The sequence below is a fragment of the Salmo trutta genome, chromosome 5 (assembly GCF_901001165.1).
Source record: "Salmo trutta chromosome 5, fSalTru1.1, whole genome shotgun sequence".
Taxonomy (NCBI): Eukaryota; Metazoa; Chordata; class Actinopteri; order Salmoniformes; family Salmonidae; genus Salmo; species Salmo trutta.
The window spans coordinates 5234619-5306707 of NC_042961.1; the positions used below are offsets into that span (position 1 = coordinate 5234619).

A 72089-nucleotide genomic window follows, 5' to 3' on the forward strand; every position below is an offset into this window, starting at 1 on the left:
ATATACATGGGGAACCAGCACTGAGTCAATGATAGCTTGGCTATATACATGGGGTACCAGTACTGAGTCAATGAAAGCTTGGCTATATACATGGGGCACAAGTACAGAAAGTATTTAGACCCCTTGACTTTCTCTGCAGATCCTCTCAAGCTCTGTCAGGTTGGATGGGGAGCGACGCTGCACAACTATTTTTCAGGTCTCTACAGAGATGGTTGAGCAGGTTTAAGTCCGGGCTCTGGCTGGGCCACTCAAGAACATTCAGTCTTGTTCTGAAGTCACTCCTGTGTTGTCTTGGCTGTGTGCTTAGGGTCGTTGTCCTGTTGGAAGATGAACCGTCACCCAAGTCTGAGGTCATGAGCTTTCTGGAGCAGGTTTACGTCAAGGATCTCTGTACTTTGCTCTGTTCATCTTTTCCCTTGATCCTGAATAATCTCCCAGTCCCTGCTGCCGAAAATCATCCCCACAGCATGATGCTGACATCACCATGCTTCACCGTAGGGATGGTGCAAGTTTTCTCCAGACATGACGCTTGGCATTCAGGCCAAAGAGTTTAATCTTGGTTTCATCAGACTAGAACATCTTGTTTCTCATGGTCTGAGAGTCCTTTCGGTGCCTTTTGGCAAACTCTAAGTGGATTGTCGTGCCTTTTACTGAGCAGTGGCTTCCATCTGGCCACTCTACCATAAAGGCCTGATTGGTGGAGTGCTGCAAAGATGAGAGAACCTTCCAGAAGGACAACCATCTCCATATAGAAATTCTAGAGCTCTGTCAGAGTGACCATCGGGTTCTTGGTCACCTCCCCTGATTGCTCAGTTTGGCCGGGCGGCTAGCTCTAGGAAGAGTCTTGGTGGTTCCAAACTTCTTCCATTTAAGAATGATGGAGGCCACTGTGTTGTTGGGGACCTTCAATGCTGCATATATGTTTTGGAACCTTTCCTCAGACCTGTGCCTCGATACAATCCTGTCTCGGCGTTCTACGGCCGATTCGTTTGACCTCATGGCTTGGTTTCTGCTCTGACATGCACTGTCAACTGTGGGTCCTTATATAGACAGGTGTGTGCCTTTCCAAATCATGTCCAATCAATTTAATTTACTACAGGTGCACTCCAATCAAGTTGTAGAAACATCTCAAGGATGATCAATGGAAACAGGATGCACCTGAGCTCAATTTCGAGTCTCATAGCAAAGGGTCTAAATACTTACAGTACCAGTCAAAAGTTTGGACACATCTAGTCATTCAAGGGTTTTTCTTTATTTTTTACTATTTTCTACATTGTAGAATAATAGTGAAGACATCAAAACTATGAAATAACACATATGGAATCATGTAACCAAAAAAACTGTTAATACAATCAAAATATATTTTAGATTTTAGATTCTTCAAAGTAGCTATCCTTTAACTTGATGATAGCTTTGCACACACTTGGCATTCTCTCAACCAGCTTCATGAAGAATGTTTTTCCAACAGTCTTGAAGGAGTTCCCACATACGCTGAGCACTTGTTGGCTGCTTTTCCTTCACTCTGCGTTCCAACTCATCCAAAACCATCTCAATTGGGTTGAGGTCGGGTGATTGTGGAGGCCAAGTCATCTGACACAGCACTCCATCACTCTCCTTCCTGGTCAAATAGCCCTACAACAGCCTGGAGGTGTGTTGGGTCATTGTCCTGTTGAAAAATAAATTATTATCCCACTAAGCGCAAACCAGATGGGATGGCGTATCGCTGCAGAATGCTGTGGTAGCCATAATGGTTAAGTGTGCCTTGAATTCTAAATATTAACACCTTGAAGGCCTGATTCACACAGTTTCTTCTGAATAGTTGATGTTGAGATGTGTCTGTTACTTGAACTCTGTGAAGCATTTATTTGTGCTGCAATCTGAGGTGCAGTTAATTCAAAGGAACTTCTCCTCTGCAGCAGAGGTAACTCTGGGTCTTCCTCTCCTGTGGTCCTCATGAGAGCGAGTTTCATCATGATGTGTTTTGCGACTGCACTTGAAGAAACTTTCAAAGTTCTTTACATTTTCTGTATTGACTGACCTTTATGTCTTAAAGTAATGATGGACTGTCATTTCTCTTTGTTTATTTGAGCTGCCATAATATGGACTTGGTCTTTTACCAAATAGGGCTATCTTCTGTATACCACCCCTACCTTGTCACAACACACCTGATTGGCTCAAACACATTAAGAATTAAAGAAATTCCACTAACTTTTAACAAGGCACACCTGTTAATTTGACTACCTCATGAAACTGGTTGAGAGAATACCAAGAGTGTGCAAAGCTGTCATCAAGGCAAAGGGTGGCTACTTTGAAGAATCTGAAATATATTTTGATTTGTTTGACACTTTTTTGGTTACTGCATGATTCCATAAGTGTTGTTTAATACGTTTGATGTCTTCACTATTATTCTACAATGTAGACAATAGTAAAAATAAAGAAAAACCCTGGAATGAGTCGGTGTGTCGAAACTTTTGACTGGTCTGCATGTAAATAAGTGTCACGCTCTGACCTAAGAGAGCTGTTTTTTCTCTGTTTAGTTAGGTCAGGGTGTGATAGGGGGTGGGCATTCTATGTGTTTTGGTTCTATGTTTTGGCTGGGTATGGTTTCCAATCAGAGGCAGCTGTCTATCGTTGTCTTTGATTGGAAGCCATACTTAGGCAGCCTTTTCCCACTTGGTTTTCGTGGGTAGTTGTTTTCTGTTTCGTTAAATGTAACCTGACAGAACTGTTGGCTGTCGTTTTGTATCTTTTGTCAAAGTGTTCGTTTTCATTAAAATACAATTATGAGCACTCAGCACGCTGCCCTTGGTCCCCTCTATACGACGCCCGTTACAGAACTACCCACCACGATTGGATCAAGTGGCGTGCCCGGGCAGAGATGGATACCTGGTTGATGGAGGAGTGGATCGAAAGGAGAAACTGGACTTGGGGCCAGGTTTTGGACAGGTATCGTAGCCTACCGGGGAAGAACGAGGGGCAGCCCCCAAAAATGTTTTGGGGGGGCACACGGGTAGTTTGGTGGGGCCAGGGGTGAGACCTGAGCCAACTCCCCGTGCTTATCGTGGTGAGCATGTGTCTGCTCCTCGCACTCTTCCTCCAGTGCGCCTCCGTAGCCCAGTACATCCGGTGCCTGCTTCTCGCACTCTCCCTCCAGTGCGCCTCCATAGCCCAGTACGTCCTGTGCCTGCTCCTCGCACTCTCCCTCCAGTGCGCCTCCATAGCCCAGTACGTCCTGTGCCTGCTCCTCGCACTCTCCCTCCAGTGCGCCTCCATAGCCCAGTAAGGCCGGTGCCTGCTCTGTGCACCCGGTCCTCAGTGCGTCTCTCCAGTCCGGTGAGACCTGTTCCAGCTCCACGAGAAAAGCCTCCAGTGATAATCTATGGTCCTAAACCTGTAGGGATGATCCATGGCCCGGAGCTTGTAGAGATGATCCATGGCACGAAGCCTCCAGTGATGATCCATGACGGGGAACCTGTATTGATGATCCATGGCATGGAGCCTGCAGCAACGGTACCTAGTCCGGAACCTACAACGACGCTCTCCAGTCCGGAGCCTCCGGCGATACTCCTCAGTCTGGAGCCTCCGGCGACACTCCCCAGTCCGGAGCCATCGGCGGCGGTCTGCAGCCCAGAGTCTTCGGCGGCCTGCAGCCCAGAGTCTTCAGCGGTGGTTGGCGTTCCAAAACCTCCAGCGATGATCCACGGTCTGGTTCCTCCGGACACACAGAAGCGGGGGGATCAGAGGGGGGGGTGCTACGCCCTGAACCAGAGCCGCCGTCAAGTACAGATGCACACCTGGACCCTCCCCTATAGGTTCAGGTTTGTGGCCGGGAGTCCGCACCTTTGGGGGGCGCGGGGGGGGGGGGTACTGTCACGCTCTGACCTAAGAGAGCTGTTTTTTCTGTTTAGTTAGGTCAGGGTGTGATAGGGGGTGGACATTCTATGTGTTTTGGCTCTATGTTTTGGCTGGGTATGGTTTCCAATCAGAGGCAGCTGTCTATCGTTGTCTCTGATTGGAAGCCATACTTAGGCAACCTTTTCCCACTTGGTTTTCGTGGGTAGTTGTTTTCTGTTTCGTTAATGTAACCTGACAGAACTGTTGGCTGTCGTTTTGTTCCTTTTGTCAAAGTGTTCGTTTTCATTAAAATACAATTATGAGCACTCAGCACGCTGCCCTTGGTCCCCTCTATACGACGCCCGTTACAGAACTACCCACCACGATTGGATCAAGTGGCGTGCCCGGGCAGAGATGGATACCTGGTTGATGGAGGAGTGGATCGAAAGGAGAAACTGGACTTGGGGCCAGGTTTTGGACAGGTATCGTAGCCTACCGGGGAAGAACGAGGGGCAGCCCCCAAAAATGTTTTGGGGGGGCACACGGGTAGTTTGGTGGGGCCAGGGGTGAGACCTGAGCCAACTCCCCGTGCTTATCGTGGTGAGCATGTGTCTGCTCCTCGCACTCTTCCTCCAGTGCGCCTCCATAGCCCAGTACATCCGGTGCCTGCTTCTCGCACTCTCCCTCCAGTGCGCCTCCATAGCCCAGTACGTCCTGTGCCTGCTCCTCGCACTCTCCCTCCAGTGCGCCTCCATAGCCCAGTACGTCCTGTGCCTGCTCCTCGCACTCTCCCTCCAGTGCGCCTCCATAGCCCAGTAAGGCCGGTGCCTGCTCTGTGCACCCGGTCCTCAGTGCGTCTCTCCAGTCCGGTGAGACCTCTTCCAGCTCCACGAGAAAAGCCTCCAGTGATAATCTATGGTCCTAAACCTGTAGGGATGATCCATGGCCCGGAGCTTGTAGAGATGATCCATGGCACGAAGCCTCCAGTGATGATCCATGACGGGGAATCTGTATTGATGATCCATGGCATGGAGCCTGCAGCAACGGTACCTAGTCCGGAACCTACAACGACGCTCTCCAGTCCGGAGCCTCCGGCGATACTCCTCAGTCTGGAGCCTCCGGCGACACTCCCCAGTCCGGAGCCATCGGCGGCGGTCTGCAGCCCAGAGTCTTCGGCGGCCTGCAGCCCAGAGTCTTCAGCGGTGGTTGGCGTTCCAAAACCTCCAGCGATGATCCACGGTCTGGTTCCTCCGGACACACAGAAGCGGGGGGATCAGAGGGGGGGGTGCTACGCCCTGAACCAGAGCCGCCGTCAAGTACAGATGCCCACCTGGACCCTCCCCTATAGGTTCAGGTTTGTGGCCGGGAGTCCGCACCTTTGGGGGGCGCGGGGGGGGGGGGTACTGTCACGCTCTGACCTAAGAGAGCTGTTTTTTCTGTTTAGTTAGGTCAGGGTGTGATAGGGGTGGACATTCTATGTGTTTTGGCTCTATGTTTTGGCTGGGTATGGTTTCCAATCAGAGGCAGCTGTCTATCGTTGTCTCTGATTGGAAGCCATACTTAGGCAACCTTTTCCCACTTGGTTTTCGTGGGTAGTTGTTTTCTGTTTCGTTAATGTAACTTGACAGAACTGTTGGCTGTCGTTTTGTTCCTTTTGTCAAAGTGTTCGTTTTCATTAAAATACAATTATGAGCACTGAACACGCTGCGCCTTGGTCCCCTCTATATGACGCCCGTTACAATAAAGCATTTCTGTTTGACATTTTTTTATGCATTTGCAAACATTTCTAAAAACCTTTTTTTGCGTTCTCATTATGGGGTATTGTCTGTAGATTGATGTATTTAAAAAAAAATCTCATTTTCAAACAAGGCTGTAACGTAACAAAGTGTGGAAAGAGTCAAGGGATCTGAATACTTTTCAAATGCACTGTATGTGTCTGTAGATGTACTGAGGTGAATGAACCTACAGCAGCCAAGGTGATAATGGCTGGGCTCATTTTTACTTATTTTTGCTCTTCTCCAAATAGCATTTTAAAGTTTAATTGTATAGAAAAGCAGTAAATGAGCTTAAAAAAAAAATATATATATATATCCCGCACCCCTTTCAGGACCTGTCTGAAACTCCCTGGTTATGGCCCTGCTTGTGAGTCATCACCAGCACAATGGGTTTGGCTGTATTATAGGTAGCATGGCACTCACATCAGAGCACCTGGGGCTGTAAGTAGGTATCGGTTAAGAGTGCTGATTTAGGATACATTTTGCCTATTTAGATCACATTGAATCAGATTAAATGGACAGATCAGCACTGCTAGATCAGCACGGCTATTCTGAGACGCTTGATACATAGGGCCACATATGGCCATCTAACACTACAGGATAGGCCCCAGATCTAACATTACTGAATAGGCCCCTGATCTAACACTACTGGATAGGCCTCAGATCTAAGATTATGGGATAGACCCCAGATCTAACATTACTGGATAGGCCCCAGATCTAACATTACTGGATAGGCCCCAGATCTAACATTACGGGATAGGCCCCAGATCTAACATTACTGGATAGGCACCAGATCTAACATTACTGGATAGGCCCCAGATCTAACATTACTGGATAGGCCCCAGATCTAACATTACTGGGACCACTTCAAATAACATCAATGGACCACTTCAAATACTTTCCCACCATCACAGTCACAACAGATCAATGATTACCTCAAGGAAGGGAGGAAGAAAAGGGTTCATGTTATTATTGGAACATGGAGCACCATATCATCTCTTTAGATTTAGATCAGTGATGAGATAATCATGAGGTAATCATCAGGGATTACTACCCTATTCTATACTGGAGAGGATCACTACCCTATTCTATACTGAAGAGAGGATCACTAACCTATTCTATACTGGAGAGGATCACTACCCTATTCTATACTGAAGAGAGGATCACTAACCTATTCTATACTGAAGAGAGGATCACTACCCTATTCTATACTGAAGAGAGGGTCACTACCCTATTCTATACTGAAGAGAGGATCACTACCCTATTCTATACTGAAGAGAGGATCACTACCCTCTTCTATACTGAAGAGAGGATCACTACCCTATTCTATACTGAAGAGAGGATCACTACCCTATTCTATACTGAAGAGAGGATCACTACCCTCTTCTATACTGAAGAGAGGATCACTACCCTATTCTATACTGAAGAGAGGATCACTACCCTATTCTATACTGAAGAGAGGATCACTACCCTATTCTATACTGAAGAGAGGATCACTACCCTATTCTATACTGAAGAGAGGATCACTACCCTCTTCTATACTGAAGAGAGGATCACTACCCTATTCTATACTGAAGAGAGGATCACTACCCTATTCTATACTGAAGAGAGGATCACTACCCTATTCTATACTGAAGAGAGGATCACTACCCTATTCTATACTGAAGAGAGGATCACTACCCTATTCTATACTGAAGAGAGGATCACTACCCTATTCTATACTGAAGAGAGGATCACTACCCTCTTCTATACTGAAGAGAGGATCACTACCCTATTCTATACTGAAGAGAGGATCACTACCCTATTCTATACTGAAGAGAGGATCACTACCCTATTCTATACTGAAGAGAGGATCACTACCCTCTTCTATACTGAAGAGAGGATCACTACCCTATTCTATACTGAAGAGAGGATCACTACCCTATTCTATACTGAAGAGAGGATCACTACCCTATTCTATACTGAAGAGAGGATCACTACCCTATTCTATACTGAAGAGAGGATCACTACCCTATTCTATACTGAAGAGAGGATCACTACCCTATTCTATACTGAAGAGAGGATCACTACCCTATTCTATACTGAAGAGAGGATCACTACCCTCTTCTATACTGAAGTGATCAATGTCATCAAGAGGAAATAATGCTACAATTTCCAACTTGATTGGAGAATGTGAAGATAATGATGTTGTCTCCTGACTCAATCATTTATTCATTATAACCAGTTCATATGTGGCCTTAAAGTGATTATTGATCTATTCTAATAGAAGACATGTCTTCATTTCTCGTTCTCTCTCTGCTGCATTCCAATAACTTCCATTGATCATTCATCCTTCCAATCACTTCCGTTGATCATTCATCCTTCCCATCACTTCCATTGATCATTCATCCTTCCCATCACTTCCACTGATCATTCATCCTTCGAATGACTTTCATTGATCATTCATCCTTCCAATCACTTCCATTGATCATTTGTCCTTCCAATAACTTCCATTGATCATTCATCCTTCCAATCACTTCCATTGATCATTCATCCTTCCAATCACTTCCATTGATCATTGATCATTCCAATCACTTCCATTGATCATTCATCATTCCAATCACTTCCATTGATCATTCATCCTTCCCATCACTTCCATTGATCATTCATCCTTTTAATCACTTCCACTGATCATTCATCCTTCCAATCACTTCCATTGATCATTCAACCTTTTAATCACTTCCATTGATCATTCATCCTTTTAATCACTTCCATTGATCATTCATCATTCCAATCACTTCCATTGATCATTCATCCTTCCCATCACTTCCATTGATCATTCAACCTTTTAATCACTTCCATTGATCATTCATCCTTTCAATCTCTTCCATTGATCATTCATCCTTCCTCTGTTGTGTTGTCTCTTCTTTATGTTGTCCTGTAGAGGCCAGAGTCACACACATTTGTTCCTACTCTGTTCCATTTAATAAAGGAAAAGTATTATTAGTCAATGATGTTATAGATTTGCATATTCCAGCTGGGGATTGTATTGTGTGAGAAAGAACAGTTTACATTCATAAAATTGTTACCATTTGTTTTCCTGTTACCAAAAACACAAAAACACTGTCTCTCTCTCTATGTATGGTCAATGGCATCAACTGTCATCTTTTTCACTGAGTGTCTCTACACGTGCACATGCAAACACGTGCTTGCACACACACACACACACACACACACACACACACACACACACACACACACTCACACACACACACACACACACACACGCACACACAAAGACTGATGATTGATGCCAAGCTGTGACAGGGCTCTGGAGATATCTGTCATTATGAGTTATCTTTACATTGTTAGTCTCTATAAAGAGTTCATACATTTGTAGAAAGAAAGGCTTTATATTGAGATGTGAATGGAGGAATCTTGACTGTCTACCATTTCCTTATTAGACAGAGCTCATTGACACACAGTAATTGCCTAATACTGTATATCATTTTTAGTAGATTTGTTCTAAGGAACTCACAGTGGTCGGAGTCGGGACCTAGAGGATGTGTCCCGGAAACTTGGATTAGGACTGAGTGCGAGTAGCTAATACCCTCTGGATTAGGACTGAGTGCGAGTAGCTAATACCCTCTGGATTAGGACTGGGTGCTAGTATCTAATACCCTCTGGATTAGGACTGAGTGCGAGTAGCTAATACCCTCTGGATTAGGACTGGGTGCTAGTATCTAATACCCTCTGGATTAGGACTGGGTGCTAGTATCTAATACCCTCTGGATTAGGACTGAGTGCTAGTATCTAATACCCTCTGGATTAGGACTGAGTGAGGACATAGGATCCACTCTGACAACCACTGGATTAGAGAGAGGGCAAGAGGCAGCAGGGGGTATGTTTTGGATTGGCAGGTTGGCACAGGGCAAAAGGGATGGTGGCATTATCTTCTATAGAAAAGTGTGGATTTCTCTCTCTCTCTCTCCCTCACCACCCTTAAGGTTGAGTACTGGAGTGATTTTGTCTGAGGTTGCGAGTGATTTATCACCTTCTAATGTATTTGAAGCAGTTTACAGGTAGCTTAACATTATCATCCTGCTGTGTGCGCGTGCAAGGCAAGTGTGTGTGTGTGGGTACTCTATAAAGCTTTTTCATAAACTGGACTTTCAGTAGTCCATGAGTTGTCAAAACTAAGACAGTGTGTGTTGTGTGGACACTTGTTTACACTACTCTGTCTGTCCGTCTGATGATCCTGGCACTGACAGCTGCCTCTACAGTGAGAAACTGATAAAGAGCTTTTCTCCTCCTCTGTCACGTCTTTAAGAGGGTTTTGGCAGGACGTCTGAATGCAGCAGCACTTTGTGATTGACTCAGACCTCACACTCTTAGGATGAGAGCTCCTCATCTCTGACAAGCTCTGTTAGGATGAGAGCTCGTCTCTGACAAGCTCTGTTAGGATGAGAGCTCCTCATCTCTGACAAGCTCTGTTAGGATGAGAGCTCCTCATCTCTGACAAGCTCTGTTAGGATGAGAGCTCCTCATCTCTGACAAGCTCTGTTAGGATGAGAGCTCGTCTCTGATAAGCTCTGTTAGGATGAGAGCTCCTCATCTCTGACAAGCTCTGTTAGGATGAGAGCTCGTCTCTGACAAGCTCTGTTAGGATGAGAGCTCCTCATCTCTGACAAGCTCTGTTAGGATGAGAGCTCGTCTCTGACAAGCTCTGTTAGGATGAGAGCTCCTCGTCTCTGACAAGCTCTGTTAGGATGAGAGCTCGTCTCTGATAAGCTGACGGTCGGGAAACTTTTGAGAAATGATCATAATCAGACACTCCCTGTGGCATTTAATTATAATCGTTGAGCACTATTTAAGAACTATAGCATATAGCTTTCTCTCTATGGAACTACGTATCTGTTCAATTTGTATTCCGTGTGCTCCTGCCTACCTGATCTATATTGTCCCACTTCTACATTCTGCACCTGTGTGATCCTGCTCATTTGATCTGTGTTATTCTATTTGTATGTTCTGCACCTGTGTGCTGCCGCTGCGTTCCAGAGGTACAGAGGTAGCTAGCTATGGCAACGCAACATGTTGTCATGGCAACGGTGGGGAGCATTGCGATGTTTTCGGAGACACTACAGGTGTCTACAGTGAGATTCTGCAGGCCCCTCTCAGACGTGTGTGTGTGTGTGTGTGTGTGTGTGTGTGTGTGTGTGTGTGTGTGTGTGTGTGTGTGTGTGTGTGTGTGGTTGTGTGTGTGTGTGTGTGTGTGTGTGTGTGTGTGTGTGTGTGTGTGTGTGTGTGTGTGTGTGTGTGTGTGTGATTAATGGAATGAGAGTGTGAATGTTTCCACCAAAAAGATAGAGAGAACATTAAGAAGGCAGAGACTAAGGGTATTTATAACAGTGTGTGTGCATGTGTGTGTTTTCATGCACCTGTTTGTGAAAGAGTTTAAAGTAGTGTGTGTGATGATAAGAGAGACAGATTTAGGGAACTGAGGGGAAGCTGGAGACACCATGTCATGCTGCAACAGAGAGGGAACTAGAGACACCATGTCATGCTGCAACAGAGAGGGAACTAGAGATACTATGTCATGCTACACCAGAGAGGGAACTGAAGTGAGGCTAGAGATACTATGTCATGCTGCAACAGAGAGGGAACTAGAGATACTATGTCATGCTACAACAGAGAGGGAACTGAAGTGAGGCTAGAGATACTATGTCATGCTGCAACAGAGAGGGAACTAGAGATACTATGTCATGCTACACCAGAGAGGGAACTGAAGTGAGGCTAGAGATACTATGTCATGCTACACCAGAGAGGGAACTAGAGATACTATGTCATGCTACAACAGAGAGGGAACTGAAGTGAGGCTAGAGATACTATGTCATGCTACACCAGAGAGGGAACTAGAGATACTATGTCATGCTGCAACAGAGAGGGAACTGAAGTGAGGCTAGAGATACTATGTCATGCTGCAACAGAGAGGGAACTAGAGATACTATGTCATGCTACAACAGGGAGGGAACTAGAGATACTATGTCATGCTACAACAGGGAGGGAACTAGAGATACTATGTCATGCTACACCAGAGAGGGAACTGAAGTGAGGCTAGAGATACTATGTCATTCTACACCAGAGAGGGAACTAGAGATACTATGTCATGCTACAACAGAGAGGGAACTGAAGTGAGGCTAGAGATACTATGTCATGCTGCAACAGAGAGGGAACTAGAGATACTATGTCATGCTACAACAGAGAGGGAACTGAAGTGAGGCTAGAGATACTATGTCATGCTACAACAGGGAGGGAACTAGAGATACTATGTCATGCTACACCAGAGAGGGAACTGAAGTGAGGCTAGAGATACTATGTCATGCTGCAACAGAGAGGGAACTAGAGATACTATGTCATGCTACACCAGAGAGGGAACTAGAGATACTATGTCATGCTACAACAGAGAGGGAACTGAAGTGAGGCTAGAGATACTATGTCATGCTGCAACAGAGAGGGAACTAGAGATACTATGTCATGCTACAACAGGGAGGGAACTAGAGATACTATGTCATGCTACACCAGAGAGGGAACTGAAGTGAGGCTAGAGATACTATGTCATGCTGCAACAGAGAGGGAACTAGAGATACTATGTCATGCTACAACAGGGAGGGAACTAGAGATACTATGTCATGCTGCACCAGAGAGGGAACTAGAGATACTATGTCATGCTGCACCAGAGAGGGAACTGAGGTGAGGCTAGAGATACTATGTCATGCTACAACAGAGAGGGAACTGAAGTGAGGCTAGAGATACTATGTCATGCTGCAACAGAGAGGGAACTAGAGATACTATGTCATGCTACAACAGAGAGGGAACTGAAGTGAGGCTAGAGATACTATGTCATGCTGCAACAGAGAGGGAACTAGAGATACTATGTCATGCTACAACAGAGAGGGAACTGAAGTGAGGCTAGAGATACTATGTCATGCTACAACAGAGAGGGAACTAGAGATACTATGTCATGCTACAACAGAGAGGGAACTGAAGTGAGGCTAGAGATACTATGTCATGCTGCAACAGAGAGGGAACTAGAGATACTATGTCATGCTGCAACAGAGAGGGAACTGAGGTGAGGCTAGAGACATAGTGCACTATGTCCCTCAACTCTGGACCAGTTCCACTGCATATATTCATTGCTGCCCTCTATTTAGGAAACGATTTAGATCTGAGACACCAGGTGCAATTAATTATCAGGTAGAACAGAAAACCAGCAGGCTTCAGACCTCGTAGGGTAAGAGTTGAATACCCCTGCACTATGTCATGCTGCAACAAAGGGGAAACTGTAGGGAAGCTAGAGACATGCACTATGTCATGCTGCAACAAAGAGGGAACTGAAGGGAAGCTAGAGACATGCACTATGTCATGCTGCAACAAAGGGGAAACTGTAGGGAAGCTTGAGACATGCACTATGTCATGCTGCAACAAAGGGGAAACTGTAGGGAAGCTAGAGACATGCACTATGTCATGCTGCAACAAAGAGGGAACTGAAGGGAAGCTAGAGACATGCACTATGTCATGCTGCAACAAAGGGGAAACTGTAGGGAAGCTAGAGACATGCACTATGTCATGCTGCAACAGAGGGGAAACTGAATGGAAGCTAGAGACATGCACTGTGCAGTGCTGCAACAGAGGGGAAACTGAAGGGAAGCTAGAGATATGCACTATGTCATGCTGCAACAGAGAGGGAACTGATGGGAAGCTAGATACACTATGTCATGCTGCAACAGAGAGGGAACTGAATGGAAGCTAGAGACACCATGTCATGCTGCAACAGAGGGGGAACGGAAGGGAAGCTAGAGACACTATGTCATGCTGCAACAGAGGGGGAACGGAAGGGAAGCTAGAGACACTATGTCATGCTACAATCATCAAACTCCTTTTCTATCTTTCCTCTCTTCTCTCATTATATTGATCAGTTACCTAGCTCCCCTTCTACTAAAGTGGGCAGCAGGATAATTCTATTACTCTCTCTATCTATATCTCTCCCTCTCCCTCTCTCTCTCTCTCTCTCTCTCTCTCTCTCTCTCTCTCTCTCTCTCGCTCTCGCTCTCTCAGCAACATGTTTCTTACCCTTCTCTCTAAGTTCTTTCTCTCCACACAACAGACAACAGTCTCTCTCTCATTCCTCTGCAGCCTGTAGTAACCCTCCTAGCTAGCTGTCGTTCCTCCATCTCTTCAACCGAAAGGTAATGTTATTCTCTCCTTTTCTCTGGGGATTTATCTTCCCTTAGTGCTTTAACTCTCACACTATTTTCATACTTTTGGATTTCCATTACATTCCATCACTATCTTATCTCAAAGTCTTTACTTGGTTTATTATACATATTACACAATGGTTGGTTGATTAATACACATGCTATTTGTGCAGTTAAGATGTTACAGTAATGATTCATGTGGTTGTGATAAAGATTGCTGTGGTTGTGATGTTACAGTAGTGATTAATGTGGTTGTGATGTTACAGTAATGATTAAAGTGGTTGTGATGTTACAGTAGTGATTAATGTGGTTGTGATGTTACAGTAATGATTAATGTGGTTGTGATGTTACAGTAGTGATTAATGTGGGTGTGATGTTACAGTAATGATTAAAGTGGTTGTGATGTTACAGTAGTGATTAATGTGGTTGTGATGTTACAGTAATGATTAATGTGATTGTGATGTTACAGTAGTGATTAATGTGATTGTGATGTTACAGTAGTGATTAATGTGGTTGTGATGTTACAGTAGTGATTAATGTGGTTGTGATGTTACAGTAATGATTAATGTGGTTGTGATGTTACAGTAATGATTAATGTGATTGTGATGTTACAGTAGTGATTAATGTGGTTGTGATGTTACAGTAATGATTAATGTGATTGTGATTTTACAGTAGTGATTAATGTGGTTGTGATGTTACAGTAGTGATTAATGTGGCTGTGATGTTACAGTAATGATTAATGTGGTTGTGATGTTACAGTAATGATTAATGTGATTGTGATTTTACAGTAGTGATTAATGTGGTTGTGATGTTACAGTAATGATTGATGTGGTTGTGATGTTACAGTAGTGATTAATGTGGTTGTGATGTTACAGTAATGATTAATGTGGTTGTGATGTTACAGTAGTGATTAATGTGGTTGTGATGTTACAGTAATGATTAATGTGGTTGTGATGTTACAGTAATGATTAATGTGATTGTGATGTTACAGTAGTGATTAATGTGATTGTGATGTTACAGTAGTGATTAATGTGGTTGTGATGTTACAGTAGTGATTAATGTGGTTGTGATGTTACAGTAATGATTAATGTGGTTGTGATGTTACAGTAATCATTAATGTGGTTGTGATGTTACAGTAATGATTAATGTGGTTGTGATGTTACAGTAATGATTAATGCGGTTGTGATGTTACAGTAGTGATTAATGTGGTTGTGATGTTACAGTAGTGATTAATGTGGCTGTGATGTTACAGTAATGATTAATGTGGTTGTGATGTTACAGTAATGATTAATGTGGTTGTGATGTTACAGTAGTGATTAATGTGGTTGTGATGTTACAGTAGTGATTAATGTGGTTGTGATGTTACAGTAATGATTGATGTGGTTGTGATGTTACAGTAGTGATTGATGTGGTTGTGATGTTACAGTAATGATTGCTGAATGTATAAATGTACGCTACTGAAGGGTTTGGAGTTTGACAACAGTTCCTGGCAGCAATACGTAGATTAGACATGTGTAGATGACATTGGATAAAGTCTGACATGTTTTCTCTCTAGATGGAACCTGCAGCAAGTAGATGAGCCAGCAAGGTTCAGCCTTCAGCCCAGAGGGAGAGAGATTCCAGTGTTTGTTGGTGTTGGTGTGCTATATGTGTGTATATGTGTGTGTGTCTGCCGAGAGAAGAGAGGACTGCCTTCCAGTGTATGTGTGTGTGTGTGTGTGTGTGTGTCGGAGTGACAGTGTTTCTTTGCTTGAGCGGGTGAGTGAGTGTGCGAGTTTCTTGCTCTGAATAGAAGGAGAACAGCAGCTCACTAGTGTGTTCATATGAACGGATGCATGAGCAGTGTGAATGAGAGTGTGTTTTTTCACAGTGTGTGTGTGTGTCCTCCTCTCTGAGGAGTAGTCAGAGGGCAGCTCTCTCCCCCTGGCGGGTGTGTGTGTAGATGGCAGTGTGTGTGTGGTCTGCCCTGTCCCCCCTCCTCCTGCTCCTGAGCTGTGGTGTAGCGGGAGGATACCCCTTCAGAGCCCCCATGGTCCTGGATGTCACCCCCAGGATCACTGTGACTACCAGCGGTAAGCACACGCACACACACACACACCGCGATAGAAATGTAGAGGGTCAGGAGAAAACTATTGTTTTGGAAACCCTCTCCTCCCATCCCTCTCCCTATTTCTCTCTCTCTCTCTCTCTCTCTTTATGTCTCTCTGACTCGATAATCTGCTGTGTAAAGCCTCACTAACGCTGGGAGGCCATAATGTCACAGGGCCTGAGGCCTGTGTTTGAGCTTAGACAGAGAAAGGAGAGCTGTACTCTCACACCTGTGTGTGTGTGTGTGTGTGTGTGTGTGTGTGTGTGTGTGTGTGTGTGTGTGTGTGTGTGTGTGTGTGTGTGTGTGTGTGTGTGTGTGTGTGTGTGTGTGTGTGTGTGTGTGTGTGTGTGTGTGTGAATACAAATCTGCCTGTGGTTTTATGCAATCACATCTGAGTCTATTTGGTCAATGGTCCTCCTCCTCTCCTCCCTTCTCTCCTCCCCTCCTCCTCTTCTCCTCCCCTCCTGCTCCCTTCTCCCTTCTCTCCTCCTCTACTCCTCTTCTCTTATCTCACTCCTTCTAAATCAACAATTTATCTCTCCTCAATCTTTCTTGTCCACCTACATCTCCTTTCCCATGCCCTTTCTCAACTCCTTACTCAACTCCTTTCTCATCTCCTTCTTCATCTCCTTCTTCATCTCCTTCTTCATCTCCTTTCTCATCTCCTTTCTCATCTCCCTTCTCATTCCTCTCCTTTTTCCTCCATTACTTGCTTGCCGTACCAATCCCTCCTCCCTCTTACACTTGGCTCCCTCTCTCTTTCTACCTTCAAGTCTTTATTCTCTCCTCCTTCTCTTTCTTAAGTCTGTATTTTATCCTGCCATCACTGTGGCTTTTATGTGCACACTTTGAACAGACCCCTTTCATCTAAATGTGACCATGGCAACACTCCAAGCCCACCACGGGGTGGTTAAAATACACACCTAACCTGAAAGGTAGACTCAGCAAAATGACATTGCCACGAGCAGCACCACAGATATTGAGATGAGCGAGATGCAAGACTTCGCTCTCACACAGTCACACACCGTATCTGCGCATGTGCACGGGTTCACTTCACTTTGTTCACAGCATGGAAGCCAGGGCACCAAAAGATCGGAGAAGTTGAGCCTCACGCTTCAACCCTCTTAATTGTTGAGGAAATTGACCCACTATGCTGTTTACTTTCTGAATCTACATTATAGCCTATCGCTGAGTCTGATTGATGCTTTGGGAGGTGGTGACTTTCACTGTAAACATTACATAGTGTGAAAGATCCCGTGTGGCTCAGTTGGTAGAACATGGTGCTTGCGATGCCAGGGTTGTGGGTTCGATTCCCACGGGGGACCAGTAAGGAAATACATGCACTCACTACTGCTAAATGAATAACATTTTAAATGAAAGAGCAACAGGGAGAAGAGCAGAGAGGGGCAAGTAGACCTAATGGGGAGGAGATATATGACTGGGAGGTTTAAAGGGGCAGTAATAGGATATAAATCACCCATAGCTTTCACTGGTGTAATAAGGTGTGTGAAGTTTAAGTTACATTCCTGGATCTCTAATATGAAGATGTTGTACTGTGACAGAGACGGTATGGGAAAGAACCCATGTGCGTTGACCTTGTACACAGCTGGTAAAGAGACTAGTGGTGAGAAGATTGGCTGATGCACACAATTCTATGCTTAATGTGTATCAACATAAAACACGTGTGAGTGCATATACAGTTGAAGTCGGAAGTTTACATACACTTAGGTTGGAGTCATTAAAACATGTTTTTCAACCACTCCACAAATTTATTGCTAACAAACTATAGTTTTGGCAAGTCGGTTAGGACATCTACTTTGTGCATGATGCAAGTAATTTTTCCAACAATTGTTTACAGACAGATTATTTCTCTTATAATTCACCGTATCACAATTCCAGTGGGTCAGAAGTGTGCATACACTAAGTTCACTGTGCCTTTAAACAGCTTGGAAAATTCAAGAAAATTATGTCATGCCTTTAGAAGCTTCTGATAGGCAAATTGACATCATTTGAGTCAATTGGAGGTGTACCTGTGGATGTATTTCAAGGCCTACCTCAAACGCAGTGGCTCTTTGCTTGACATCATGGGAAAATCAAAAGAAATCAGCCAAGACCTCATAAAAAAATTGTAGACCTCCACAAGTGTGATTCATCCTTGGGAGCAATTTCTGAAGGTACCACGTTCATGTGTCCGAACAATAGTAGGCAAGTATAAACACCATGGGACCACACAGCCGTCATACCGCTCAGGAAGGAGATGCATTCTGTCTCCTAGAGATTAACGTACTTTGGTGCGAAAGGTGCAAATCAATCCCAGAACAGCAAAGGACCTTGTGAAGATGCTGGAGGAAACAGATACAAAAGCATCTATATCCACAGTAAAACGAGTCCTATATCAACATTACCTGAAAGGCCGCTCAGCAAGGAAGAAGCCACTGCTCCAAAACCGCCATAAAAAAAAGCCAGACCACGGTTTGCAATTGCAAATTGCACATGGGGACAAAGATCGTACTTTTTGGAGAAATGTCCTCTGGTCTGATGAAACCAAAATAGAATTGTTTGGCCATATTGACCATTGTTATGTTTGGAGGAAAAAGGGGGAGGCTTGCAAGCCGAAGAACACCATCCCAAACGTGAAACATGGGGGTGGCAGCATCATGTTGTGGGGGTGCTTTTCTGCAGGAGGGACTGGTGCACTTCACAAAATAGATGGCATCATGAGGGAGAAAATTAGGTGGATATATTGAAGCAACATTTCAAGACATCAGTCAGGAAGTTAAAGCTCGGTCGCAAATGGGTCTTCCAAATTGACAATGACCCCAAGCATACTTCCAAAGTTATGGCAAAATGGCTTAAGGACAACAAAGTCAAGGTATTGGAGTGGCCATCACAAATCCCTGACCTCAATCCCATAGAAAATTTGTGGGCAGAACTGAAAAAGCGTGTGCAAGCAAGGAAGCCTACAAACCTGACTCTGTTACACTAGCTGTCAGGAGGAATGGGCCAAAATTCACCCAACTTACTGTGGGAAGCTTGTGGAAGGCTACCCGAAACATTTGACCCAAGTTAAACAATTTGAAGGCAATGCTACAAAATACTAATTGAGTGTATGTAAACTTCTGACCAACTGGGAATGTGATGAAAGAAATAAAAGCTGAAATAAATAATTCTCTCTACTATTATTCTGACATTTCACATTCTTAAAATGAAGTACTGATCCTAACTGACTGAAGATGGGGACTTTTTACTAGGATTAAATGTCAGGAATTGTGGAAAACTGAGTTTAAATGTCTTTGGCTAAGGTGCATGTAAACTTCTGACTTCAACTGTTTCTGAAAACTGTGTTCTGAACTTCTGACTTGATCAGATGAGGCCCCTTCAAAATATTTACTCAGTAAATACAGTCCTCAGGATCTCTCCCTGTTTCTCATATACACAAACACACTGTAATTAAAGGTGACAAACAGAATCGCTCATTAATGAGTTGAATAGCAGGGATGGTATGTGAGAATCCAGTATGTGTATTCCCAGTCAAGTTTAGCTGTATCTGGTCACACTAAGGCCCATGAATAATTCTCACCATGTACAGTCAGACTTTCAGGTCAATCCTGATGGGATTAAACCCCAGTCTAAGGCGGAGTTGAACTCTGACCTTTAGTAACCCCTGACCCCCCAGTGACCTCTGGATCCTCTCTTTCCATAAACCAAGCATGGATTGTGTGTGTGGGGGAGGAAGGGTGATATTGGCGTTCCTCTTAGGTGTGTGTGTGTGTGTGTGTGTGTGTGTGTGTGTGTGTGTGTGTGTGTGTGTGTGTGTGTGTGTGTGTGTGTGTGTGTGTGCGTTCATGTGTTCGCCTATTTGTGTGTTGGGTGTGTATCTTGTCCTCTCACCTGTCGTAGTGAGACACAACGCTGGGATTACAGGCATTGTCTCTGCAACACACTCATTGTCTCTGCAACACACTCATTGTCTCTGCAACACACTCATTGTCTCTGCTCCCAAGGACAGGCACATTTTGTATACTGTGTGTGGGTGTGTGAGTGTGGTGTGTGCGTGGATGCACATGCATCAATGTGTGTGAATGGCCTTGTCTTTCACACTTGTGCTTGCAGAGGACATCTCACATTCCAGGGGAGAAAATAGAGTAGGCTGGTTATACAATCACCCAGAAGGAATGTAATATGGCCGCTGTCCTTTGTGTCTGATTAATCCCAATGCTATTCACTGGGAAGTCAAAAACATGAAGAAAGATGGGATTTCAAACCTAGTATAAGAAATGAAACAAAAAGAAAGGACATTCACATGAGCAACACATGGCCGAACTTCACCCATTCTTTGCCAAGTTATCCAGCAACCTAGTTTAATGCATATAAAACATGTAAGGGTGGTTTCCCAGACAGACTTAGTCTATTTCTAAACTAACACACAGTAGACGTTGTCCTTTGGAGGTGCTTCTTAGTCCAGGGAGATCGGCCCATAGAGAAGCACCTGTTTTCCAGGGAAATCAGCCCATAGAGAAGCAATTGTTTGTCCAGGGAAATAGTCCCATAGAGAAGGACTTATTAGTCCAGGAAAATCCTACCACAGAGAAGCAATTGTTAGTCTAGGGAAATAGTCCCATAGTGAAGCACTTGTCAGTCCAGGGAAATCCTCCCATAGAGAAGCACTTGTCAGTCCAGGGAAATCGGCCCATAAAGAAAGGAGCTACACAGTACACTCGTTGTAAAATAGTTTTTATAAAAAAGGTGCTATCTAGAACCTAAAAGGGTTCTTTGGTTGTCCTCATAGGAGAACCCTTTGAAGAGCCCTTTTTCGTTCCAGGTAGAGCCCTTTCCACAGAGGGTCCTACATGGAACCAAAAAGGGTTCTCCTACGGGAACAACCAAAGAACCCTTTGGAAGTCTTTTTAAATATTTGTGAAATGTGTGACCACTCAGCCATGGCCTCAAATAAGTATCTTCTTAATAACAACTAAGAAGCTACTAGCTACTAGTACCTTCACAGAGCTCAGATAAGTATCTTCTTAATAACAACTAAGAAGCTACTAGCTACTAGTACCTTCACAGAGCTCAGATAAGTATCTTCTTAATAACAACTAAGAAGCTACTAGCTACTAGTACCTTCACAGAGCTCAGATAAGTATCTTCTTAATAACAACTAAGAAGCTACTAGCTACTAGTACCTTCACAGAGCTCAGATAAGTATCTTCTTAATTAAGGATCAGGCCCTTCTTTTCAATTTCCGCCTAAAATGACATACCCGAATCTAACTGTCTTGATATCATTTGAAAGGGAACAATTTAAGGTTTGTGGAAATGTGAAATGAATGTAGGAGAATATAACACAATAGATCTGGTAAAAGATAATACAAAGAAAAAAACATGTGTTTTCAATTTTTATGTTTGTTGCATCATCTTTGACATGAAAAAGAAAAGCCACACATTCAGCTAGGAAGCTGGAGGTAATTTAGATGTTGTCCACAAGAGGGCAAAGTTTCAGACTGATAACTTCAAGAATGAGCAAGCTACATGACAATTTAGTATGAAGTCACCCAGGTGTCCCTCACGATTTGCCCAAATCGTAAATTGATACATTTACTATAGAAAACATACAAAAATGCTATGCTAATACCAAATACAAGTTTATACACTCCCAGGAATGTCATACATGATGGATCATTAGGTTCCCTACATAAAATGTACTAACAGGAGACGCAACAAGAATGCTGATCCAATGTCTCCAAACACAGAAGTGAAGTATTTAAGATAAGGGCCAAGTTAGCAGCCAACAGTGATCTAAAGTCATAAGTGAACACACCACAAACTACACACAAAGTAAAACAAAATTTGTTTTAAATGTACACACTATTTACAATTTCCAAGTCCCAAGTGTCTTTCTGCTGTAAAGCACTTCCCATCCTCTACTTGTAGGCTGGCTGGGTATTCCCACCTCTAGATGGCAGGGCGGGGTTTGTTGTGGAGCCAGAGAGAGCAGCAGTTAGACTAAGTGGGGGATGGAGGACTTGAATGTGATCTCTCTAAAGTCAGTCTTTACCACTATTGAAGATTTTTTTAAATCAGTAAGAACTCAAGTTTATTACATATTTTATTGAACCTTTATTTTAGCAATATATCAAATAAACAACACATCTATAAACATATATTATATAGAGTAGGAGGAACACTCTGGTGAAGTGTGTGTGTATCAATTATTTGTTTATTTTAATTAATTAACCTTTATTTAACTTGGCAAGTCAGTACAAATTCTTATTTTTAATGACGCCTACCCTGGCCAAACCTGGGCGACGCTGGGCAAATTGTGCACTGCCCTGTGGGACTCCCAATCACAGCCAGATGTGATGCAGCCTGGATTCAAACCAGGTACTGCAGTGTGTTAGACCACTGTGCCAGTCGGGAGCCCAATGTGTATTGTATGTTGACTTTGACATGTTGTGGCTTTCAAGTGCCTTGTTTGCTGTTCATACACATATTTAATTAGTGGTTATATTGCATAAAAGTCCAAATGCCACTCGACTCATCGGGAGCTAGCTGGTTAGCTGAAAGATTTGTCTTCACACAAAGGGTTTCCACCTACTCACGTAAAGCACGGTTTCAAAACGATAGGTGGTCATTGGACAAAGATACAGTCAATCAAGTGAACACCGCCCGTGTCATCCGCGCACAATGATGTCGTGCCTTCCTGGCTAAAATTGGCTTTCCAGTGGATATACTGAATGCAGAACGATATAGCAAAGGTTGGTTACTTTTTAGAGTGACTGAGGAATACATACAAACGTAATTTCACTGGTTGAAACAACGTTTAGCGTTAGATTTTCACAGATTTCTTTCTTTGCAAGATGATCGAGTGGAAATACAAAATCGATCGTGCATAATATATGGACATTTTTAGGATATGAAAAGGATTTTATCAAACAAAACTACACTACATTTTATCTCTGGGACCCTTAGGATGGCAAATCAGAGCAAGATTTCAGAATGTAAGTAAATTATTTACCTTCAGATGTGAATGTATCAAACCTGTCTCCGTGATAAAAGTGTTTTGTGGTTGTGCACTCTCCTCAAACAATAGCATGGTATTTTTTTGCTGTAATAGCTACTGTAAATTGGACAATGCAGTTAGATTAACAAGAATTTAAGCTTTCTGCCCATATAAGACACTTATATGTACCACATTTTTTGTGTTGTTGTTTATTAAAACAACGTTTTAGTCACATTATGCATATCGAGCAACAACTGTCCCGTGGACGGGACACCGATCCATAAGAAGTTTTAACAGGAGCTACTAGTACCTTTACAGAGGTGGAGAAATCAGACATTTCTTGTCCACAATTCTTTTCTCTGGGAATCAAGACTCGTATTTGTAAAGCGTCTCGGAGTAGGAATATTGATCTTGGATCAGATCCTCCTGTCCATGATCTAAAAGGCAAAACTAATCCTAGATCAAATTGTAAACAACAGGTGTAGACAATCAGTGAAATGCTTACTTACGGGCTCTTACCAACAATGCAGAGAGAAAGAAATTGAAAGAATAGAAAAATAATATCATGAGGAATAAATACACAATGAGTAACGATAACTTGGCTATATACACAGAGTACCAATACCGAGTCGATGAGCAGGGGTACGAGGTAATTGAGGTAGATATCTACATATAGGTAGGGATAAAGTGACTAGACAACAAGGATAGATAATAAACAGTAGCAGCAGCGAATGTGAAGAGTCAAAAGAGTTAGTGCAAAAATGTTAAATCCAGATCGTCCGGGTAGCTATTGGTTAACGATTTAACTAACTATTTATCAGTCTTATGGCTTGGGGGTAGAAGCTGTTCAGGGTCCTGTTGGTTCCAGACTTGGTGCATCGGTACCGCTTGCCATGCCGTAGCAGAGAACAGTCTATGTCTTGGGTGGCTGGAGTCTTTTACATTTTTTAACGGCCTTTGTCCGACATAGCCTGGTGTCAGCACTACTCTGAGACACTTGATACATACGGCCCCAGATCTTGTTGCGTTTCAATGTGACTTTGTTTTATGGGAGTGGGGGCCGGGGGCCGGGGCAGGCTGTGTGTAGTCCCTTCAGACAGACGGGTTGACTCCCACAATGTACCAATGTTCACTGCCTTATCCGCTGGCTGCCCTAGCGTAAACATCCCCCGGACACAAAATAGTAGCTAGCTAGATGGAGATCACTGAGGTTATTTTTAATGAGTGCATTTCACAAGTGACTAGTTTGCTTCAACTGCCTTCACTAAAACTACTTGAAAGGTTTTGCCTGCAAACTTTGGTTTAAAATCATGACCTTCTGGCATGTCTGCCTACAGGCTATGGTAAGAGTTTTTCATGAGCACAATTCCTGCCTGCATTTTCATCTCCGGCTAGCCAAACTCGTGATTTGTTGGGAGAGTTGTCTGTCTGAAGAGGACCCTCACACATTTTTTCTCTCTCCCCTTTTCAAAGTTACCAAGACAGTCCATCATGATTCCCAGACCCTAGTCACAGCTGTTGCCTACACTCTTAGAAAAAAAGGTGCTATCTAGAACCAAAAGGGTTCTTTGGTTGTCCCTATAGGAGAACCCTTCGAATAGCCCCTATTAGTTCCAGGTAGAACCGTTTGGGTTTCATGTAGAACCCTTTCCACATAGGATTCTACCTGGAACTCAAAATAGTTCTACCTGGAACCAAAAAGGTTTCTACTGAGGAACCAAAAAGGGTTCCCTAATACAACGATAATGACTTTGATTACTGTTACGGCACTAAACATTGTATCAATACAGTAATGTAAATACTCTAGAGATGGTCACAGTGATTGACAGAGAATGTTGACTCCTGTATTAGAGACACAGATAGACTGACATGAGAATGTATTGTAGTATACACTGTTCACATCCAGATGAATGTCTGAGGCACCCACATAGTCTTCAGTGGAGTTAACTGAGTATTGAGGTTGAATTTTAAGTATAACAGGAAGGATTTTCATCTCATTGTATAATACATAGCCTTGGTGCCGATCTGGCTGCCACACTGGCCAGCTTGAATGTAAATGATTTCTGGCATCCTGTCCTTTGTGCAATGGGTATTTATCCTCCTACAAATGTCTAAATGTTTTTTTCATCTTTCTATCTCTAAAATACTAAAAACATGTACGTAAAATTAATTATGGGCACATTTCTCAAAGGAAAATGTTATTTAGAATAAAAAATGTACAACATATCAACAATTCCCTCTGGGCAAGTTTGGATAATCTAAGGATCACCGCACACAAGCTGAAGAAAATTAGTTGGCAAAAGTCTAACTTTGGGGAAATGGAATTTGAAGACAAGTACACTGAATTTAGACTACCAAACACCAAACCCTATTTAGACCTGATCACCATCTCTTCAAAGTAAGTTACTACATACAGTACAGCTCTGGAAAACATTGAGACCACTGCAAATGTATCAGTTTCTCTGGTTTTACTATTTATAGGTATGTGTTTGGATAAAATTCCAATTTTGGTTTTATTCTATGAACTCCTGACAACATTTCTCCCAAATTCCAAATAAAAATATTGTCATTTAGAGCATTTATTTGCAGAAAATGACAACTGGTCAAAGTAACAAAAAAAAGTGCTGTGCGAGACACTGTGGCTTGTAGGCCCCTCCAGGTCTCGCACCCACTGGGAAATTTGGTGGAGGATCGGTGATGATCTGGGGGTGCTTCAGCAAGGCTGGAATCGGGCAGATATGTCTTTGTGAAGGACACATGAATCAAGCCACATGCAAGGTTGTCCTGGAAGAGAATGTTCCCCAACTCTGAGGATTGGTTTTTCCAGCAGGACAATGCTCCATGCCACACAGCCATGTCAATCAAGGTGTGGATGGAGGACCTAGAGGCGAAAGAAACGCACACCTATTTTGGCGAGATGCTGGCTAGCGGAGTAGAACACGTAAAAAATAAAGGAGAGCCGCACACTCTAGGAACTCAGATGCAATAATATTTATGTCCAACGTTTCGACAGACAAGCTGTCTTCATCAGGGTATAATGACAAACACTGCGAGATGACTCATCTCACCAGATCAAGACCCTGTCATGGCTAGCCCAATCTCCAGACCTGAACCCCATTGAAAACCTCTGGAATGTGATCAAGAGGAAGATGGATGGTCACAAGCCATCAAACACAGACGAGCTGCTTGAATTTTTGTGCCAGGAGTGGCATAAAATCACCCGACATCAATGGTGGATCAACGTGGAGAGCATGTCAAGATGCATGAAAGTTGTGATTGAAAATCAGGGTTATTCCACCAAATATTGATTTCTGAACTCTTCCTAAGTTAAAACATGAGTATTGTGTTGTTTAAAAATGAATATGAACTTATTTTCTTTGCATTATTCGAGGTCTGACAATGCATTTTTTTTGTTATTTTGACCAGTTGCATTTTCTGCAAATAAATGCTCTAAATTACAATATTTTTATTTGGAATTTGGGAGAAATGTTGTCAGTAGTTTATACAATAAAACAAAAATATACATTTTACCCAAACACATACCTATAAATAGTCAAACCAGAGAAACTGATCATTTTGCAGTGGTCTCTTAATTTTTTCCAGAGCTGTATAGTCCAGATTGTTACATTCTCTATGAAACAGGCTTTGAAATTATGGATGTACTCTACCAGTCAAAGGTATTAGAACACCTACTCATTCAAGGGTTTTTCTTTATTTTGACAATTTTCTACATTGTAGAATAATAGCAAAGACATCAAAACTAGGAAATAACACATATGGAATTATGTAGCAACCGAAAAAGTGTTGAACAAATCAAAAAGGCTAATTACATTGCTGTTGCCCTAGGACACTCCTGTATGTGGGTGTGTCTGTTGTACTGTACCTGTAATGGTTGAGTCATTGTTACACTCGTCTTGTACAGCTGGCTTTCTGCAGTTTAGCTGTACACTAGGTTAGCAATAGAGTCCAGTACTAGGGTAGGCTGTAGGTACGTGTAGTGTGAAGTTCACACACACACACACACACACACACACACACACACACACTAGTACCCCCTCTGTGTCCGGTCATTACTATCTCACAGCCTCTCAACTGGAGAACTAATTAGAGCAGATACTAGGCTGCTGAGTCAGGTTCACACACACACAGAGAGAGAGAGAGAGAGAGAGAGAGAGAGAGAGAGAGAGAGAGAGAGAGAGAGGAGAGAGAGAGAGAGAGAGAGAGAGAGAGAGAGAGAGAGAGAGAGAGAGAGAGAGAGAGGCAGTGTCAATGGGGTCAGGGTGTACATGTTAGAGGTCACTTTAATAAATGATTATTTTCTCTCTCTCCTCTCATCTCCTCTCCCCTTCTATCTCTGTCTCTCCCTGTCTCTCTCTCACACCTTCACACACACTTTCTCCCTTTCCTCTCCTCTCCCCTTCTCTCTCCCTTTCTCTCTCCCTCTCCTCTCCCCTTCTCTCCCTCTCTCTCTCTCCCTCTCCTCTCTCCTCTCCTATCCCCTCTCTCTCTCTCTCTCATACACTCTCTCCCTCTCCACTTCTTTCTCTCTCTCTCTCTCTCTCTCTCTCTCTCTCTCTCTCTCATCCTCTCTCCCTCTCATCCTCTCTCCCTCTCCTCTCCCATTCTGTCTGTCTCCTTCTCTCTCCCTCTCCTCTCCCCTTCTCTCTCACCCTTTCTCCCTCTCCTCTCCCCTTCTCTCTCTCTCACCCTCTCTCACCCTCCCACTCTTCTCCTCTCCTCTCCCCTTCTCTCTCTCTCATCCCTCCTCTATCTCCCCCCAGGTCTGTTGGGCTGCAGGTGTTTCCAGTCCTCAGTAGTGAACTACAGTACTCTGCTACTAGAGGAGGACAGGGGTCTTCTCTACGTGGGGGCCCGAGGGGCCGTGTTTGCTCTCAACGCCACAGACATCTCAGACAGCACAGCTCGCACTGTAAGAGAGAGAGAGTGTGCGTGTGTGATTTCAGGGAACTTACAGTAGATGATTTAGGATCCTACCACTCCCAATACACTGAACACCTCTATTTCTAGGTTAACAAACCCACCTTGTACCATCTAGGGCTGGCACGATTACCGGATCATCGTTTAACCTACCAGTATGGATGAAGACCGTCATGAAAATGAAATTACCGTCATGACCTTTACATTTTTTTGGTGGAACTTACAGCTGACTGATGACGGGACAGCCGAGCATTCGTGCTGTCGAGCTCATTTCCGCGGTGACATGGACTCTTTATGTAACGTGCGTCATATAGAGGAGACCAAGGCGCAGAGTGTTGAGTGGTCATCGTTATATTTGAATGAAAACAAACACTAGACAAAATAAACAAAATGACAGCCAACAGTTCTGTCAGGTTATACAAACTAAACAACTACCCACGAAAACAAAGGGAAAAACAGGCTGCCTAAGTATGGCTTCCAATCAGAGACAACGATAGACAGCTGCCTCTGATTGGAAACCATACCCGGCCAAAACACAGAAAACAAAACATAGAATGCCCACCCCCTATCACACCCTGACCTGACTAAACAGAGAAAAAACAGCTCTCTTAGGTCTGAGCATGACAGTACCCCCCCCCCCCCCCCCCAAAGCTGCGGACTCCCGGCCGCAAACCTGAACCTATAGGGGAGGGTCCGGGTGGGCATCTGTACTTGGCGGCGGCTCTGGTTCAGGGCGTAGCACCCCCACCGCCCGCTGATCCCCCCGCTTCTGTGTGTCCGGAGGAACCAGACCGTGGATCATCGCCGGAGGCTTTGGAACGCCAACCGCTGCTGAAGACTCTGGGCTGCGGACCGTCGCTGAAGACTCTGGGCTGCGGACCGCCGCAGGATGCTCAGGACTGGGGAGCATCGTCGAAGGCTCCGGACTGGGGAGCGTCGCCGGAGGCTCCGGACTGGGGAGCGTTGCCGGAGGCTCCAGACTGAGGAGCAGGCATACTCCTTGCTGGCTAAGTGCCAACTTTAGCACGACAACGGTGAGGAGCTTGCACCGAGCACACCGGGCTGTGAGTGCGCATGGGCGACACAGTGCGCATCACCGCATAACACGGTGCTTGTTCAGTCACTCGCTCCCCACGGTAAGCACGGGGAGTTGCCTCAGGTCTTAAACCCGCCTTAGCCAATCTACCCGTGTGCCCCCCCCCCCCCCCAAAAACAGTTTTGGGGCGCTGCCTCTCGGGCTCCTGTTGCTTTCTTGCCCGTTCCTCCCAGTATCGCCGTTCCGCCCTCACTGCCTCTATGTCCTCCTGCGGGCGGCGATACTCCCCCGGCCTAGTCCAAGGTCCTGCCCCATCCAGGATCTTTTCCCAGGTCCAGTCCTCTGATCCACACTGCTTGGTCCAATCTTGGTGCGTAGTTCTGTCAGGTTATACTAACAAAACAGAAAGCAACTACCCACGAAAACAAAGGGAAAAACAGGCTGCCTAAGTATGGCTTCCAATCAGAGACAATGATAGACAGCTGCATCTGATTGGAAACCATACCCGGCCAAAACATAGCAAACAAAACATAGAATGCCCACCCCCTATCACACCCTGACCTAACTAAACAGAGAAAAACCAACTCTCTTAGGTCAGAGCGTGACACTTTACAACATGATGAAACTATGTTGCGCCTTGCTGAAACAAGCAAGGTGTTGTAGCAAACGAGTCAAATGTTTGCCTAGGCTCCTTCACTGGAGCAGCAGCACATGCAGTCAGGAGCGGAGGAGAATTTATTTGATTGTTTTGATATTGAAATGATTATAACCGTACCAGTACTGAGTAATGATAACTTGTCTATATACAAGAAGTACCAGTACTGAGTAATGATAACTTGGCAATATACAAGGAGTACCAATACTAAGTAATGATAACTTGTCTATATACTACCCACCACTGCGACCTGTACGCTCTCGTTGGCTGGCTCTCACTTCATACCCGTCGCCAAACCCACTGGCTCCAGGTCATCTACAAGACCCTGCTGGGTAAAGTCCCCCCTTATCTCAGCTCGCTGGTCACCATAGCAGCACCCACCTGTAGCATGCACTCCAGCAGGTATATCTCTCTGGTCACCCCCAAAGCCAATTCCTCCTTCAGCCGCCTCTCCTTCCAGTTCTCTGCTGCCAATGACTGGAACGAACTACAAAAATCTCTGAAACTGGAAACACTTATCTCCTTCACTAGCTTTAAGCACCAGCTGTCAGAGCAGCTCACAGATTACTGCACCTGTACATAGCCCATCTATAATTTAGCCCAAACAACTACCTCTTCCCCTACTGTATTTATTTATTTATTTTGCTCCTTTGCACCCCATTATTTCTATTTCTACTTGTACTTTCTTCCACTGTCCAGTGTTTTACTTGCTATATTGTATTTACTTCGCCACCATGCCCTTGTTTTACCTTTACCTCCCTTATCTCACCTCATTTGCTCACATTGTATATAGACTTATTTTTCTACTGTATTATTGACTGTATGTTTGTTTTACTCCATGTGTAACTCTGTGTTGTTGTATGTGTCGAAATTCTTTGCTTTATCTTGGCCAGGTCGCAATTGTAAATGAGAACTTGTTCTCAACTTGCCTACCTGGTTAAATAAAGGTGAAATAAAATAAAATAATAATAATAAAATATACAAGGAGTACCAGTACTGAGTAATGATAACTTGTCTATTCTGTCTGCAAGGGGTACCAGTACTGAGTAATGATAACTTGGCTATATACAAGGAGTACCAGTACTGAGTAATGATAACTTGTCTATTCTGTCTGCAAGGGGTACCAGTACTGAGTAATGATAACTTGGCTATATACAAGGAGTACCAGTACTGAGTAATGATAACTTGTCTATTCTGTCTGCAAGGGGTACCAGTACTGAGTAATGATAACTTGGCTATATACAAGGGGTACCAGTACTGAGTAATGATAACTTGGCTATATACAAGGGGTACCAGTACTGAGTAATGATAACTTGGCTATATACAAGGAGTACCAGTACTGAGTAATGATAACTTGGCTATATACAAGGAGTACCAGTACTGAGTGGATGATGACTTGTCTATATACAAGGAGTACCAGTACTGAGTAATGATAACTTGTCTATTCTGTCTGCAAGGGGTACCAGTACTGAGTAATGATAACTTGGCTATATACAAGGAGTACCAGTACTAAGAAATGATAACTTGGCTCCCTTCTCTTCAATGATTTGAAAGATATGACTGATATGAAAAATGTGGTCGAACTCCTTCTAGGCAGATTTGTGTGAAGTAGTGAATGAGTGTACACTTCAAGAGAAAGGAGATATTATTGGGACTCAGTGACTGTTTCTCCAGGAGCATTAGCCTACCGTCTAGTTGTACTTTATGTAACATAATAATGAAGATCTGTCACTTTATCTATCCACACTAGGACAGAAACTCAACACCCTGTTTCACCTGACACCCTGCCATAAAACTGTTGGAAACCTAGTTAGCCAAGAACCCTTGCTAATGTTCTGGTCTCTCTCTCTTTCTCTCTTTGTCTCTCCCTCTATCGCTGTCTGTCTCTCTCTCTCTGTGTCTCTGTCTTCATCTCTGTATCTCTCTCTCTCTCTCTCTCTATATATATATATATATATATATATATATATATATATATATATATATATATATATATATATATATATATTCTATCAGATTGAATGGGAAGCCTCGAAGGAGCAGAAGCAGCAGTGTCTGAGCAAAGGGAAAGACGATAAGGTATGTCTTTCTCTCTTTTCTCTCATCCATCTTCTCCACTGCATCTTTCTCTCTCTTTCTTTTTTTCTGTGATATAATCACCTCCAGAGGTTTCCTCTCTCTTTCTGTCCCCCTCCCTCTCTCCCTCCCTCTTTCTCTCATCCTCTCTCCTAGGGAGGTTTAAATCTACTCATCTCAATATGTGTGGGATTTCTATCTCATGTATCATCCGTCATAAACTAACTCTCTATCTCTCCCTTATTTTCTCTCTCTTTCTCTCTCCCTCCCTCTCTCTCCCTCTCTATTTATCTCTCCCTCTCTCCCTCGGTCTGTACCTCTCCCTCTCTCTCTCCCTCTGTCTCTCTCTATCCATCTCTCTCTCTCCCTCTCTATCTCTCCCTTATTCTCTCTCTCTTTCTCTCTCCCTCCCTCTCTCTCCCTCTCTATTTATCTCTCCCTCTCTCCCTCGGTCTGTACCTCTCCCTCTCTCTCTCCCTCTGTCTCTCTCTATCCATCTCTCTCTCTCCCTCTCTATCTCTCCCTCTATCTTCCCCCTCTCTCTCCATCTCTCTTTCTCTCTCTTTCTCTCTCTCCCTCTCTCTCTCTCCCCCTCTCTCTATCTATCTCTCCCCTCTCTCCCTCTCTCCTCTCTCTCTATCTCTCTCGCTTTCTCTCTCTCTCTCGCTCGCTCTCTCTAGCTCTCCCTCTCGCTCACTCTCACTCTTTCTCTCTCTCTCTGCCTCTCTCTCCCTCGATCTCTCTCTCCCTCACTTTCCATCTCTCTCTCTCCCCCTCACTCTCTCTCTCTCTCCCTCCCTCTTGTTGATATATTATCTCTCTCTCAACAGACAGAGTGTTATAACCACATCAGGTTTCTCCAGAGATTTAATTCCACTCATCTCTACATGTGTGGGACTCACGCCTTCAGACCTCTTTGTGCGTACATAGTAAGTAACCTGCAGTACAGTACACAACCTACACACACTCATAGAATGAACATGCATAAAATATATATAAAAAAAAAAAATGTAATTTCATGTTCTAGCTAACTAACTCTTTCAAGGTATTGTGTGGGTCGACTGTCTCTCTATTTCCACAGTAATTGACACAATATGAACCATATTATGCTCTACCACTGTGTTACTAGCCTCCGTGACCTCCTGTTCTCCTGTGTAGGATGAGGAGCGGTTTAAAGTGTCGTCTGAGTTTGAGGAGGGTAGAGAGAAGTGTCCGTATGGACCTGCAACAGGCTACACTGGCCTCATCGTAGGTAAAACAACCATCCTTAGACCCTGTATATATGACTAGTGTATATCCTTTATTGAGATGTGTTCTGTCACCAAACATGGGACCAATGTTTCTGGCCAGGTGTAGATGCACATAAGTACAACAAAAAAGAACACACATTTTAACACTCATTTTTGGGGGGGCATATTATTCACAATTTAAGTTTATGCTCAATGCTAATGTGTCATACTTATTCTGCAATGCAAACTTACCAATAACCATTGCTGTTCCTGTATTGGTCCAGACCAGCAGATGTACACAGCGTCTCAGTATGAGTTCCGGTGCTCTCCGGACATCCGGCGTAACGACCCCTATCCCATGGTGAGGACAGAGGAGGCACCCACACGCTGGTTTCATGGTGAGTTCCCTGGGGCTAGAACTGCTCCTCTCAAAGAACCTATACCCATAGCCTCTTCCCTCTGATTGTTTTTTTGGCCAGTATGGTCCTTCCAATGTTTATTTTCATGCTCAGGTCACCTGGTCTTCTGGTCTTCAAAGAACCCTGCCTTGACTATAGCAGCACCTTCTGTTCTGCCTCGTATTAAAGGGATGTGTTTTATTTCCGTGAAAAGTCATGTTTTAGAGTGGATAATTCCTGACTCTCAGTGTGTTTCTGTGTTCCCCAGAGGCTGACTTTGTGGGCAGTGCCCTGGTGAGGGAGAGTGAGGGCAGTACTACCAGAGATGACGATAAAATCTACTACTTCTTTACCGAGAAGAGCCAGGAGCAGACACCATACTACAGCCACATTAGAGTGCCACGGGTTGGACGAGTCTGTAAGGTGAGGGTGAGGGTGAGAAGGGAGAGAGATGTGAAGGAGAAAGGGGTGAGGGTGAGAGGGGTGAGGGAGAGTGGGGTGAGGGAGAGAGAGAAAGGGGTGAGGAGAGAGAGAGAGGTGAGGAGGGAGAGGGAGGTGAAAAGGGAAAGGGGGTGAGGAGGGAGAGAGGGGTGAGGGAGATAGAGCTGAAGGGAGAGAGAGCTGAAGGGAGAGAGAGAGGGTTGAGGAGGGAGAGAGGGGTGAGGGAGAGAGAGAGAGTGATGAGGAGGGAAAGAGAGGTGAAGGAAGAGAGGGGTGAGGAGGGAGAGAGAGGTGAAGGAAGAGAGGGGTGAGGAGGGAGAGATAGGTGAAGGAAAAGAGGGGTGAGGAGGGAGAGAGAGGTGAAGGAAAAGAGGGGTGAGGAGGGAGAGATAGGTGAAGGAAAAGAGGGGTGAGGAGGGAGAGAGAGGTGAAGGAAGAGAGGGGTGAGGAGGGAGAGAGGTGAAGGAAAAGAGGGGTGAGGAGGGAGAGAGAGGTGAAGGAAAAGAGGGGTGAGGAGGGAGAGAGGTGAAGGAAGAGAGGGGTGAGGAGGGAGAGATAGGTGAAGGAAAAGAGGGGTGAGGAGGGAGAGATAGGTGAAGGAAAAGAGGGGTGAGGAGGGAGAGAGAGGTGAAGGAAAAGAGGGGTGAGGAGGGAGAGAGAGGTGAAGGAAAAGAGGGGTGAGGAGGGAGAGATAGGTGAAGGAAGAGAGGGGTGAGGCTGGATGGGGTGAGAGGCTGTGGGCAGTGGGAACTGACTTACTGTAGCAGGGAAAACTTTAAGGACAAGTATCAAAGGATCAGTATCAAAGGATCTGATAGCACCCGGTCACCATTTCTGATTCTATTGAGCTGTGTGTGTGTGTGTGTGTGTGTGTGTGTGTGTGTGTGTGTGCGTGCGTGCGTGCGTGCGTGCGTGTGTGTGCGCGCGCTTCTCAGCAGCAGATAATGCTCTCAACCACAGAGGGATGACTAGTGTCTATCACCACTCTCAACAGGGTTGCTAATGAGCTGTCACAGAGCAATGGTGTTTCTAGGCACACTCCCATGGCTATGCTCTCGTCTCACGTCTTCACAGAGCTGTAGATTAAGAAATTAAACAACCTTGGAGACATGATAATCTCCCTTGACCTCCTTTAAATTGTGCCCAAGAAAGGCATGTTTTCCAGACTCAGTTTGTTGTCCATGTCGGAGCGCTAACTTTATTTCTCCTCCTCTTTGTCCATTCTCTTCATCCTCATCTTCTCCCCTGTTCTATCATCCTCCTCTTCATAACCTACTCTCCCTCGTCTTACTCCCCTCCCATCATCCTCCCCTCTTCTCCCTCTCCTCTCCTTTCTCCACTTTTTTCATCTCGTTCTCCTCTCCTCCTTTCTCTTCTCTACCCTCCCTCCCTCCCTCTTCTCTTCTCTACCCTCCTTCACCCTCCTCACGCTCCCTCCTCCTCCTCCCTCTCTCGTAGGGAGATAGAGGAGGTCTGTTGACCCTCCAGAAGAGGTGGACATCATTCCTAAAGGCCACACTGGTGTGTTCGCTGCCAGAATACAACTTACACTTCAACGTGTTGAGGAGTATTTACACGCTGCCGGGACACACACCTCACGACACACTCTTCTACGGCGTCTTCGGTCCCGATTGGTGAGTAGTAGTAGTGATAGTAGTACTAGAACTTTATATTGAGAGGAGAGGAGAGGGGTATTTTTAATGAATCTAGTGTTTGTGTGTGTGTGTGTGGCGCATGGCGCTTGCAACACCAAGGATTGTGAGATTGATTCCTGCTGGGGCCAACCATACGAAAAGTGTATGCACGCATGACTGTAAGATGCTTTGGAAAAACGTGTCTGCTCAATAAAATATTTGAAGGGAAAAATGGTGGTAGAAACAGACAGGCAAGGAGAGAGAGAAGCGAGAGAGAAGAGACAGGATGTTAGCTGGGTCCAAGGGAAAGGTGTGACAAATGCAGAGATTGATGGAAAGAGATAGAAAGAGAAACAATTTGCAAGGGAAGAGGGGTATCAGGAAAAAGGAGGAAGTGGGGGCAGGAGAGCGATCAAGACAGAGAGGAAGGGAGAATCTGCCCAGATCTGTAGTGACAGTGCAAAGTATTCAGATCCCTTGACTTTTTCCACATTTTGTTACATTACAACCTTATTCTAAAATGGATTAAAAAAATGTTTTTAAAATCTATTACTTGACAGTTCACACACGTAATGTTAGCTAGCAAACCAGCCAGCCTACGTAAGCTAACTAACAGTACGCTTTAACCTGTTGAGGTGTAGGGGGCAGTATTTTCACGTCCGGATGAAAAACGTACCCAAATTAAACTGGTTACTACTCTGGCCCAGAATCTAGAACATGCATATTATTAGTAGATTTGGATAGAAAACACTCTGAAGTCTCTAAAACTGTTTGAATGGTGTCTGTGAGTATAACAGAACTCATATGGCAGGCAAAAACCTGAGAAAAATCCAACCAGGAAGTGGAAAGTCTGAGAATTGTAGTTCTTCTTTTGAATCTCTATCGAAACTACAGTGTCTGTGGGGTCACGTTGCACTTCCTAAGGCTTCCATTGGCTGTCTAAAGCCTTCAGAAAGTTCTTTCAGCATTCTCCTGTCACTGGGCAGAGTATAGGAGCTCAGTCAATCAGTGGACTGCCTGGGGACAAAGGGACTGGATATGCGCGATCCCGTGAGCGCGCCGTTCCTTCTTTTTCTTCTTGAATGAATATGCTATTGTCCGGTTGGAATATTATCTAAATTTTACGTTAAAAATACCATAAAGATTGATTTTAAACAGCGTTTGACATGCTTCTAAGTACGGTAATGGAACATTTTGACTTTTTGTCTCTGGTTCCGCACTCGCGCGTTATGTCATTGGATAGTGCTCTGTACGCACGAACAAAACGGAGGTATTTGGACATAAATATGGATTATTTGGAACAAAAACAACATTTGTTGTGGAAGTAGCCGTCCTGGGAGTGCATTCTGACGAAGATCAGCAAAGGTAAGAGCATATTTCTAATACTAATTCTGAGTTTAAGTTGCCCCGAACTTGGCGGGTGTCTGAATAGCTCACCGTGATGGCTGAGCTATGTACTCAGAATATTGAAAAATGTGCTTTCTCCGTAAAGCTATTTTAAAATCTGACACAGCGGTTGCATCCAGGAGTAGTCTATCTATAATTCTTTAAATAATTGTTATATATTTTGTCAACGTTTATGATGAGTATTTTTGTAAATTGATGTGCACATTCACTGGAAGTTTTGGTGGGAATACATTTTCTAAACATCACGCGCCAATGTAAAATGCTGTTTTTGGATATAAATATGAACTTTATCGAACAAAACATACATGTATTGTGTAACATAATGTCCTAGGAGTGTCATCTGATGAAGATCGTTAAAGGTTAGTGCTTCATTTAGCTGTGTTTTGGGTTTTTGTGACACATGTCCTTGCTTGGAAAATGGCTGTGTGGTTATTTTTGTCTATGTACTCTCCTACCATAATCTAATGTTTTGCTTTCGCTGTAAAGCCTTTTTGAAATCAGACAATGTGGTTACATTAAGGAGAAGTGTATCTTTAAAATGGTGTAAAATAGTTGTATGTTTGAGAAATTTGCTTTATGACATTTTGTTGTTTTTGAATTTGCTGCCCTGATATTTCACTGGCTGTGTCCCGTAGGTGGGACGCTAGCATCCCACGTAGCCCATAGAAGTTAACGTGCATTGCAATGAAAATGACTTTCTGACAAAATTAGAAACGTTTAATATCTTGCGAGACTCTCTTACCCATATACATGGATAGACGCTTCTCCCTCTCTGTCACGGATGCCATGGTTGCCCTTAGTTTGAAGATATAATCTGGAGACAGGTGTTTTTGCAGTTCTTCGTGATATCGTTCAAAAAAGCAACGTTAGAAAGGATTACCTACACATACTGAGCAGCTCATGTTATAGACAGAAGCGTGCTAAATGGCAGACCAATCCAAAGTCATCTCTCGGCATGTCCCTCCCACTCATTATCTCAGCCAATCATTTCTAGCGGGAAGGTTCTATCTTTTTTTATTCATATTTACAGATGGTTTGTTATTAAGGCACATGAAAGTTCACATGTTCCAGAAGGCATTTCTGCCCAAAAACGCATTTTGATATAAAAATATATAAACAATAAACGTTCAAATGACTCTCCTGTGTAACAGTTCCGTGCGACATATGCACAGTTTCCTGAGTCACATTTGGTGTTTTGTTGATGGTGGTGGAAAACGCTGTGTCAGGCGCCGCTCCTGAATCTTCCATAAATGTTTAGTTGGGTTGAGACTCTTTCAAAGTCACTGAGATCTCTTCTAGCCATGGTAGACAAAATAATGGGCAACTGGGCATTTTTATACATGACCTTAAGCATTATGGGATTTTAATTGCTTAATTAACTCAGGAACCACACCTGTATGGAAGCACCTGCTTTCAATATACTTTGTATCCCCCATTTACTCAAGTGTTTCCTTTATTTTGGTAGTTACCTTTAGTAGCTCAGCTCTGGTCACCAACTCTCCCTCCCCCCTCTCTATTTTTTCCATTCCTTCTTTTGTTTACCTCTCCTGCTCTTCTCTCCCACTCATACCTTCTCTTGTCCTTCACGCCTACACTTTTCTCATTTTCCCTCCCTCTCTCTCTACCTCTCTCTCTCACTCTCCTTTCTCTCGTTCTCCCTCCCTCTCTCTCCACCTCTCTCTCCACCTCTCTCTCTCACTCTCCTGTCTCTCCTTCCTCCTCTCTCTCTCTCTCTTGCTACCTCCCTTTTTACTTGTCAGAGGATACGTACAACTTTTCTTGATTAGCTTTTCTTGATTAACATTTCTCTTTGTCACCCACACCCCCTGCTCTCTCTCTCCTCTCACCTGCCTCTCTCTCACACTCTCCTGTCTCGCTCCCTCTCTCTTTCTCTTCTCTCTCTTCACTCGCTCCTTCTCTCTCCTCTCTCTCTCCTCCTCTCTCTCTCCTTCTCTCTCTCTATCATTCCTTTCAACTCTGCTACATGAGTCTCTGATCTATTTTAGCTGTCGCTATGGTAACATTCAAGGTTTACTGCTGTGTGTGCATGCGTGCGTGCGTGCGTGCGACCGACCGACCGACCGACCGAGGTCAACGAATAAATCCAGATGGACAGAGAGGTGTATAATATTGTATCAGTGTGACGTGTTGTTCTGTAGTGTTTACAGACCATGTCCCTGGAGAAACCAAGCTAGGAACTGTCCTGGATGGGAACAGTCACTGTTACCTCTTCACCAGACCTGGGTTCAAATAGCATTAGTTTTCTCTCCAATATTTTAGTTATTCTTGATTTAGTGACTTAGACCAAAAAGTGAAAACCCATTGTTTTTATGTGGGGTATTCTAAACCGTTTAACTTCTATGGGCTACTGCGGGACACAGCCAGTGAAATATCAGGGCGGCAAATTCAAAAACAACAAAATGTCATAATTCAACTTTCTCAAACATACAACTATTTTACACCATTTTAAAAATACACTTCTCCTTGATGTAACCACATTGTCCGATTTCAAAAAGGCTTTACAGCGAAAGCAAAACATTAGATTATGGTAGGAGAGTACATAGACAAAAATAATCACACAGCCATTTTCCAAGCAAGGAAATGTGTCAATAAAACCCAAAACACAGCTAAATGAAACACTAACCTTTGACGATCTTCATCAGATGACACTCCTAGGACATTATGTTACACAATACATGTATGTTTTGTTTGATAAAGTTCATATTTATATCCAAAAACAGCATTTTACATTGGCGCGTGATGTTCAGAAAATGTATTCACACCAAAACGTCCGGTGAATGTGCACATCAATTTACAAAAATACTCATCATAAACGTTGAAAAAATATATAACAATTATTTAAAGAATTATAGATGGACTACCCCTGGATGCAACCGCTGTGTCAGATTTTAAAATAGCTTTACGGAGAAAGCACATTTTTCAGTATTCTGAGTACATAGCTCAGCCATCACGGTGAGCTATTCAGACACCCGGCAAGTTCGGGGCAACCTAAACTCAGAATTAGTATTAGAAATATGCTCTTACCTTTGCTGATCTTCGTCAGATTGCACTCCCAGGACTGCTACTTCCACAAGAAATGTTCTTTTTGTTCCAAATAATCCATATTAATGTACAAATACCTCAGTTTTGTTCGTGCGTACAGATCACTTATCCAAAGGCAGAGAGCGCGAGCGCGGAACGAGAGACAAAGTCAAAATGTTCCATTACCGTACTTAGAAGCATGTCAAACGTTGTTTAAAATCAATTTTTATGGTATTTTTTACGTAGAATTGCGATAATATTCCAACCGGACAATAGCATATTCCTTCAAGAAGAAAAAGAAGGAACGCGTGCTCGTGTGACCGCACATATCCAATCCCTTTGTTGCCAGGCAGACCACTCAGTGAATGAGCTCCTATACTCTGCCCAGTGACAGGAGAAGGCTCAAACCACTTTCTGAAGGCATTAGACAGCCAATGGAAGCCTTAGGAAGTGCAACGTCACCCCACAGACACTGTAGCTTCGATAGAGAATCAAAAGAAGAACTACAATTCTCAGACTTTCCACTTTCTGCTTGAATATTTATATGAGTTCTGTTATACTCACAGACACCATTCAAACAGTTTTAGAGACTTCAGAGTGTTTTCTATCCAAATCTACTAATAATATGCATATTCTAGATTCTGGGCCAGAGTAGTAACCTGTTTAATTTGGGTACGTTTTTCATCCGGCTGTCACGTCCTGACCAGTAAAAGAGGTTGTTTGTTATTGTAGTTTGGTCAGGGCGTGGCAGGGGGTGTTTGTTTTATATGTTTCGGGGGTTTTGGTATATTGTTCTATGTTTTGTATTTTCTATGTTTGTATTTCTAGTATTTGTATTTCTATGTTAGTTTTGGGAACGACCTCCAATTAGAAGCAGCTGGTTGTCGTTGCTTCTAATTGGAGGCCATATTTATATGGTTTTTTTTTCTCTTGTGTTTGTGGGTGATTGTTCCATGTATAGGCAAGGTTACCTTACTGGACTGTCGTGCATTTTCTTGTTTTGTTTCAGTGTTCACGTATGAATAAAAAATAGAACTATGGACACTTACCACGCTGCGTGTTGGTCCGATATTTCTTACTCTTCATCAGAAGATGAAACGTATGACACCGGCCGTGAAAATACTGCCCCCTAGCCCAGACAGGTTAAGGCAGTGTAACTGTTAATCATATCAACATCTTCGTGTGTGTGTGTACTATAGGAAAAACGTGAAGATATCAGCAGTGTGCCGGTTCTCTCTGTCTGAGGTCCAACGGGTCTTTGACGGACCCTACATGGAGAATCAGGACTATGGAGCCAAGTGGAGCGAGTACACTGGAAAGGTCCCTGACCCGCGACCTGGATCAGTGAGTATCACACACACAAACACACACACACTTGGTCTTTTGCTGTCCGAGCGGACTCCTGTATAACAGGCCCAGTCAGTTTAATTGATTTAAATTTTCCCCTAATCTCTCTATCCCCTTTGTCCTCAGCATCCCAACATCCAATATATTGAGTCTGAGAGAGGGAGAGAGGAAGAGAGAGGGAGAGAGAGAGATTTAGAAAAGCAGAGTGAAAAACAGAGGTAAACTGGGAAGGAGAGATGGTAAAGAGATTATAGAACTGCGTGGCATGTCATTGAAAGCCATTTCCATGGCGATTATTGCCGGGCCAAGACTTGGTAACGGTTATAATGACTTATTATGGGCTACAAAGCTGTGACTTCATTAAGGAGAGGAGTCGTGATCTACAGTAGTGGCTTTATTCCCACTCTCCGGGTCGAGCTGTAAAATGAGGCAGAGAGGACATAACGGTTCTGGTTCTTAACTGTGGAGACAGTGTCAACGTCTCTTATCAAAGTTGGGGTAGTAATCTCACAGAGGACAGAGTTAGAGAAGTTGTAGCCTTAGTCAGGCGGAGAGAGATAAGCAGCCTACACAGATACACACACACACACACACACACACACACACACACACACACACACACACACACACACACACACACACACTGACTTCAACTCATAGTGGCCTACTATAAACTATGAACTATAAACTCAATGAGGGTTTGCCTTGTATACTGTAAACTCTGAACTCACCTGCTATACTGTAAGGGAGGGCTATATCGCCCACTCATCTCTCTCCATCCATCTATCCGTCCACCCACCCATAATATATAATGATAAAATATATACTGAGCCTTCAGAAAGTATTCACCCCCCTTTACATGTTCTTTACCATTCGGCCATCAGATTTGCCACCAATGCTCCTTATAGGACACATCACTGCACTCTATACTCCTCTGTAAACTGGTCATCTCTGTGTACCCGTTGCAAGACCCACTGGTTGATGCTTATTTATAAAACCCTCTTAGGCCTAACTCCCCCCTATCTGAGATATCTACTGCAGCCCTCATCCTCCACATACAACACCCATTCTGCCAGTCACATTCTGCTAAAGGTCCCCAAAGCACACACATCCCTGGGTCGCTCCTCTTTTCAGTTCGCTGCAGCTAGCGACTGGAACGAGCTGCAACAAACACTCAAACTGGACAGTGTTATTTCAGTCTCTTCATTCAAAGACTCAATCATGGACACTCTTACTGACAGTTGTGGCTGCTTTCCATGATGTATTGTTGTTTCTACCTTCTTGCCCTTTGTGCTGTTGTCTGTGCCCAATAATGTTTGTACCCTGTTTTGTGCTGCTACCATGTTCTGCTGCTGCCATGTTCTGCTGCTGCCATGTTCTGCTGCTACCATGTTGTTGTCATGTTGTGTTGCTACCATGCTGTGTTGTCAAGTGTTGCTGCCTTGCTATGTTGTTGTCTTAGGTCTCTATGTAGTGTTGTTTCTCTTGTCGTGATGTGTGTTTTGTTCTATATTTATATTTTGTTTATTTTTAATCCCAGCCCCTGTCCCCGCAGGAGGCCTTTTGCCTTTTGGTAGGTCGACATTGTAAATAAGAATTTGTTCATAACTGACTTCTTAAATAACGGTTAAATAATTTTTTTTTAATATGTTGTTTTACTGCCTGAATTCAACATGGATTAAATGTATGTTTTTGTCACCCATTTACACACAATATCCCATAATTACAAAGTGAATGCATGTTTTTGACATTTTTGCAGATTCTTTTGAAAAGGAAACAAATAAATATCTAATTTACATAAGTATTCACACCCCTGAGTCTATGCATGTTAGAGTCACCTTCGGCAGTGGTTACAGTGGTTACAGCAGAGTCTTTCTAGGTAAGTCTCTAAGAGCATTGCTCACCTGGATTGTACAATATTTGCCCTGTAAAGTTGGTTGTTGATCATTGCTACGCAGACATTTCCAAGTCTTGCCATATATTTTCACGCCGATTTAAGTCAAAACTGTAACTAAGCCACTCAGGAACATTCAATGTTGTCTTGGTAAGCATTCCAGTGTAGATTTGACTTGTGTTTTAGGCTATTGTCCTGCTGAAAGTTAAATTTGTCTCCCAGTGTCTGTTGGAAAGCAGACTGAACCATGTTTTCCTCTAGGATTTGCCTGTGCTTAGCTCTATTCTGTTTTCTTTTATCCTAAAAATCTCCCTAGTCCTTGCCAATGATAAGCATACCCAGAACATGATGCAGCCACCACCATGCTTGAAAATATGAAGAGTTGCACTCAGTGATGTGTTGTGTTGGATTTGCACCAAACATAACTCATTGTATTCAGGACATTAAGTTAATTTCTTTGCCACATTTTTTGCAGTTTTACTTTAGTGCCTTATTTCAAACAGGATGCATCCTTCTCACCCCGTCTTCCCTCATGTTTCCAGTGTATTACAGACCAGTTGAGATCCAGAGGTATAAACTCCTCCACCTCCCTGCCAGACGACGTGTTGAACTTTGTGAGGAGACACCCTCTGATGTCCCAGCAGGTCATGTCTACAGAGCAGCGCCCCCTGTTGTTCAGGAGGACCACAGACTACACCCAGCTGGTGGCTCACAGGGTGGAGGGGCTGGACGGGCAGAACTACCATTTACTGTTCATGGGCACAGGTTGGTGTGGGGGGGTATGAGGGGGTGTCTGGGGGGGTGGCTGTACATGCGTTATGCTGTGTTTACATGCATGGGATTTGTTTTTGTCATCCCAGTAAAGTAATGGAACAGACTTCAAACCACATGTACAGTACATCCCATTGTATGTGTTTGTGTGTTGTGACCCTGTATCTGTCTCCTGGTCCAGACGATGGCTGGCTGCACAGAGCTGTAGAGGTCAAGGGTCATCTACACATCATAGAGGAGCTACAGCTGTTTGACCAACCACAGCGTGTGGATAGCCTGGTTATTTCACATACACAGGTACACACTCACAAACGGACATGCAGGCACATGCACGGAGGGTCTCTCTCTCTCTCTCTCTCTCTCTCTCTCTCTCTCTCTCTCTCTCTCTCTCTCTCTCTCTCTCTCTCTCTTTCTCTCTCTCTCTCTCTCTCTCACAATAATATCAAGGTTTGTTTTGTTTAGTGATCTTCTAATTCAAGGATATTTTCAATAACACAGGCCTCAACATACCCTCCCTCCCTCCATCCTCTAGATGAGTGTGTATGTAGGTTCTCCCTCTGGTGTGGTCCAGCTACCTCTCTCCACCTGCAATAGGTACAATTCCTGTTATGACTGTATCTTCTCCCGGGACCCATACTGTGGCTGGGATGGACAGGACTGTTTGGATATCACAGCACAGACTGACAGGTGAGAGTGTGGGTGGGTGGGGGGGTTTAATGCACTGTGTGTGGTGGGGGAAGGGGTAATGCAGTATGTGTGTGGGGGAAGGGGTAATGCCATGTGGGGGGGGGGGTAATGCGGTGTGGTTGTGTGCAGGGGCAATGCAGCATGTGTGGGGGTAATGCAGGGTGCGGGGGAGGGGTAATGCAGTGTGTGTGAGTGTGGTGGGTGATGCAGCAGGGGGAGTAATGCAGTGAGGGGTAATGCAGTGTGTGCGAGTTAATGCAGTGTGGGGGGTAATTAAGTATGCGTGGGGGGGTAATGCAGTGTGGGGGGTGATGCAGTGTGTGTGTGTGTGTGTGTGTGTGTGTGTGTGTGTGTGTGTGTGTGTGTGTGTGTGTGTGTGTGTGTGTGTGTGTGTGTGTGCAATTGATGACAGGCTAACAGTGTCTCCTCTCCTCAGGTCTAACCTGACCCAGGATGTCCTGTATGGGAACAGAGGATGTGACAATGGTACACAGACAGACACACACACACAGACAGACACACACAGACAGACACACACAGACACACAGACAGACAGACACACACAGACAGACAGACACACACAGACAGACAGACACACACAGACAGACAGACACACACAGACAGACAGACAGACAGCAATGATAGGAGTTGCGTTAGGACTAGACACTGGTCTCACTATAGTAGTAATAACACATGGATATCATATGGCTAGCAAAGGTTTACATTGTTTATAGTTTAGTCCAGTCCTTCCCACCTTGAAGATAAAGTAGGATGGTTTCAAGGTGATTCTGCACACTGAATGATGAAAGGAAATCTAAAGTTAGAATATGCAGAAATACCATCAAATTGTTAGAATAAATAAATATGTATTTATATTTATGCAGCATCCTCATTTCCATAGCATCTATAATCAAATTTACTTTACATTATACTTCACATACTAAGAAGTTAGAAAATACTTTTTAGCATTTATTTTCATATGGGAGAATGTAACATATTGGGTTTTCATGCACCAATGATTTTAGAGTCATATATGCAGTTTGGGACCCAATATTTGCATCGTGAAAAATATCACTAAAACACAATCAGGAAAAATGTTTTATGCTATATTGATAATAAATGTAGAAATTAGAGTATGACAAGGTATCAACATTTCCACCTCTTTCATTGTCAATAATTACATTTTGCCCATATTCTTGATTAAGAATGTTAATAAACTCACTTGTTTGAGACCACAAAATAACCCAACATAGTGCTGCTAATAGCTTTATACTGAAGATACTGTGACTGAAGAAAAACCTTTCAGAGTTGAAATTATATGAAAAAATCAACTTTCATTATCATCATAGGGCAGCACACAATTGGCCCAGCGTCGTCCGGGTTTGGCCGGGGTAGGTTGTCATTGTAAATAATATTTTCTTCTTAACTGACTTGCCTAATTAGATAAAGATTAAATAAAAATAAATAAATACAAATCATTTCTACACACTGTCTACCTGGTTTAAGTCTTTGAAGTTCAGTGTCTGTTCTGAGGTCTATAACAGTTTATCACAGTCTTATTAACTGTTCTGAGGTCTATAACAGTATATCACAGTCTTATTAACTGTTCTGACATCTATAACAGTATGTCACAGTCTTATTAACTGTTCTGAGGTCTATAACAGTATGTCACAGTCTTATTAACTGTTCTGGGGTCCATTACAGTATATCACAGTCTTATTGTGATAAGATATTCATTTTATATGTGGGTTGCCATTCTTTCAGAGCCGATCCAGCACCGGAGCCGGTCTGTAATGGTGGGAGATGACGTGCTGCTCCAGTGTGAAATTAGCTCCAATCTGGCAACCCCAGTGTGGACTCTGGATGGGTCAGAGTTGCAGGGCTATGGCCTGGACTCTGGCTTCAGGGTTGGCACCGATGGCCTCCTGGTCATCGAGTCCCAACCGGAGCAGAGCGGCGAGTACACCTGCCACGCCCTTGAGAACGACGTCCGGGTTGCTGTGGTTAAGTACTCTGTGACGGTACGTCTAGACATGCCACACCCCCCTCCCCCACCCGTCGACCCATCCCAAGACCATCCCTTCTACCCTCCTCCTCCACCCCTCACCCCGCTCTTCCACCCCTCACCCCCTTCCTCTGAGAGGCCCCTGCCACCCTCTCCCCCAGCCCCTCCCCCCCCTGCCTCAGAACTGCCAGCCCCTCTCCCGGCCCCTCTCCCCCCCACCTCGGAGCTGCTCTCCCCCAGGAGCATGGAGGCTATGTACCTGTCCCTAATCACCATCCTAGGAGGTGTGTGTCTGGTTCTCACCGTGGTCCTCCTCTACCTGGGCTTCTGTCTGCGGGGCAGCCACAGGGGGAAGTACTCTCTCCGCGCTGCCGCCGCAGCCGCCTCTGCCAATCACACAGACAGGAAGAGGAAACATAGGAAGCAGCAGCAGAAACGCCACAGTAGCTCCGCCCACCTGGATCTCAAGACCATCTCCAGCCACTGTAATGGGAACGGGATAAGTAATGGGAACGGCGTCTCCAAACAACTGGGGAACGGTGACACGCACAAAGGGGGCTTCTTCCAGTCGTCCCCCAACAAGGACCCCCCTCCCCCTGCCCCTCCTCTCCCCCCGCCCCCTCAGACCCCCCACACCCCCCTCAACCAATCAGAGTGTGACTTGCAAGACTTCCCCAGCCCCAACGGCCTATCGACGACGTTACCCAGCGTCTTGCGGAGGATGCACGGTAACAACTACATGTTGTTAAGACAGAGTGAGGCGGAAAGCAGCTCCCCTCTCTGCCGCTCCTTCACTGAGGAACTCAACACGATCCTGGAGAAGAGGAAGCACACGCAGCTGCTACCAAAACCGGACGAGAGCTCTCTGTAGTAGAAGGGAACACCTCTCTATGTCAGGGGGGTAGCTCCCCCTGTGGTGGGAGGACTGAACTGGACCCATTAATATTGTCCATTTAGCAGACGCTTTTATCCAAGGCGACGTACATCAGTGAGTGGCCATTGGTGGTGCAGTAGAGATCCTTTGTGGATGACCCATGCTGCTCACAGAGTAAAATGTTTTTAAACTAGCCTGGACTGAATTATGGGAGAAGGAGATGTCCTGCTTACGTTTTTTGGACCACTGAAAAGGGACACACATCTGGTTGGAGTATCAACTGTGTTTCAAAATAAACTATTTCTGCACACTATTCGGCCCTCCTATCGCTATCCCCTGTTTGACACCCGAAGCCATGGGTTACAGTGAGTACACACATAAGAGAGACAGAGAAAACCTACCCCAGCTCAGCAGAGCTCAGCAAGCTAGACCTAACCAAGCTCCAGTCAATACACCTCAGTCTGGATTAATAAAGGATGAGCCCTGGAGGAGGTGATACAAAGGGCAGGCCTCAAATCTCAGCCCCAGATTAAGGCTCCTCGCTGGGCAGGACACGAGGGGCGGGGACCTTGGAAGTCTCAACACAGCCCATGATAACAAGGAAGAAGAGGAGGAAGAAGAAGAAGAAGAGGCTCATGGGAATATGAGTACTTGTGAAGTGTGCCAATGACTTGACTTGTGTTTTTAAATGGAGGCAGCTGTCCAAAGGAGAGACCAGACGTGTTGTAAGATGTTGTGCTCTACACCTTTTTAGCTGGTTTCATATTGGACATTGAGGGCAAAATGTGTTTTTATTCTTAGAAGTTTGTAAATTATGTGAATATTGATTACAATGGTAACACAAAATGTAATAACCAAATTTGAGTAATATTATTAACACATATCAACTCTTAACCCTAGACAGAGAGAGTAATCCAATGAAAATACCCTCTGTACATTATTTTTGTGTAATAGGAAATTGGACAGTATTAACCGTTTTGATGAAGTGTAAATGCCGTTTCCTTCAGACATTCCCTGGTTATTATGAAACTCAACTCAATGGACACTACAAACACATCAGGACTGTGAGAGATTCAACCCCATCTGAGTAGGAGCCAATGGATTACCAGAATCCATACACTGCTGTCTCTCTCTCTCTCCTATCCAACCACAACCTAATGGGTCTGAACTATGGTTGGAAAATAGGTCTTAACTCTATCACGACATCACAGCTCGGCCACAGAGGACCAGACATCATGTACACCTGAGGTAACCAGGCTAAGTTTTGTTTTCTGGCAGTTGGTTGGTTTTACAGACAGACAGACAGACAGACAGACAGACAGACAGACAGACAGACAGACAGACAGACAGACAGACAGACAGACAGACAGACAGACAGACAGACAGACAGACAGACAGACAGACAGACAGACAGACAGACAGACAGACAGACAGACATCGTGGCCAGATAGTGAGGGGGAACTCTGGGGAACTCTGTCTAGTATGTTTTCCTCTTTTCTTTGAGTGTTGGTTGTGAGGAGTAGAGAGGGTAGAGTAGAGAGGGTAGAGTAGAGAGGGTAGAGTAGAGAGGGTAGAGTAGAGAGGGTAGAGTAGAGAGGGTAGAGTAGAGAGGGTAGAGTAGAGTAGAGAGGGTAGAGTAGAGTAGAGAGGGTAGAGTAGAGTAGAGAGGGTAGAGTAGAGTAGAGAGGGTAGAGTAGAGAGGGTAGAGTAGAGAGGGTAGAGTAGAGTAGAGAGGGTAGAGTAGAGTAGAGAAGAGTAGCGTAGAGAGGGTAGAGTAGCGTAGAGAGGGTAGAGTAGCGTAGAGAGGGTAGAGTAGCGTAGAGAGGGTAGAGTAGCGTAGAGAGGGTAGAGTAGCGTAGAGAGGGTAGAGTAGAGGGGGTAGATTTCAGTGAAGCAGAATAAAAACATCAAAAGGCTGCAGGTACAGGGAACGGAGAGGAGATGAGACTAATGTACACCATTCTCTGAATCTGATGCTCTTTCTCCATTTCTCTCTCTTTCTCACTCTCTTTCTCATGCTCTTTCTCCACTCTTGCCTTTTCTCATAATTACACATTTTATTTTTCTGCATCTTTTCTTCCTCCTCCCTCTCCCACTTTTCCTGCCTCCCTCATCTCGTGTCCTGCCTTCCTGCTCTCTCCTTCCTCATCTAGTGTCCTGCCTCCTTCCACCCTCTCCCTCATCTCGTGTCCTGCCTTCCTGCTCTCTCCTTCCTCATCTCGTGTCCTTCCTCCCTCATCTCGTGTCCTTCCTCCCTCATCTCTTGTCTTTCCTCCCCTTGCGTTCACTAGCTATGTTTCCATTAACTTGTCCAGTGATTTTTTTTTTTGACATTTAGAAAGTTGGCATGGAAAATAGATGTGATAATTGCCTGCTAGGGTGAATTTCCATTGAACTATTTTGTGTGGATAAAAACAGCTAGACGTAATGACGTCACACCTACAAAATCTAGTGTTGAATAAAAATGCAGTGGTTGAAGTGTTTCCATTACCCATTTAGGCAAATTGTGCATTAATAAATTGGCCACAGCCTGTATGCCCTCCACCTACACTATATATACAAAAGTATGTGGACACCCCTTCAAAATAGTGGATTCAGCTATGTCAGCCACACCTGTTGCTGACAGGTGTATAAAATCGAGTACACAGCCATGCAATCTCCATAGACAAACAGTGGCAGTAGAATGGTCTTACTGAAGAGCTCAGTGACTCCCAACGTGGCACCGTCATAGGATGCCACCTTTCCAACAAGTCAGTTCGTCAAATTTCTACCCTGCTAAAGCGGCTGCGGTCAAGTAAGTGCTGTTATTGTGAAGTGGAAAAGTCTAGGAGCAATAACGGCTCAGCCGCAAAGTGGTAGGCCACGCAAGCTCCCAAAATGACTAAACTGATTGGAGTAACCCTAGACTGTAAACGGTCATGGTCAAAACATGTTGATACAACAGTAGCTAGGATGGGGAGAAGTCTGTCCATAATAAAGCGCTACTCTACCTTTTTAACAACACTATCAACAAGGCAGGTCCTACAGGCCCTAGTTTTGTCGAACCTGGTCAGGTGCCACAAAGAGGGACTTAGGAAAATTACAATTGGCTCAGAACAGGGCAGTACGGCTGGCCCTTAAAAGTACACGGAGAGCTAACATTAATGACATTCATGTCAATCTCTCATGGCTCAAAGTGGAAGAGAGATTGACTTCCTCACTACTTGTTTTTGTAAGAAGTGTTGACATTGACTGTTTAAACTAGTAGTACACAGCTCGGACACCCATGCATACCCCACAAGACATGCCACCAGAGGTCTCTTCACAATCCCAAGTCCAGAACAGACTATGGGAGGCACACAAAACTACATAGAGCCATGACTACATGGAACTCTATTCCACATCAGGTAACTGATGCAAGCAGTAAAATCTGATTTAAAAAACAGGTAAAAATACACCTTATGGAACAGCGGGGACTTTGAAGAGACACACACAAAGGTACAGACACACGCATACGCACACAAGCGCTAGCACACGCACTCTACACACACGTACTGTACATTGTAATATTGTTGTATGGGGGTATTATACATTTTTATACATTTTGTATAATACCACCAGGAAGATTTTGGATCCTCGGTTGCAACACTCCCAACCGAATTCCGAACTTTCTCTGGAAGCAATGTCAGCACAAGAACTCTTCATCGGCAAAGGGTTGCTACTTTGAAGAATCTCAAATATAAAATATCATTAGATTTGTTTTAACACTTTTTTGGTTACTACATGATTTCATATGTGTTATTTCATAGTTTTGACGTATTCACTATTATTCTACAACATAGAAAATAGTAAAAAATTAAGAAAAACCCTTGAATGAGTAGGTGTGTCCAAACTTTTGACTGGTACTGTACATACAGTCACAGTGTGGACGACGTCGTTGATGCCCTCATTGATGAAGCCAGTGACTGAGTTGTTATACTCCTCAATGCCGTTGGATGAATCTTACCTCGTCTTACCAGACGTAGCTGCTCTGTCCCGCCTATGCACGGAAAACCCAGCCAGCTCTATATTGTCGGTGTCGTCGTTCAGCCACGACTCAGTGAAACATAAGATATTACAGTTTTTAATGTCCCGTTGGCAGGATAGTCTTAATCGTAGATCATCCAGTTTATTTTCCAATGATTGGCCAATAGTACTGATGATAGTGGTGGTTTACCCACTCGCCTCCGAATTCTCACAAGGCACCCCAACCTAATTTTCTCCGTCTTTTCTTCACGAGAATGAAGGGGATTTGGGCCTGGTCTTGAGAATGCAGTATATCCTTCGCGTCGGACTCATTAAAGAAAAAATCTTTGTCTAGTTCAAGGTGAGTAATCGCTGTTCTGATGTCCAGAAGCTCCTTTCGGTCATAAGAGACGGTAGCAGCACCATTATGTACAAAATAAGTTACAAACAATGCAAAAAAACAAACAAAATAGCACAGTTGGTTAGGAGCCCGTAAAAAGGCAGCCATACCCTCCAGAGCCATTCTTAACATACTAAAGAACGGTCGCTAAGTGCGTTGTTGGAGGAGGTGTCGATACTGATGGGATCGAAAGAAAAGCAGCGCTGCGATCAGCTTTCTCCATTTAAATCTTTCCTTTACATTATAGTTATTCCACAATACTGATGACGGATCAGCTCTGGAGAGATATTACCACCTATGGCTGCAAATATCGAGGCGGCTTATTCTAATGCTTACCCAATAAAAATGCACAAAATCATAAATTTGGCACATTATTGCGCACATGTAAGGCTACACATCATGGCATATATGGAGACAAATTTTAGACAGTAGCCTACAAGCAGCAAAATAGAACTCAATATGATTGAAAACACCTGTAGCCTTTGTTTTATGCATTCATCTCAGTTTTCATTTGAAGCATATTTTTATACGTCGCTTGTTTGTATCAATTGCAAAGAAATTGGCAAATTCATATTTGTAGTCAACTTTTGTTCTGAAGTTATCAGCCTCACAGAGAAAACCGCTCGACTATTTAATGATGCTCCGACAAATGTTCTAACGATGAACTTAGCCTTAAGATGCTTTTGGTAAACCAGGCCCTGGACAGGTCTGTGATTTAGGTCTGTGATTTAGGTCTGTGATTTAGGTCTGTGATGTGGGCTGGAGAAGCAGTGAATTGAATGTTGCAGTAAATTCTAAAAGGCTATAGATGGTTGAAGACCAAACCTCACCAAACTGGGCAAAAACTGGTTGAATCAATGTTGTTTCCACGTCATTTCATGTGATGACGTTGAATCAACATGGAAAACAGTTTGGATTTGCAAAAAGGGAATTTCGTCTTTTTTCTTTAACCAACTTTTAACCTACGTTCAATCACATGTTCAGTTTTTTGTTGATTTCACATTAAATTCACATGAATTGACAACTCAACCAAATGTAAATCAAAAGTAGACATTGGACTGATGTCTGTGGGACCATGGCATTACTAGAGGAGATGAAGGAGAGACAAACCAACACAAGCCATTAGAGAAGCCTTCGTTAAGCCCTATCCAGCTAGTCTCTAAATGTAAGTGATGAGACAAGGTGACAGTTAGTTATTTACTTAGGTAGGTAGGCTATACTCCCAAGGGGAACATGTTAAATGAGGGTTTGGGATCTACAAATGATTGGAGGATATGTTTGAAGAGCTACGGCCAGCTTTACACACACACACACACACACACACACACACACACACACACACACACACACACACACACACACACACACAGGGACAGCTCTGATGCTATCTATAGCACTGTGCTAGCTTTCATCCATTTTAGTTTTCTTTAAAAAAAAATGTATCTCTTTAAGCAAGTTATTTCTGTTTCCCATACCTACTGGTGACACATCAAAACAACACCAGGAAGTGAACACAGTGTAGATATCTGTTTCTGACTCACTGATGTCTTGTTCTTCCACAGGCCTGAGAGATGCTGTCTAGTTTGGGGCCTGTCTGTTTGAAACAGATCTTGCTAACTTCAACTCCAGACATTCTCAGATATGGTGTGATGTCTGGTACCGTGACACTAATATCTTGCCTACCGGGAATAGCTTCAAAATGTCTGAATAACTTTGAAGAGTCACTGTTTGGAATCAAACACAGTTCCAGTACCATTGGAAGACCAATTATAATCCAGAGCGACTGAGGAAACAGTCAAATCATCCATTCTACAACAACCAGTATGCTCTATCCCATGTTAACCTGAGAACTGGATACCTCAGTAAGTAATATAGGCCATAGTACAGTACAGCTACTCTCTGTAACTGGTATACTCCTGTGCAGTTCATCACAAGAGCAAACTGGGGAAAGGGGCATTTAATAGTTCTGGTCTTCACATCAAACAACTCTGCCCTCTCTGTAGTCCTCTCTGTAAGGATGACAAACTATGACAAAATGGATGCTTACTAATCATGATCCCCATCCTAACTGTTGCTAGGTTTTACAACTATTGGCACTATTAGTGCCACTGTGTTCTTTTTAAGTAAAAAAAAATACATGTATTGTAATTTTGTTCTATGTTACTATTCTATTGCCAGTGTTGTTGTTTTGGTGCCATTTGTAAGAGGCATTGATGTGGGTGTCTAGTCCATTAGTGTTGCACTAGTAATCTAATAACATGGTAGAACAACAAGGGTCTCCAACTCTGGTCCTGGAGACCTACGGGCGGTGCAGGATTTCTTCCAACCCGGCACTACCACAGCTGATCCAACTTATCATGGTCCAGAGTCAGACTGAAGACTGTGATGAATTGAGTGTGTTTAGTAGATATGTTAGTGATTGGTTGGAGCAAAACCCTGCACATGCAGTCACTCTCCAGGGCCGGAGTTGGAGAACCTGTTGTTGAAGCATGGTATGTTAGCTAACAGCATGATGAACAGAATACAACATCACAACCATAATGTGACAGATGATAAGACTCTTCAGTCTGGCCCATTCATCTGGGTTTGCTTAGATAAAGTTCCCCACAGCTCGTTAAGCAACTTCCACAGCATTCATCATTCCGTCTTTCGTTCTCGCTCTCTCTATTGCTCGCTCTGTCTTTATCTCCGTCTCTCTCTTTCTCTCTGTAATATTATGAGTATTAAGTCCAATTCAGACACAAGATGTCATCCTGCTTTACTAACAGTAAGACATTGAGTAGCAGCTCACCAGTGGAGGCTGCTGAGGGGAGGACAGCTCATAATAATGTCTGGCACAGAGCGAATGGAATGGCATCAAACACATGGAAACCATGTGTTTGATGTTGTTGACACCTTTCCACTGATTCCGCTCCAGCCATTACCACAAGCCCGTCCTCTCCAATTAAGGTGCCGGCAATCTCCTGTGCAGCTCACTGACTTCTGGTTCATTTAAATGTAATTTATCTGAGTTGAAATTCTAATAAACAATATGTTTCAAACTCTTCTGTGGTTTATCATTGCTTATAACTACCACTGTGCTCTAGTCAACCCATATCCATCTGTCTTAAGACCTGTATTGCAGTGTATCAGTTAATCAGTGAACCTCCAGGTAGTGAAGCATTAAGGAAGGATGGAAGGAAGGGTGCATTTCAGTATTGGAACACGGCCCTAGGTTTTACATCAGCTAGGCTCAACAACAGCTAGGCTCAACAAGCCAGCCAGTTAACATTGACAAACACTCAGTGTGAGGGAGGATTACATGAGTAAAGTATTGGAGGCCCAGGTCTCTAGAGAGTTGCCTGCCTGGGGTAGACAGACACTGACAGCTGTATAGAGAGTGATACTGAAGAGGCAGTCATCTGGGTCCGTTTCCTAGGAAACGACTTGGTTAGCATCCAGCCTCTACTCCCACAAATCACTGGCTACACACACACACACACACACACACACACACACACACACACACACACACACACACACACACTGTCTCAAGGTGGTTCTGTTTGTGTTCTGGGAAACATAAACATCACGGTATAAAGCATTAATAATAACTGTGTGTCTTGTTTAGCGGACGTTTGGGGACTCAGTAAACAGTGTGTTTCTGTCACTGTTTAGTGTTCTAGAGGCAGTATGTTTCTGTCACAGTTTAGTGTTCTAGAGAGATTGTGTTTCTGTCACAGTTTAGTGTTCTAGAGACATTATGTTTCTGTCACAGTTTAGTGTTCTAGAGACATTGTGTTTCTGTCACAGTTTAGTGTTCTAGAGACATTGCCAAAGGCAGCAGCTAAGAGAAATCACAGCGACTGAAACAGACTACCTTTGTAGATCTAGAATAGATTCCCCAGGTCAGTGGAGTTCTAAGGTCAGTGGGATGTGCACCACCTGGGGATCCCTAAGGAATGTGCACCACCTGGGGATCCCTAAGGAATGTGCACCACCTGGGGATCCCTAAGGAATGTGCACCACCTGGGGATCCCTAAGGAATGTGCACCACCTGGGCATTCGTAAGGAATGGACTGAGAAAGACAATAGATTTAGAACCCTCTCCTAGAGTCAGAAGTGTGGGAGAGGAGGTGGAACAGGTTGTATTCCTTTGTTGGTTACAGGGAGTTCAACTGTCATGAAGGTGATTCTGAATCCTTCCTATAATATTCCATCTATTCTATTCTTCACATCTCTCATTATTCTCTGTTCTCTATGCTGAGGCCTTGGGCGGCTGCATCGCTGTCTCTGGAGACTGGGTAAACAACAAAACACACACGCTTCGCTTGTTACACACATACACAGAGATGCACACACACACACGTGAACACAAACACACACACAAACAAACACATATAATTTATACACAGTCACACAGACATTTCCAGCATCTTCAGGCAGTTTAGCCTGACGGCTCTGCCACAAAGACAGGGTCAGGAAACAAAGTCAACATGACGTTGTGATTTAGCTCAACCGAGACGAGGACACGCTCACTGGTTTAATGATCATAATACACACTCATTATTCTGACAATACACATACTGGATATATCGTTGTCTTCCAGTTATTCCATTAAAAACACAAACACTACTTGTCATTCAGGTTCTGCCTAAGTCTGTGTATGCATCACATTGTCATCAGCAAGCACAACACAGATGTGTGTGTTATTTCCAATCTGCCAGAAGTGGACTGACTATTAGAGGTTCATATGATGGGTCAGTGTCAATGGGATTCATATGATGGGTCAGTGTCAATGAGATTCATATGATGGGTCAGTGTCAATGAGATACATATGATGGGTCAGTGTCAATGAGATACATATGATGGGTCAGTGTCAATGAGATACATATGATGGGTCAGTGTCAATGGGATTCATATGATGGGTCAGTGTCAATGAGGTTCATATGATGGGTCAGTGTCAATGAGATTGATATGATGGGTCAGTGTCAATGAGGTTCATATGATGGGTCAGTGTCAATGAGGTTCATATGATGGGTCAGTGTCAATGACATTCATATGATGGGTCAGTGTCAATGAGATTCATATGATGGGTCAGTGTCAATGAGATTCATATGATGGGTCAGTGTCAATGATTGTATTTACTAGCAGGTTCTGTGTATGAATGAAGCATTTACTATTGAGGTTTAACAAGCATTCACCATCATCCTCGCTCCCTCCCTCCCTCTCCCTCTCTCTTTCTCTTTCTCACACACACTGACAAGCATGCAGTGCTGAAGATGTCACCAGCACCGTTGCATCTCAGGTATCCGTGACTAACGTGACATTAATTCTAACAGCAGGAGACAAACTGAAGAGATTCAGCATAAATGTTGTTGCTTAGTAGTGGCTTGGAAACGATGGTGTGACTGGTCTTGTGTGCGTTGGGAGGATGCTGGCCTTAGAACTGTTATCTGTCCCAGATAAAGATGAGTGTGTAACGCTGGACTCTTCTCACCCAAAACAAACAGTTACTGTGGTTGTCGCACACCTCCCTGTTTCCCCCTTGCCTGTTTTAACTCCTAGACAGCCATGCACTTCAGCTGATCGATCAGCCGTCACAGACATACGCACACACACACCCACACACATACACACACACACACACACACACACACACACACACACACACACAAACACACACACACACACACACACACACAGGCATGCACACACACACACACAGGCATGCACACACACACAGGCATGCACACACACGCACACACAGGCATACACACACACACACAGATATACACACACACAGGCATGCACACACACAGGCATACACACACACACAGGCATGCACACACACACACACACACAGGCATGCACACACATACACGCTCACACACGCACACACAGGTATACACACATACACACACACACAGGCATACACACACACACACACACACGCACACAGGTATGCACACACTCACAGGCATGCACACACATACAGGCATGCACACACACACAGACATACACACACACACACAGGCATACACACACACACACAGGCAAGCACACACATACAAGTAGGAATGCGCACACACGCACACACAGGTATACACACATACACACACACACACACACAGGCATGCACACACACACACACACAGGTATGCACACACTCCCAGGCATGCACACACACACAGGCAAGCACACACACATACAAACAGGCATGCACACAAGTGGAATGGTATCAAATACATCAAACACATGGTATGATGTCATTCCATTGACTCCGTTCAAGCTATTTATTATGTGCCATCCTCCCCTCAGCAGCCTCCACTGGTGAAAAGCAATATGAAGGATGCATAAAAGTTTGCTTTCACCTTCTTGTTCTTCATCCAGTTCTTCATCCAGTTCTTCAACCTGTTCTTCATCTACAGTGGTGAAAAAAGTATTTGATCCCCTGCTGATTTTGTACGTTTGCCCACTGACAAAGAAATGATCAGTCTATAATTTTAATGGTAGGTGTATTTGAACAGTAAGAGACAGAATAACATCCACAAAAAATCCAGAAAAACGCATGTCAAAAATGTTGTAAATTGATTTTCATTTTAATGAGGGAAATAAGTATTTGACCCCTCTGCAAAACATGACTTACTACTTGGTGGCAAAACCCTTGTTGGCAATCACAGAGGTCAGACGTTTCTTGTAGTTGGCCACCAGGTTTGCACACATCTCAGGAGGGATTTTGTCCCACTCCTCTTTGCAGATCTTCTCCAAGTCATTAAGGTTTCGAGGCTGACGTTTGGCAACTCGAACCTTCAGCTCCCTCCACAGATTTTCTATGGGATTAAGGTCTGGAGACTGGCTAGGCCACTCCAGGACCTCAACCTGTCTGGGAACGTGGGACGTTTGCGTCCCACCCTAGTCAACAGCCAGTGGAATCGCGTCGCGCGAAATACAAAACCTCATAAATGCTATAATTTCAATTTCTCAAACATATGACTATTTTACACCATTTTATAGATACACCTCTCCTGAATCGAACCACGTTGTCCGATTTCAAAAAGGCTTTACAGCAAAAGCAAAACATTAGATTATGTTAGGAGAGTACCCTGCCAAAAAAAATCACACTGCCATTTTCAAAGCAACTAGCATGCATCACAAATACCCAAAACACAGCTAAATGCAGCACTAACCTTTGACAATCTTCATCAGATGACACTCCTAGGACATCATGTTACACAATACATGCATTTTTTGTTCGATAAAGTTCATATTTATATATAAAAACAGCATTTTACATCGGCGTGTGACGTTCAGAAAATACACTGCTCAAAAAAATAAAGGGAACACTTAAACAACACAATGTAACTCCAAGTCAATCACACTTCTGTGAAATCAAACTGTCCACTTAGGAAGCAACACTGATTGACAATAAATTTCACATGCTGTTGTGCAAATGGAATAGACAACAGGTGGAAATTATAGGCAATTAGCAAGACACCCCCAATAAAGGAGTGGTTCTGCAGGTGGGGACCACAGACCACTTCTCAGTTCCTATGCTTCCTGGCTGATGTTTTGGTCACTTTTGAATGCTGGCGGTGCTTTCACTCTAGTGGGAGCATGAGACGGAGTCTACAACCCACACAAGTGGCTCAGGTAGTGCAGCTCATCCAGGATGGCACATCAATGCGAGCTGTGGCAAGAAGGTTTGCTGTGTCTGTCAGCGTAGTGTCCAGAGCATGGAGGCGCTACCAGGAGACAGGCCAGTACATCAGGAGACGTGGAGGAGGCCGTAGGAGGGCAACAACCCAGCAGCAGGACCGCTACATCCGCCTTTGTGCAAGGAGGAGCAGGAGAAGCACTGCCAGAGCCCTGCAAAATGACCTCCAGCAGGCCACAAATGTGCATGTGTCTGCTCAAACGGTCAGAAACAGACTCCATGAGGGTGGTATGAGGGCCCGACGTCCACAGGCGGGGGTTGTGCTTACAGCCCAACACCGTGCAGGACGTTTGGCATTTGCCAGAGAACACCAAGATTGGCAAATTTGCCACTGGCGCCCTGTGCTCTTCACAGATGAAAGCAGGTTCACACTGAGCACATGTGACAGACGTGACAGAGTCTGGAGACGCCGTAGAGAACGTTCTGCTGCCTGCAACATCCTCCAGCATGACCGGTTTGGCGGTGGGTCAGTCATGGTGTGGGGTGGCATTTCTTTGGGGGGGCCGCACAGCCCTCCATGTGCTCGCCAGAGGTAGCCTGACTGACCTAAGACAGGGAATTTTTACTAGGATTAAATGTCAGGAATTGTGATAACTGAGTGTAAATGTAGTTGGCTAAGGTGTATGTATGTAAACTTCCGACTTCAACTGTATATATGTATATACTGTTTATATATATAAAAAAAGGCAAATACCCTCACGTGCCAAGGTTACCAACCCTTGTTCTATTGGTTGCAAGAATTTTGTATAATCATTTAAATTGAAACATTTTACGTTTTGAATCTGGAGTCATTTTGTGTATCATTTCATAAACCATGTGCCATGGAATCGGTACATCAAAAATCTCCTCACAACTTTTTTGCAAGCTGTCTTACACCTGTATGGCACAGCTTTCAACCTGTATGGCACAGCTTTCAGCCTGTATGGCACAGCTTTCAACCTGTATGGCACAGCTTTCAGCCTGTATGGCACAGCTTTCAACCTGTATGGCACAGCTGTCAACCTGTATGGCACAGCTGTCAACCTGTATGGCACAGCTTTCAACCTGTATGGCACAGCTGTCAACCTGTATAGCACAGCTTTCAACCTTTATGATGCAGCTGTCAACCTTTATGGTACAGCTTTCAACCTTTATGGTGCAGCTGTCAACCTGTATGGCACAGCTTTCAACCTTTATGGTGCAGCTGTCAACCTTTATGGTGCAGCTGTCAACCTTTATGGTGCAGCTGTCAATTTTCATGGTCCGTAAATGAAACTGGTGTACTTTTAATGTACACCAGTTTGCAGGGTGGACAGACAAGCGTCTTACCTTCTCACCCTTCCACTTGCTTCCTCCAATTTTTGAGTTAATGCTGCAATCAGTTGGTTATAATTTTGGATAGAGCAGACATTTCCATATATTTGTGTTAGCTGCATGTGTGACATAACTCCCCCAGTCCTGTATATGATATAATTCACAAAGATTATATAATTTTTTTTAAACATAAAACATTTTTTTATAAATTTGTATATTTGAGTTTAACCATAATATTTGTTGTAATATTTATTCTGTATTTTCTGGTGTATTAAACTGAAATTGCAACCAGCTTTCTATGGCTTGTTTTAACAACAGCAATATTTTGGACATGATTTCATTTTCAAATACCTGAAAGTGAGAGGTTGTAATCTGAATGAAGGGAAAAGGGCCATTCTTGAACACGGGGTGAGCCATTCTTACTAATCTGCTAGAGAACCCATTTGGATTTAAGTATAGTTTTTGTATTACTGAAGCCTTAAGTGAGAGGTCCAATGCTTTAATATTTAATAACAATTTATCACAGTGATTTTTCCACAAATAGGTGTCATAGGGATTAGACCAAGGTGCAGCGGGTTGCGTGCTCATCATTATTTTATTTATAGGTGAACACAAAAAAACAATAAACGACAGTTTCGCAGGCTATACACAGCAGTGCAAAAACAATCTCCCACAAAGGGACAGGTGGGAAAACAGGCTCCCTAAGTATGACTCTCAATCAGAAACAACGATGTACAGCTGTTCCTGATTGAGAGCCACACCAGGCCAACAAAGAAATACACAACATAGAAACCCTAGAATACAAAACAAGAACATAAACCAAAAACCCCGGAACACATAAATCCAACACCCCTCTACATACACACACACCCCGAACCATATAAAACAAATACCCCTCTACCTAAATACATAGCCCAAACCACATGAAACAAACACCCCCTGCCACGTCCTGACCAAACTATAATAACAAATAACCCCTATTACTGGTCAGGACGTGACAACAGGTGTTGTCCTTTCCATAGCAGCAAGATCTTATCTATCTTGGCTAACTTTCTATTAAAATGTATTGTTTGAGATCATTTATTTATTTTGGGATATGAATACCGAGTATGTCCACTTCACCGTCAGACCATTTTATTGGTAAACTACAAGGATAATGTAAAAGTATTTTTTAGCAATCGAATACGTAATATGGTGCATTTATCATAATTCGGTTGTAATCCAGAGAGGTTAGAAAAAGTATCTAGATCCTCTATGAGGCTGTGGAGGGATTCTAATTGCAGATTTAAAAGAAAACATGAATCGTCAGCGTACAATGACACCTTTGTTTTTAAGCCCTGGATTTCTAGCCCCTTGATATTATTATTGGATCTGATTTTAATAGCTAAAATATTGACGGCCATAATAAATAGATATGCTGATAGTGGAAAACCTTTTTTTAATCCTCTTGACAATTTAATACTTTCTAGAAAGTAGCCATTATTTACTATTTTACACCTGGGTTACTATACATAAGTTTAACCCATTGTATAAGAGATTCTCCGAAATCAAAATAGTTTTTAATTACCAGTCGTACTTTATCAAAGGCCTTTTCAAAGTCAGCTATGTATACCAGGCCTGGTTTCCAAGATTTTTCATAGTGTCTTATATTATCGCCAATGTATCGACCATGTAAAAAAATCTCTCTGATTAGGATTAATAATATCCGACAATACCTTTTCTATTCTATGCACTATGCATTTTGCTAGAATTTTGGCATTACAAGACTGAAGTGTAAGGGGTCTCCAGTTTTCAGGTGGACTGGATCGTTATATTTACCACCCGGGTCCCGTTTCAGTAATAGTGAAATCAGACCTTCTGGCTGAGTATACCATTTTTATAGGAGTGGGTTAAAACATGTTAATAACATGTTAATCATGTTAAATATTAGCCACTATCAGTATCAACCATCTGTAATGGTCACAAATATTGAACTGCCAATTCACTGTTAGTTCCCTTCATTTGATAGCCTCCAGTTTGTATAATTCCATTTAATTACACAGTTTTGTTTACCTTAATTTGCTTCCTCTATAAACCCTGTCAAGTCTGTGTGATTGTTGCTGAGGATCCCTAGTAATATACTGCTCAAAATAATAAAGGGAATACTTAAACAACACATCCTAGATCTGAATGAAAGAAATAATCTTATGAAATACTTTTTTCTTTACATAGTTGAATGTGCTGACAACAAAATCACACCGCACCAGCATATGGTCTCACAAGGGGTCTGAGGATCTCATCTCGGTACCTAATGGCAGTCAGGCTACCTCTGGAGAGCACATGGAGTGCTGTGCGGCCCCCCAAAGAAATGCCACCCCACACCATGACTGACCCACCGCCAAACCGGTCATGCTGGAGGATGTTGCAGGCAGCAGAACGTTCTCCACGGCGTCTCCAGACTCTGTCACGTCTGTCACGTGCTCAGTGTGAACCTGCTTTCATCTGTGAAGAGCACAGGGCGCCAGTGGTGAATTTGCCAATCTTGGTGTTCTCTGGCAAATGCCAAACGTCCTGCACGGTGTTGGGCTGTAAGCACAACCCCCACCTGTGGACGTCGGGCCCTCATACCACCCTCATGGAGTCTGTTTCTGACCGTTTGAGCAGACACATGCACATTTGTGGCCTGCTGGAGGTCATTTTGCAGGGCTCTGGCAGTGCTTCTCCTGCTCCTCCTTGCACAAAGGCGGAGGTAGTGGTCCTGCTGCTGGGTTGATGCCCTCCTACGGCTTCCTCCACGTCTCCTGATGTACTGGCCTGTCTCCTGGTAGTGCCTCCATGCTCTGGACACTACGCTGACAGACACAGCAAACCTTCTTGCCACAGCTCGCATTGATGTGCCATCCTGGATGAGCTGCACTACCTGAGCCACTTGTGTGGGTTGTAGACTCCGTCTCATGCTACCACTAGAGTGAAAGCACCGCCAGCATTCAAAAGTGACCAAAACATCAGCCAGGAAGCATAGGAACTGAGAAGTGGTCTGTGGTCCCCACCTGCAGAACAACTCCTTTATTGGGGGTGTCTTGCTAATTGCCTATAATTTCCACCTGTTGTCTATTCCATTTGCACAACAGCATGTGAAATTTATTGTCAATCAGTGTTGCTTCCTAAGTGGACAGTTTGATTTCACAGAAGTGTGATTGACTTGGAGTTACATTGTGTTGTTTAAGTGTTCCCTTTATTTTTTGAGCAGTGTAGTTTATCATATTTGATGTAAAGATGTAGGCTAGTTAAATAATTATAGAGTGCAGACCAAGCCGTAACAGTTTGGCGCAATACTTGGCAGTGTCATCACACAGCTCCATGGTCAGTGAGGGCAATAGGCCAGGTATACTATTGATTTCCATTCTGAATGCATTCTCTATAGGCTACATTCTAATGTTGTGCCGATCAAATTCAAATTAAAGGTGCACAGTATTTAAAAGGCTTGCTTTAGATGTATGAACAGAAAAACCAATGGAAGAACAATTCCCTGATCCAATTGGTAGGCCACCCAGTGTGTGTTTTCTGGGATTGTTGTTACGATGAGCGAAGGGGGGGAACCCAAGAGCGGACTCAGAAGAGGAAGCCCGGGATGAATGCACAAAAAGGTTTATTGATCACAGAGAAATGGGGAGTGCAGAACCGGAGTAGCTCAGATGAGTTGCAAAAACCAGGAGTGTAGCGTGAAGTTGGAGTTGGTTGAGTAGAACAGGGGAACAGGTCCTGAGGGGAATCCAAGGTAATGGTGGTGAGTGATATCCAGAGCAATGTGGTTGGTGGTGAGATGTGGAACAGGAGACAGGAGCCAGAGACAGAGCAGTAACTGCAAGGAGAGGACAAAAATGGTGTAAGGCAGGAAAACGAGCAAAGCAGAGCAACAGGATCTTGCGAATAGACAAAAGGCTAGAGTGATAACTGACTGAGCAGAGATTACGATCTGGCAGAGTGGAGGTGGCAGGAATGAGTATTGTAGAGGTCTTGATTTATGGGACGATTTGCAGCTGGTAGGGATCTGCTCTGACTCCAGCACACCTGTCTCCAACCACACAATCACACTAAGAGAGAGAGTGTATACAGGGGGAGAACTGAAGGTTAGGATGACACCGGATGAACAGCAGAGGGCATAGTGGGCGCAGATGTGACAATTGTATTACATTTATTCAGTGCGTGCTGGGAGCCACACCAGCAAACCTCGTTATACACCTGCATAAGTTAGAATACTAAATACTGAGAAGTGCTTAATTCAAAATCCATAAAAAAGGCAAATATTTTCTAAGTCTGAATCGGCCCCTGTCATTCCCCCATACTATTTCCTAAATACTGCACTACTTTTGACCATAGCCCTATGGGCCTTGGTCAAAAGAAGTGCACTGAATAAGGAATACGGTGCCATTTGGCCCACAGACAAGGTGTCAGAGACAGATAGAGGGACCTTTGATCATCTTGAAATATTGACCGTGAGTCAATATAACTGAGTCTACCTCTGATGCCTGTCACCTCTGACCCAACAAACTGCCACCTCTGACCCAACAACCTACCACCTCTGACCCAACAAACTGCCACCTCTGACCCAACAACCTGCCACCTCTGACCCAACAACCTACCACCTCTGACCCAACAACCTACCACCTATGACCCAACAACCTGCCACCTCTGACCCAACAACCTACCACCTCTGACCCAACAACCTGCCACCTCTGACCCAACAACCTGCCACCTCTGACCCAACAACCTGCCACCTCTGACCCAACAACCTACCACCTCTGACCCAACAACCTGCCACCTCTGACCCAACAACCTGCCACCTCTGACCCAACCACCTGCCACCTCTGTGTGTGTGTGTGTGTGTGTTTTTTTTTGAGTGAGTGAACATGTGTGTGTGTGTGTGTGTGTGTGTGTGTGTGTGTGTGTGTGTGTGTGTGTGTGTGTGTGTGTGTGTGTGTGTGTGCGCGCGTGTAGTCACAGTCCAGCCCCCTAAACTTTGTCTACTCAATATATTTGATTCTTTATGGCGCCATCTATCGAATATCCATTAGAATCACACTTGGCTGCAGTTTGCAATTTTTCCACTAGAGGTCATGTGTGGTTTGGCTATTGAAGAGAGTAGTCAAGCACCAGTATAAAGTCTTCCAGATGGGAGAGAAAAAATGTAGAGAAGCCATTTCTGTCTACTATTGAGACGCCAGGTCAACAATCTCATTGCCTATAGTTATATCTCCACAATACATACTATCTCTCTACAATACATACAACCGTTGGCAGGATGCTTTCTCTGTTGTCAGTCCCTAGACCATAATACAGTATGTCGCTACAACTGTAGCCTACACATTCTTTTTTCAGCCTCAGTATTGTATAAAGCCCTGTCTGCCTTACAGATTTCTCTGTTGTCACAGAATCAGTAGTGTAAAGTATTTAAGTAAACATACTTTAAAGTACTACTTAAGCAGTTTTTCGGGGTATATGTTCCTTACTTTACTATTTATATTTTTGACATGTTCTTTTAGTTCACGACATTCCGAAAGAATATAATGTACTTTTTACTCCATACATTTTCCCTGACACCCAAAAGTACTTGTTACATTTGGAATGCTTAGAAGGACAAGGAAATGGCCCAATTCACACACTTATCAAGGGAACATCCCTGGTCATCCCTACTGCCTCTGATCTGGCGGACTCACTAAACACAAATGCTTTGCTTGTAAATTATGTCTGAGTGTTGGAGTGTGCCCCTGGCTATCTGTAAATACAAATAAATAAAAAAAGACAATTGCGCTGTCTGCTTCATATAAGGAATTTGAAATGATTTACAGGGCCTTCGGAAAGTATTCAGACCCCTTGGCTTTTTCCACATTTTATTACGTTACAACCTTATTCTAAAATTGATTAAATAAATAAAGATTCTCAGCAATCTACACACAATACCCCATAATGACAAAGCAAAAACAGGTTTTTAGAAATGTTTGCAAACGTATTGAAAATTGAAACCAGAAAAACCTTATTCACATAAGTATTCAGACCCTTTGCTATGAGAGAAAAAAATTGAGCTCAGGTGCATCCTGTTTCCATTGATCATCCTTGAGATGTAGTCCACCTGTTGTAAATTCAATTGATTGTACATGATTTGAAAAGGCACGCACCTGTCTATATAAGGTCCCACAGTTGACAGTGCATGTCAGAGCAAAAACCAAACCATGAGGTTGAAGGAATTGTCCATAGAGCTCCGAGACAGGATTGTGTCGAGGTTTTGAACGGTCATCCAACTAGGAATTCCAAGTTGGGAACTCGGCCTCTTTCTAGAGCTCCGACCTGAAGATCACTGACGTCATGGTTCAACCTTGTTTTTTTCAGAGTTCCCAGGTGTCTTGAAAGCACCATTAATCCAGAGAATAACGGCCCACAAGAAGGACTGCCGCTCCACCTTCCTGTTCAAGTGAGCACAACAACAGTGAGCTCACATCCAAAAATGTATTGTGTGCTGCTGCATAAATGATGTAATATGCCAGGGATATATGTATACTGTAGCTAAGAAAGTAATACTAAGGGTATGTTGTGTAGTAAGCTGTTAGTAGCCCATGTTTTTCACACTAACAATTAGATCCCTTTCCCCCTCATAACTTAGCCTACTGTTCTGACTTGGTAGTGTACATGTAGCCTGTAGCCTGTTTTAGAGAAATGTCATAATCGAATATTGTAAGAGCTTTCATTGTCTGCTTATATGCCCCCTTTATTTATCCTACGTTTCTGACTTCGTGTACAGGGAGAATACTGTAAAATACGGCCCATGTTCTGAATTCTGTCGCTGTACATTTCAAAAGTGCTGAACAAATAGTTATATTGACCACGTCTGTCCTAGCTCGCTCATTAATGTCTTAATCGAAATTACGGATTGCCTCTTATCCGCTCATCGTTCCCTTATGCCATAGTTTGCATATCTCAATTGTTAATGGCGTATTGCTTATTTAGGTCTCTCATTAGTATCTTATTCCTCATTTTAGACAATGTTGGAATGATTTCATTGTTTTGCTTACTTTATGTATTACAATTAGCTCATGTCCTTTTCTTGACGAGGAGGAGATACTATATAATGTTGTTGGGTCTGTAACCATGGTTACCAGTGACAGTCTCTTCCATTCAAATATTACTTTTCATCAAACAGTTCAGTAATAGAACCATGTAATTCCAGTTCATATTCTGAGGGTTGTTTTGTTTGCGCAATGCGCTGTCTGTGCGTCGGTATATTTTATATAAAAGTGGATTCTCATGATTGTATTTTCCTTCCTTTTCAGGTCTAATAAAATACTTCAATTGGTAAGTGTCCATTTTGAAAGTGCTGAATGAATTAGCCTACCTTGTCACAGCTCGTTTGCTTGCACTTGCTTATACTTAGAGCTAAGTGTTAAAGATATAAGAACAAAGATTATGAATCTACTGAACATAAATGTAGTAATGTTTGTGTTTGGTTCAAAAGTCAAAACTCATTTTGGGGTTTTATTATTATCGAATGTGGATCTTATCGACATACATAAATCCACCACATTTGTTCAACAACTCAGCCATATCAGCTATGTTTTTTTGTTAAAGGCAGTAAATGAGGCTGAATGAACTGTTTCGCTGTCAGACAAGGCTCCGCTGATAGCCAGGTGTAGCAGTGGTAAGGATTCACTCCATGGTGCTGAAAAGAAAGCTCTGCTGTTGGGACAGCTTTATGTAGGCCCTAACAGTTTACGGGCACCGTTTGTCACCGTTATAGTGCAATTATTGTATTGTTTAGTGTTGTGGAGGGGCTTTGCTGGCATGCATATAAAAAAATTACGTTGAGTTTGGCCCACCAAGATTTATATGCTAAAATCGCCACTGTTTATACTTTTACTTTGCGAATATTTTAGCAATTACATTTACTTTTGATACTTAAGTATATTTAAAACCAAATACTCTGACTTTTACTCAAGTAGTATTTTACTGGTGACTTTCACTTTTACTTGAGTTATTTTCTATTATGGTATCTTTACTTTTACTCAAGCATGACAATTGGGTACTTTTTCCACCAGTACATATAGTACAGTATGTCCGTTAGGGCTCATTGAATCAGGTTACATGACATATAGTACAGTATGTCCATTAGGGCTCATTGAATCAGGTTACATGACATATAGTACAGTATGTCCATTAGGGCTCATTGAATCAGGTTACATGACATATAGTACAGTATGTCCATTAGGGCTCATTGAATCAGGTTACATGACATATAGTACAGTATGTCCATTAGGGCTCATTGAATCAGGTTACATGACATATAGTACAGTATGTCCATTAGGGTTCATTGAATCAGGTTACATGACATATAGTACAGTATGTCCATTAGGGCTCATTGAATCAGGTTACATGACATATAGTACAGTATGTCCATTAGGGTTCATTGAATCAGGTTACATGACATATAGTACAGTATGTCCATTAGGGCTCATTGAATCAGGTTACATGACATATATTACAGTATGTCCATTAGGGCTCATTGAATCAGGTTACATGACATATAGTACAGTATGTCCATTAGGATTCATTGAATCAGGTTACATGACATATAGTACAGTATGTCCATTAGGGCTCATTGAATCAGGTTACATGACATATAGTACAGTATGTCCATTAGGATTCATTGAATCAGGTTACATGACATATAGTACAGTATGTCCATTAGGATTCATTGAATCAGGTTACATGACATATAGTACAGTATGTCCATTAGGGCTCATTGAATCAGGTTACATGACATATAGTACAGTATGTCCATTAGGGCTCATTGAATCAGGTTACATGACATATAGTACAGTATGTCCATTAGGGCTCATTGAATCAGGTTACATGACATATATTACAGTATGTCCATTAGGGCTCATTGAATCAGGTTACATGACATATAGTACAGTATGTCCATTAGGGCTCATTGAATCAGGTTACATGACATATAGTACAGTATGTCCATTAGGGCTCATTGAATCAGGTTACATGACATATAGTACAGTATGTCCATTAGGGTTCATTGAATCAGGTTACATGACATATAGTACAGTATGTCCATGAGGGTTGATTTACAGTAACTGCACATAAGGAGTCATGGTCAGCGTGCTCAAATACAAGATATCATCAGCATATCGGGTTGTAACTTACACTCAGGTCTCCTTTGCAAGTACGTCTTGGAGGGATTACCTAGCTACTGGGATTTTTGCACACCAGTATTTCTACTTGCACATCATCATCTGCACATCTATCACTCCAGTGTTCATTTGCTAAATTGTAATTACTTCGCCACTATGACCTATTTATTGCCTTACCTCCTTACTCCATTTGGACACACCATATACAGATTTTTCTATTGTGTTATTGACTGTACGTTTGTTTATCCCATGTGTAAATCTGTGTTGTTTGTGTCGCACTGCTTTACTTAATCTTGGCCAGGTCGCAGTTGTAAATGAGAACTTGTTCTCAACTGGCCTACCTGGTTAAATAAAGGTGAAATAAAAAATAAAATAAAAATCAATAGCCCTAGACCACAGTATGTAGAACAGTAGCCTGTATACTGTCTATTCTCCCAGTCTCTGTGTTGTATTAACCCTGGTAACGTTTTGAGTGGTCTGTAGTGGTCTGTAGTAAAGCCCCCACTTACTGGCTGGATGACATCTGTGTGGCCTAACTGCTGCAGGATTACATGACTATAATTATGATGGGAGGATTTCACATAGAGCCAGCTAGGACTAATGGACCAGCCCTACTACTACTGTGATTCATTTAGTTATGGGAGGGAGGGAGAGAGAGAGAGAGGGGGAGGAGGGAGGGAGGGAGGGTATTTTAACATAAGTATGTATGTATTCCTGCTACCAGTCACTTTTCAGCCCTGTTTACATGTACCTGTATATCCTACTACCAGTCACTTAGTTTGCACCTACATCACTCGGTCCTGTCATGCCATTGTTATGAACGTTCTCAAGACTCCCTCTGCCGTTGGCGCCATTGTGGTGCCCAAAAGTCGTGATAAGCCCAGTCATTCTGGTAGGATTCTAACGACTGTTCACTGTAAACTACACTAGCTATAGTGTCCTGGAAATACGACTTTGCCATCATAGCCTGGTGATAAGATACCATGAGACTATATCCCAGGCCCAAGAATTCTCCTGTGGCCTCCCCCAGGGCACACAGCTTGGTCCAACTATACTTGTGGCTCACGTCAATGGCGCATTAGAGGCTACCCTATCCAACTCCAGGGCCTTAGTGGATGACCTGAACCAAGAAAAACATGTGACACTTCCACCATACAGCAGGACCTCAACCAACTAGCCGTCTGGTCAGAACAAAACAACAACCTCAACCAACCAGGGTTGGGTAGGTTACTTTCTAAATGTAATCCATTAAAGTTTCTAGTTACCTGTCCAAAACTGTAATCAGTAAAGTAACTTTTGGATTACCCAAACTCAGTAACGTAATCTGATTACATTCAGTTACTTTTAGATTACTTTCCCCTTAAGAGGCATTAAAAGAAGACAAAAATGTATGTTACCAATTGAACGACATCTGTTGCAGGATAAATCAATGTTAAAGTTTACATAGCTTGTCATATATGGATGTTAAACTTTACTTTATGGGTTGGTTATGTAGGCTTCTTCTAACCAATCACGATCTACTACATATAATAACACGATTAAATTATATCTTTACATTAATATATAATATATAAGTCAAAATCCATGACGACATGGATATTCAGCTAGCGGGATATATGCTGCACCGGCAAGATAGAACAGCACACTCCGGTAAGACGAGGGGGGGTGGTCTGTGCATATTTGTAAACAACAGCTGGTGCACGAAATCTAAGGAAGTCTCTAGATTTTGCTCGCCTGAAGTAGAGTATATTGTGATAAATTGCAGGCCACACTACTTGCCTAGAGAGTTTTCAGCTATACTTTTCGTGGATGTTGATTTACCACCACAGACAGATGCTGGCACTAAGACCGCACTCAGTCAGCTGTATAAGGAAATAAGCAAACAGGAAACCACTCACCCAGAGGCGGCACTCCTAGTGGCCGGACACTTTAATTCAAGGAAACTTAAATCAGTTCTACCAAATTTCTATCAACATGTTAAATGTGCAACCAGAGGGAAAACAATTCTAGATCACCTGTACTCCACACACAGAGACACGTACAAAGCTCTCCCTCGCCCTCCATTTGATAAATCCGACCAGAACTCTATCCTCCTGATTACTGCTTACAAGCAAAAATGAAAGCAGGAAGCACCAGTTACTCGGTCTATAAAAAAGTGGTAAAATGAAGCAGATGCTA

At 43.5% G+C, this 72089-nt stretch overlaps 1 protein-coding gene across 1 annotated transcript; it reads left to right on the forward strand.

Annotated features, from left to right (window-relative positions):
- Window positions 1-13713: 13713 nt before the first annotated feature.
- Window positions 13714-53894, forward strand: LOC115193549 (semaphorin-4G). Its single transcript, XM_029752269.1, has 17 exons — window positions 13714-13834; window positions 15399-15915; window positions 27713-27861; window positions 31577-31639; window positions 32467-32565; window positions 32795-32888; window positions 33150-33263; window positions 33532-33686; window positions 35163-35338; window positions 40987-41131; window positions 43571-43793; window positions 43981-44096; window positions 44332-44486; window positions 44923-44972; window positions 45836-45877; window positions 46251-46507; window positions 53312-53894. Exons 2-17 carry the CDS (start codon window positions 15786-15788, stop codon window positions 53315-53317), a joined length of 1974 nt encoding a protein of 657 aa, XP_029608129.1. The 5' UTR covers window positions 13714-13834; window positions 15399-15785; the 3' UTR covers window positions 53318-53894.
- The last annotated feature ends 18195 nt before the right edge of the window (window positions 53895-72089 follow it).

Excerpts from the sequence above, each read along its gene's own strand:
- LOC115193549 (XM_029752269.1), top strand. The coding sequence starts at position 15,786 with ATGGCAGTGTGTGTGTGGTCTGCCCTGTCCCCCCTCCTCCTGCTCCTG. Across the intron at positions 31,640-32,466 it reads GCAAAGGGAAAGACGATAAG|ACAGAGTGTTATAACCACAT; the intron begins GTATGTCTTTCT and ends CTCTCTCAACAG. Across the intron at positions 35,339-40,986 it reads GGCGTCTTCGGTCCCGATTG|GAAAAACGTGAAGATATCAG; the intron begins GTGAGTAGTAGT and ends TGTGTACTATAG.